Source organism: Nicotiana tabacum, chromosome 2, assembly GCF_000715075.1.
Source record: "Nicotiana tabacum cultivar K326 chromosome 2, ASM71507v2, whole genome shotgun sequence".
Taxonomy (NCBI): domain Eukaryota; kingdom Viridiplantae; phylum Streptophyta; class Magnoliopsida; order Solanales; family Solanaceae; genus Nicotiana; species Nicotiana tabacum.
Genome location: NC_134081.1, coordinates 109812979 through 109885067, shown reverse-complemented (window position 1 = coordinate 109885067; position 72089 = coordinate 109812979). Strand labels below are relative to the sequence as shown.

The 72089-nt window shown below is 38.4% G+C and overlaps 2 protein-coding genes across 2 annotated transcripts; one reads left to right on the top strand and one right to left on the bottom strand.

The window, feature by feature from the left end:
* Positions 1 to 34835: 34835 nt before the first annotated feature.
* LOC107779164 (B-box domain protein 30-like) lies at positions 34836 to 35210 on the bottom strand. The gene has a single exon (XM_016599525.1). The coding sequence runs from the start codon at positions 35208 to 35210 to the stop codon at positions 34836 to 34838; it is 375 nt and encodes a 124-aa protein (XP_016455011.1).
* Positions 35211 to 52734: 17524 nt separating this feature from the next.
* LOC107764613 (uncharacterized) lies at positions 52735 to 57335 on the top strand. The gene is made up of 3 exons (XM_075228025.1): positions 52735 to 53496; positions 55915 to 56445; positions 57240 to 57335. The coding sequence occupies exons 1-3, from the start codon at positions 52735 to 52737 to the stop codon at positions 57333 to 57335; spliced, it is 1389 nt and encodes a 462-aa protein (XP_075084126.1).
* The last annotated feature ends 14754 nt before the right edge of the window (positions 57336 to 72089 follow it).

Below are 72089 nucleotides of genomic sequence, written 5' to 3'. Positions count from 1 at the left end.
TCCTATAGGCAGGATTTCTAGATGAAGATCAGTAGAACATAAGCTAGTATAATCCTATAGGCATGGTATCTAATGAATATGCTGCAGTTATGCAAATTGAAAGAATGGTCATCGACACTTTTAGTTCCTATAGGCATGCTGTCTAGCAGTAGACATAAGAATAAATAAAATTCTTATGCTTTGATAGTAGGCAAGTTGTGTGAGTGTGTGATTTTCCTAATGGCATGATTTCTACCAGTGCACATGGAAATTGAATGGCATATATATAGAAGGTTGGAAAACAAGTAGACCATACGGACCCTATAGGCATGTTTTTCTACCCATTCATACAAAACATTAGAGTATACTTATTTCTCTGATTTCACTAACACCCCCAATTGTTTATTACAAAATTATTATAGACCCAATGATGAATGTAATTATAACATATTATACAAGCAATAGCAGTAGGCCACAGTGGGCCCAAAAGGAAAGACCCAGCATTGCCTGGGCCTTCAACAACTCTCACATAGCATACTCAGATTCCCAACAGGGAACTATATACATCAGCACAACCCAGAAACCATAGGAGAACTCAAGCCAAACCAAATAGCCGTAGATTGACCAATATTACCCGGACATCGAATCACTCAAACCAACCAGTTTACATATTTTCAGTGGACAATAGGAAGAAAGAGCTGAGTGTCAGAGATAGCCCAGGTCTCAAATAGTAAAGAGAGTGGCTAGAAGACCCAAATCCTAGTGTGTCAGAGTTCACAAGGGTCTCAAATGGACCCCGAGCAGTGCTCACACTAGGGTGGTCAATAGAGAAGTCTTAGTGGCCTTGGCTTTCAGCCGGCCAAGAGTGATATATTCAGAATAGTGTAGGTAACAAATGAGAGTGAGGGAATAGTGATCAAGATGGCATAATTTGAAAAGTTGCATTTGTATTTTTTAGAAAACAGACATGACAAGGGTGACATACAAGCAAAGAGAATCAGAAAACTCAAAGAGCAGGTTGTTATCACAAATTCAAACACTTAGCATATTGGGCAGAAAATATTTTTTTTGCGAAAGACAAGGGCATCAAAGTTTCTAACATTACAAGATTGACATACAAAGGTGCATAGTACTAAACGAGTCTGAAGTAGAGCATTAACTTGAAGTATTAGAACCTAGGGAGCCCAAATCATGTTAAGTATCCATCACAATATCAAAAGCTAGACATGTTAACTTACATCATGAAGCTAAACAGTATCAAACATGGTAAGGAAACACAAGTTGAGATAGCTACTCTAAAGATTCAAATAATCACTAAAGGATATGAGATTCAGCAAACAAAGACATGATCAAGTGTCAAACTAGTAGGGGAGCGGATCATAGTTAACAGCGAACATATTACAAAATGTGAGTTAGGCATTATAGGAATGCAGAACAGAGTAGGAAAAACAAATTCATGTCAAACAGAAAATATAGACATTCAGGTATCAACACATTAAGCTTAAGATGATCTAAATTATTTAGGTGAAACATATACAAATAACCTATCTCATAACTGGTAGCTTTATTTAAAATCAAATGCTAAAGAGGTTCAAGACAAGTGCAAAACTAACAAAGTTGCACACAAAAATAGCCCAGAACGCATTAGGTCACTAATTTCAGAGGTAAGAGTATGCAAATCGTGAACACAAAAGAACAAAATTATAAAAGCCAAAAGACTTACCCGTTATCAGTTGACAAAAACAGACAGCAGGAAAGAACTAACTCCACAATACTATGAATATCAATCAAAGAGCAAGAACCCAGAATCTTAGTGCGTCAGAGTTCCCAAGGGCTTCGAATGAACCCCTAGCAGTACTCGCACCAAGAAAAGTTGAAAAATCAAAATCCGATAGCCTTGGCTTTCAGTCGGCCAAGAATCAGAGTATAGAACAAGAGAATAAGAGAACAATAGAGTAATAACTCCATTTTTTAGTGAAAGTCTAGTGATTCCGGCCTGCCTCAAAGGGGGATGGGGAGGGGTTTATATAGCAGTCAAAAATCGAGCAAGCACATAAGGAAACGCAGTAAATTAAGCAACAAATAAGGGAAGACAACATGCAAATTAATTTGAAATCGATTTAAGAGAGAAATCCGGTAAACTCTACTTTTCTAGGGAAAGTGTAAATCAGCAAAAATCCAAACAAAATCGGACTCACATAGTGTAGAATCAGACGTGTGTACACGAAATACAGTCCAGATTCAAGAAATAGGACTCATTCGGATAGAATCAAAGAGGTAGTACTTTCCATGTTTAGGCAAGTACCAAGTAACACCATAATCTTGCAAGTAACAACGAGATGACGCGTAAAAGGCAAATAAATCATAGAGAGAATCCATGATTTACTCAGATTTGGAGAAGATTGGGGAGGAGACAGTTAGGGTTTGTGAGGAGAAGAGAAGCTTCGAGAGGATTTGGGGTCCGCGGAAGTGTAAAATGAAGTTAGGGTTTGGGGTTAAGGGGTTATAAGGAGAGGTAGGGGATTATTATGGGTCGTTGATCGTTTGAGATCAACGGAAAAGATCGAAAAGGGAGTGGGGCAGGTCGTTTAAAAGGGTCGCAACCAGGTTCATTAAAGGGTTGCGCTGGTTGTCACGACCCAAACTAACCCTATCGTGATGGCGCCTATCGTGGAACTAGGTAAGCCGTCTCATTTCCTAAACAACCCAATATTTTCCTTTCAATGAAAAATTCAAGGCTATTTAACATAAAAACCTTCATGAAGGAGTTCAAATCAAAACAAAAGTGCGAAAAAGAAAAGCCCGACATCAGGGTGTCACTAGTCATGAGCATCTACTGCAATTTGTCTGACAATATCGAGATTAACATAGTCTGGAAAATAACTAAATACAACTAAAGGAAGATAAGAGGGAGAAGAGCAGGGCTGTGATCGCCAAGAAGCGACCTTGCTATCCCCGAGGAAATCTGCAACCGGACTAGTCAACAACCGCTACCGTGTCCAGCTACACCTGGATCTGCACACAAGGTGCAGGGAGTAACGTCAGTACGCCAACTGAGTAAGTAACAACAATAAATAAAGACTGAGCAGTAGTGACGGGCAATAAAGCATATAAAGTTCATATCATGAAATCTCAATAAAATACCACTTGCTTTAAAAATCAGGGTTTGAATCAAAACATCTCGTTTAAATCCAGTTCCAGAAAAATCATTTAAAGATATTTTTCAACAGTTTTTCAAACAAAGGCTCAATGCAAAGGTGAGCAAAAATAATGAAATCATAATCAGCCCATCGGGCAACATCACTCGTATACAGCCCCTCGGGCAGACCTCACAATCACTCATGCCTCTCGGGTATACCTCACAATCACTCATGCCTCTCGGGTATACCTCACAATCACTCATGCCTCTCAGGCATACCTCACAATCACTCATGCCTCCCAGTCACTCAGCACTAGGAACTCGGTACTCGCACTCAGTAGGTACCTGCGCTCACTAGGGGTGTGTACAGACTCCGGAGGAGCTCCTTCAGCACAAGCGCTATATCAAGCCAAATCTTGGCATAAATCACTCAGGCCCTCGGCCTATATCAAACATGTTGCGTCGTACAGCCCGATCCCATAATTATCCTCACAAATCAGGCCCTTGGCCTCACTCAGTCATAAACCTCTCAAGCCACTCGGGCTCTCAGTAAAAACAGGGTACTCAGCCCAAAACAACATTTATATACATCAAAACAGAGTAATAAAACCGAGTTATGTAGTAAACAAGTATAACTATGACTAAGCAGTGAGAGGATAGTAAGAAAAAGGCCCCTAAGGGTCCAAACAGCACTGGCACAAGGCCCAAATATGGCGTTCCGCCCAATTTACAGACAACAAAATATGCAACTTTACAGCTGATACGGGACGGACCAAGTCACAATCTCCAACGGTGCACGCCCACACGCCCATCACCTAGCATGTGTGTCACCTCAAAATAGTAAATAATACGAAATCTGGGGTTTCATACCCTTACGACTAGATTTACAATCGTTACTTACCTCAAACCGATCAAATCCCTACTCCACGATGCTCTTGTCCGTCGATTCGGCCTCCAGACGCTCCGAATCTATTCACAATCAGTACAATATCATCAATTTATGCTAAAGGAATTAATTCCACAAAAAAACTACAAATTTGGACCAAAAACCCGAAATTGGCTCAAACCCGGCCCCTGGTCCCACTTCTCAAAATTCAACAAAATTTACAAAACCAGAAATATCATTCACTCATGAGTCCATACATACAAAATTTATCAAAATCCAATATCATTTGGTCCTTCAAATCCTTAAATTACTCTCCAAAATCCCAAGCCATAACCCCTCATTTTTCACCCCTAATTTCCACTAATTATATGATTTAACAATAGGAAATCACTACATATACGAGTATTAGGGCTCAAGCAACTTACCTCACTTATATCCCCTTGAATCCCTCTTCAAAATCCCTCCAAAAGCTCCAAAACCCGACTTGAAAATGGTGGAAATGAACCAAAATTCGCGAAGTGTGCTATCTATACATTCTGCCCAGGTTTTTGCACTTGCGGGCTATTACCCGCGCCTGCGGGACCGCACCTGTGTTCAAAACTATCGCACCTGCAGAATTCACTTAAGAGCCCAGGTTTCGTATCTGCAGCTAAACTTTTGCATCTGCACTTGCGCACCTACGCGTAACACTCTGTATATGTGAAGCCAACCATTCTCCTCCCTTCTGCATCTGCACCCCAGGTCTCGCACCTGCGGGCTCGCAGATGCGATAGCCTTCTCGCACCTGAACATCCTGCCTAGCCCAGCATTGTCCGCACCTGCGACCTCGCACCCGCTACTCCCCTTCCGTAGGTGCGGAAATATTAGTAGCAGCAGCTTCAGCTGCATTTTCCAACTTCAACAATCCGTTAACCACCTGGTATCACCCCGAGGCCCTCGGGACCTCAGCCAAAAATACCAACAAATTATATATCAACATACAAAATTAGTCTACCCTTCGAATCACTAAAAACAACATCAATTCACCAAATTACCCTCGGATTCAAGCCTAAGAACTTCTAACTTCCAAATTCGACAACTGATGCCGAAACCAACCAAACCAAGTCTGAACGACCTCAAATTTTTCACACACATCACAAATGACACTACGAATCTACTCCAACTACGGAATTCCATTCCGACCCCGATATCAAATTTTTCACTACCTGCCGAAATAGCCAAATTTTCAACTTCTGCCAATTCAAGCCTAATTCCACTACGGAACTCCAAATCACATTCCGGACGCACTCCTAAGTCCAAAATCACCTAACGGAGCTAACAGAACCATAAAAAATCTAATTCGAGATCATTTACACATAGGTCAACATTCGATTGACTTTTCCAACTTAAACTTCTAAATAGGAGACTAAGTGTCTCAATCCACTCCGAAACCACTCCGGACCCAAACTAACCATCCTGATACAACACAATATAGCTAAATAATACATAAAGAAGCAGAAATGGGGGAAACGAGGCTATAACTATTGAAACGACCGGCCGGGTCGTTACACTAGTTTGGGCTGCTGAGAGGGGAGAGGGTGTGGGCTTAGGATTTGGGCCAAGATTGGTCCGAAAATTAGCCTAGAATTGGGCTAATTTTTAAATAGGAGATTAAAAGTGAAATAATTTAATAAAAAAATTAAATAAATATATAAAAATTCTATTTATGCAAATTAATACTTTAAAATAATAGTAGGAAATTAAAAAAATGTAAAATATTATTTTAACCATGACCAAAATGACAAATGCAAAATATAGGCTATGCCTGCAAAATTGTGCAAATAGCTTAAAATACCACTGTAATTACAAAATAAAGTAAAAATATTTGAAATATGTATTATAGATGCAAAATAATAATTTTAGGTACTTAAGTAATCCCAAAATAATTTTAAAGGATAATTATTAGATATTTATATAATAAAAATGTAGAAAGAAATTAATTTTTGAGCTTTAAAAATTATGAAAAATTATAGAAAATGCTTGTAAACTAAGTAATGACACAAAGTGATATTTTGAAAACATATATACTGTTTGAGAAAATATGAGGACAAAATTGGGTATCAACAGCTGCCTCTCTTTACCCGGAAATGATGAAAGAGTTGTCGGGTAAAGAACTGATGACCGATTTTGACCGAATAGGGAGATTTAAAAATTGGGGGCCGAACCCTAGCTCCTGAGTTGCCTACATATCCCTGGTGTTACGGGAATCAGGCCGTGTATAGTTCTGGATCCAACGGTGAACTGAACCGATGGAGTTGTTATAAGACTAGTCATATGCTTCGGAAAGGGCTCGTTTAGGGTAAGACAATATCAGATGAATTTGCACGAAATCATGAATGTGAATCTTGAAATTTTATGGATGTATCTCAAAACGAGTATTTGAACGGTTATCAAGTAAAAGTGGGTAACTGATGGTGGTTGGTTGCGTTTGGAATAATTGCAGGATGTGAACACTGAACGGAAACCGGAGCAAAGATTACCCCCGTTAGGAGAATGATTACTTCCTGGATTACTTAAACACGATGCACGCAAGTATATATGGATTATTGCGAGAATTTAGACATTGATGCAAAATTTTCTTTGGACCACGAAAGTTGTCTTGGACGGTGAGGATGATGTCCTTAGACCATGACGTCCTGGGCCATGAAACATGTTATAAGGGATTTGCAGGCCATGAAATGATGTCCTCAGGCCATGAAAATGGTGCCTCTGAACCGTGACGCCTTTGAATAATGATGTGCAATAATGAGAGATCATCAGGCCATGGAATGATGTCTTCCGGCTCTGAGGATGATGCCTTCAAACTATGACGCCTTTGGACAAATATGGCTATGTTTCAGCCTATGAGATGCAAAGATATGATGCTAGGTCGTATGTAAAACGAAACAGAGCTTAGGCAATGCTTAGCCGCAGGTGAATAGAAGACAGTGCTAGGTCTTAAATAGCATAATAGAGATAGTATTTAATATTGAGGAAAAGGCAGTGCTTAGCCGTATGAAAAATAGGAGACAATGCTTAGTCTCATGCAAGCAAGGGAAGCGGTGCATAGCTTCATGCAAAATAGGAGACAATGCTTCGTCTCATGCAAAGAAAGGAGACAATACTCAGTCTCATGCAAGAAAGGTAGTGCTTAGCCTTATGCAATTAGGGAGGCAGGGCTGAGCCTCATGCAAAATAGGAGACAATGCTTAGTCTCAATGTAAGGAAAGGCAGTGATTAGCCTTTATGAAATTAGGGAGGGAGGGCTTAGCCTTATGCAGTTAAGGAGGCAATGCTTAGCCTCGTGCAAATAAGAGGCAATGCTTAGTCTCATGAAAAGAAAGGAGACAATGCTTAGTCTCATACAAGGAAAGGCATCGCTTAGCCTATGTAATTAGGGAGGCAAGGCTTAGCGTCATGCAAAATTGGAGACATCGCTTAGTATCGATGTAAGAAAAGGCAGTGCTTAGCCTTTATGCAATTATGGAGGCAGGGCTTAGCCTTATGCAGTTAAGGAGGTGATGCTTAGCCTCATGCAAATAGGAGACAATGCTTAGTCTCATGCAAAGAAAGGAGACAATGCTTAGTCTCATGCAAAGAAAGGCATCGCTTAGCCTTATGCAATTAAGGAGGCGATGCTTAGCCTCATGCAAAGATAGGAGACAATGCTTAGTCTAAATGTAAGGAAAATGATGAGTGATAGTAGAGTGTTTCTTAGCTGGAGATGCTTGGGATAGATAATCTGCTATCTTGAAGGTGGTGACCTGACGTGTCTGCAGATATTATTGTCTTGTTGTGCCTGCATCCAAAGAAAAATTGTGAGTTTTGCAGGGGAAGGTTGGTTCGCACTTTTGTCTTTTGCTTTGCCTGTGCTCCTGTCTTGAGATCCTATTTGAGTCACCCTGGGTAACATCTGGCTGTTTATAGAAATAAAGTTTTTCGAAAGAAATGCGTGCATTTGATGAATATAGTTATTTAAAATATAGTAGTATGCAATATCGACTGAGTTAGATGAATCAATGACTGTGACATATTTTAGAGACATTACGACCTCCTTGCTTTAGAATTTTGAGGGTTCCCCTCAAAATTCTACCCCAGTTTAAGTGCAATACTTTGGTTGTTCTGTGTATGACGATGTTGGCTGGACTTGCTCCGGAATTTTGAGGATCCTTCTCAAAATTCTTCCCCAGTTTCTGACCATGGTAAAAATGAAGACTTTATTGAGTTGTGACCGAACCCACAGGGCTGCCTACGTATCCCCTCTTAAACGGGAATCAGGTCAAGCGTAGTTCAGTTATATCAAATGAAGAAATATAAACAATCTAAACATAGTATCTCTTGATTGCGTCTGAGTTGATAGGTTTTGGCCAAACTTCTCCGTCCATCTCTACGAGTATGAGCGCTCCTCCTGTTAGCACTCTATGAATCATATAGGGCCCTTGCCAATTGTGTGAAAATTTTCCTTTGGCTTCATCTTGATACGGGAAGATCCGCTTTAGCACCAACTGCCCCGGTGTAAATTGTCTAGGCCTGACCCTTTTGGTGAAAGCTCTGGACATTCTGTAATGGTAAAGTTGACTGTAACATACTGTGTTCATTCTTTTTCCGTCAATGTGAGCCAGTTGCTCATAACGACTTTGTATCCATTCTGCATCACTGAGTTAAATCTCTTGTATGATTCTTAAAGAAGGAATTTCTACTTCGGCGGGAATGACAGCTTCAGTGCCATAGACCAGCAAGGAGTTGCCCCAGTTGATGTGCGAACCGTGGTACGATATCAAAGTAGGGCAAATGGTAACTTCTCGTGCCATTATTTGTGATTATCTACCATCTTCCTTAATATCTTCTTGATGTTCTTATTGGCGACTTTCGCAGCTCAATTCATTTATGGCCTGTATGTTGTGGAATTATTATGCTTGATCCTAAAGGTTTCACACATGTATTTCATTAAATAACTGTTAAGGTTGGCGGTGTTGTCGGTGATGATTGATTCCGGTGCCCCGAATCGACAGACAATACGATCCCTAATGAAATCTGTGACAACCTTTTTAGTTACAGCTATGTAAGATGCGGCTTCAACCCATTTTGTGAAATAATCTATCCCCACTAGAATGAACCTGTGCCCATCTGAAGCGGCAGGTTTGATTGGACCGATGACATCCATCCCCCAAGCTGAGAAAGGCCAAGGTACACTTGTTGCATTGAGTTCATTGGGTGGCACTCGCATCATATCTGCATGTATTTGGCACTGATGACATCTTTGAACATACCTGATGTAGTCCATTTCCATAGCCATCATAAAATATCTTGCTCTTAATATCTTCTTGGCTAAAACGAAACTGTTCATGTGTGGTCCGCAAGCTCCGGCATGTATCTCTTCGAGCAGTTTGGAAGCTTCCTTGGCATCAACACACCGTAATAATCCTAGGTCTGGAGTCCTTCTGTACAGAATTCCTCCACTTTGGAAGAAATGGTTGGACAATCTTCGGAGTGTGCGTTTCTAAGTATAATTTGCGGGCTCCGGGTACTCTCCTTTTGCCAAGTATTCTTTGATGTCATGAAACCATGGATTCCCATCAGTTTCTTCTTCAACATGAGCACAATAAGCTGGCTGATTATGGATTTCTACTGGAATAACATCGATGAAATTCTTGTCTAGGTGTTGTATAATAGAAGATAGAGTGGCCAACGTATCTGCAAACTCATTCTGGATTCTCGAAACATGTTTGTACTCTATTTTTGTGAACCTCTTCATCAACTTTTGTACGTAGTACAAATATGGCAATATTTTGGTATTCTTTGTAGCCCATTCTCCTAGAACCTGATGTACCAAAAGGTCTGAATCTCCAATTACCAGCAATTCCTGAACGTTCATGTCAATGGCCAACTTAAACCCCAAGATGCAGGTCTCATATTCTGCCATATTGTTTGTACATGGAAACCTGAGCTTTGCGGATACTGGATAGTGTTGACCTGTTTCTGACACTAAAACTGCTCCAATTCCTACTCCTTTGAAGTTTGCAGCTCCATCGAAGAACATTCTCTAACCGTCATAGGTTTCGGTGATATCTTCTCCTACGAATGATACCTCTTCATCGGGAAAATACGTTTTTAGTGGTTCATATTCTCCAACCACAGGATTTTCTGCCAGATGATCTGCCAACGCTTGCCGCTTGACCGCCTTTTGAGTTACATAAATGATGTCGAACTCACTCAGTAGTATCTGCCATTTTGCAAATATTTCCATAGGAATGGGTTTTTGGAAGATGTATTTTAACGGATCCATTCTTGATATGATATATGTAGTGTAGGCACAGAAGTAGTGCCTTAATTTCTGAGCTATCCACGTCAAAGCGTAGCAGGTGCACTCTAGCAAAGAATATCGTGCTTCATAGGGTGTGAAATTCTTACTTAGATAGTATATGGCCTGTTCCTTTCTTCCCGTCTTGTCATGTTGTCCCAAGACACAACTGAAAGCCCCATCCAGTACAAATAAATAGAGTAGCAGAGGTCTCCCAGGTTCTGGTGGGACCAGAACAGGTGGTTTGGATAAATATTCCTTGATCTTGTCAAAGGCGTTCTGGCATTCTTCAGTCCAACTTGTCGCGGCGTCTTTCTTTAACAATTTGAAAATTGGTTCACAAATCACAGTTGATTGTGCTATGAAACGGCTGATGTAATTGAGACGCCCCAAGAAACTCATCACATCTTTCTTGTTCTTTGGAGATGGCAAATCTTGGATAGCCTTGACCTTTGACGGGTCTAGCTCAATTCCTCGACGGCTGACGATGAACCCTAGCATCTTTCCAGCGGTGACCCCGAAGGCACACTTTGCGGGGTTCAGTTTCAGGTTGTATCTTCGGAGTCTATCAAAGAATTTCCTCAAATCTGCTATATGATATGTGCTTCTCTTGGATTTGATGATGATGTAATCCACGTACACCTCTATCTCCTTGTGTATCATGTCATGAAAAATGGTTGTCATGGCCTTCATATAAATGGCTCCAGCATTCTTTAGGCCAAACGGCATCATTTTGTAGCAATACACTCCCCATGGTGTAATAAAGACTGTCTTTTCGGCATCCTCTTCGTCCATCCAGATCTGATGATATCCCGCGAAGCAATCCACAAAGGATTGGAGTTCATGCTTGGCACAGTTTTTGATTAGTATTTATATATTGGGCAAAGGGAAATCATCTTTGGGACTTGCTCTCTTTAAATCCCGATAGTCGACACACACTCTGACTTCCCCTTCTTTCTTTGGAACTGGCACGATGCTAGCCAACCAGGTCGGATATTCAACCACTCTGAGAACCTTGGCTTTGATCTGCTTGGTGACTTCCTCCTTTATTTTCAGACTCATATTCTGCTTGAATTTTCTGAGCTTCTTCTTTACAGGCGGACACATAGGGTTGGTAGGTAGTTTATGAGCCACTATGGACGTGCTCAAACCGGTCATATAATCATAGGACCATGCAAAAACATCCTCAAACTCCTTCAAGAACCGGACGTACTCTGCCTTCTCTAAGGGTAATAGGTGAATGCTTACACGCGTTTCCTTGACTGTTTCGGAGTCTCCCAAATTAACTGTTTCAGTCTCATCCAAATTGTACTAAGGCTTGTTTTCAAAATTTTCCACTTCTCTGACAATTTCCTCGGGTATTATATCCTCTTCCAGATCCTCTCAATCATTATCCTTATGTTGCGTTGTCTCATTACATGTCACAGTCGTAAGTTCATCGGGATAGGTAATAATAATGCTATAGAGAAAAATGTAAAAAATAATAATAAATACTAAAAATAACAATGCATTAGATAAATCTTGAAAACGTCAAACAAGTACGGCTCGATGACTCGAGCAATTATTTCAAAACAAAACATGCTTAAAACAAATTACTGAAAATGTCTTAAATGCTCATAAAATAGCTTATAAAATAAATGATGCAAATTGCTAGGCTACCCAGGAACTTGACGGACCCTTGATGGTGTAGCAATCCAGTTCTTGAGAATAGCTCCCTTCTCCATGGCCTGAATAATAAGGCCTTCCTCCTCTTCCTCCTCAACTATCGCACCGCAATCCATGTCTTCATCATCCAGAAATAGATTCTTTATGCCAACTAGAACTTCATTTTCTTCGAACTCCTACATCATGTCGGCTTGATGAAATGACTAGCTCAAATGTGGTACTGGTTGCTTTAGAGGGTAATAAGGAGAACGCCATGGTGGCGACCAATTCTGATACTCGTGCCAGGTGTATTCGTACCCAAGCCCAAAGGTTGTGCCATGACGCTTTAGCTGTATCGGTTTGGTGATTCCCTGGAGATTCTTACCGAGGCCCTTGCCAGGCTCATACCCCATCCATGCCAATATGCCTTCTATGTTACTGCTCCACCATTTGTCCTTTTCAATTAAGTTGACGCGCTCGATGCGATGGTATGTTTCTCCACCCAACTTCCTTCTGTTTTCGATGACCGGAACAGTTTGACTAGTGTAAATAGGATTACTTCTGTCCCTATGGATGATCACTTCCTGATGGTTCCACTCAAACTTCATGACCTGATGTAGAGTAGAAGCTACGGCCCCAGCGGCATGTATCCAAGGCCGTCCCAACCATAGGTTGTAGGTAGCAGATATGTCCAAACACTTGAAACTCAACTTCAAACCAGGTTGGGCCCATCTGTAGGCTGAGGTTGGTTTCCCCAATTGTGGCCTTTTGAGACCCATCAATTTCACATTCATACTTCCTGCGCGTATCTCGTGCAGGCCTTTACCCAATCTTTTCAGAGTAATTAGTGGACATATGTTAAGACTCGAACCCCCATCTATCAGGACTCTGGCAACGAACTTGTCCTCAAAGTGCATTGTGATATGCAGTGCCTTGTTGTGACTTAGTCTTTCTGGTGGCAGTTCATCTTCATGAAAAGTGATCCCGTGGCTTTCTAACACTTGACCTACCATGTTGGCCATCTCCCCGCTGGTGATATTGTTGGCTACATAGGCTTTATTCAACACTTTCATCAGGGCATTCCTATGTGCCTCAGAGTTTTGCAGCAATGATAAAATGGATATTTGAGCAGGGGTTTTGATCAGATGATCAACCACAAAATACTCTCTTACCTGCATCTTTCTCCAAAGATCATCTAGGCCAGTCTCAATGACAGGCAGTTTAGAGGTCGTTTCTTTGCTCGTTCCTCCCAAATGCTCGGGTGTATAAATTCTACCAATTCTGGTCATGCTTTGCGCTGCACCTGTTTCTTCCATTTTTGCCTTTCCTTTCCTTCTTTCTTCAGCAACATAATCCCATGGTATAACATTAGGCTTATAAGACGATGTAGGTGCTACCATCATGGTGAAGGGTGTTGTTACTTCAACCTCAAACGGAGTTGGTGCAACTATCTCAACTTCAATTGGTGCCTGAGTTTGTACCATGATAGGTGTGAGAGTGACTGGAGATGTTTCAAGATTATCCCCTTCTCGAATGAGTCCAATTGACCCCTATGAGTCCCATTCTTCATCGGTCTCTATCACGTTTACCACTTCGCCCTTGTGATCTGGGAGAAGATTGTTACGGACATTCGGTGCAGCCTCTTTTGCCTGTATGACTTTGGTGTCAATTAATGTCTGAATCTTATCCTTCAAAGTACGACACTCATCAATAGTATGACCCTTCATGCCTGAGTGATAGGCACATGTCTTATTTGGATTAATACACTAGGAAGAGTTTTCCATAGCAACAGCGGGAATGAGAGTGATATAACCGGCAGCCTTCAGTCTCTCGTACAGTTGGTCTACGGGTTCAGCAATTGGGGTGTACTGTCTGGGTGGTCTGCAGTAGAAATTTGGTCTAGGTTTTTGGTAGTTTTGGCGGGCTGGTGGTGAGTGGTAGTATGCTGGTTGGGTGTTATAGGTATGGTAAGTGGCAGCAGGTTGTTGGTACCTGGGAGGTGAAGGCTGATATGTGGGTGGGAGTGTTTGGTATGTAAGAGGAGACTTTGGACCTTGGGCTACCATCACCGCACCTACTTCATTCTTCTTGGAGATAACTCCTGACTGCAAAGCTTTATTTGTGGCTTGGAGTGCTTCAAAATTTGTCACCATTCCGCTTTTGATCCCTTCTTCTATTCTTTCTCCCAATTTGATTATGTCAGAAAATTTATGGTTTTCAATAACCATCAGTATTTTGTAGTATTGCGGATCCTGAGCTCTGACGAATAACTTATTCATCTGTTCTTCTTCCAGTGCTGGCCTTACTTTTGCAGCTTCCGACCTCCACCGAGTAGCATACTCGCAAAAAGTTTCCATTGGCTTCTTCTTGAGATTCTGAATGTAGAAAATGTCTGGTGTGTTTTCTATGTTAATCCTGAACCGATCCATGAAATTTGATGCCATGCTCACCCAATTAACCCATTTCTTTGGGTTCTGACTGATGTACCAAGACAGGGCGTCTCTACTGGGGCTTCTCATGAACAGCTTCATGCGGATTCTTTCATCCTTGCCAACCCCTACAAGCTTGTCACAATACGTTCTCAAATGCACCTTTGAATCACCAGTCCCGTCGAACATTTCAAACTTAGGAGGTTTGTAACCCTCTGGAAGTTCTACATCTGGCTGAATACACAAATCTTCATAAGTTAAATCCTCAATGCCTTTGCCCCCTTCGACACTTTGAACTATGCCAGTAAGTTTCTTGAGTTCTTCCGCCATGTTTTTTATAAGCAGGTCCTTCTCAGCGAATTCGGGTATGTATAGGGTCTGTTGTGGGGTGTGGGGTACGGTTTCCACATATATGGGACTGCTTTGGTGAACTCCGGGAATCTGGGCGTAATGGTGGTCATTGGTTGAGTTTTGAGGAGTGTGGTAGGTGGTGGTTTGTGGATACTGGGTCGGATGATAATGATGTTATGGAGGGGTTGGTACTGGCGGAGGGCTGAAGTTTGGAGGAGGTGTGGCGTATTGATGTGGTGCCGGAGGATTTTGCAGATTTTGTGTGTTTTGGGGAGGTACCGTGTTTTAGGCATTTGTGTTTTATTGGTTAAGGTCGGGAACGTTTAGGGTGAGGGAAAGGTTTGCCAAATTTGGGACCTGCTCAAGTTCCCCATGTAAATCCAGTATTTTCTGTTCTAACCGTAAGACCAAGTCGTTCTATGCCGAAGTACTCCGGCCATCTGAAGTTTCGACATTCTCTGTATGTGTAGCGTTGTCTTTTCTGATACCGCTTATATCATCCATTTTAGCTTTTCTTTTGTTTTTGGGATCACTTGGAGGAGGAGGAGGTAGAGGACCTCTAGATCTGGTATGATATGTTGATGATGCCGGTATGCACGAACCAACCTTGGAGAATGGGAATAAACAAAAGAAAAGAAAAACAAAAAGGTAACCAAGTTAGTAAGGAGTATTAAAAGGATAATTACGATATTGAACACGTGTTGCAGAATTAGTAAATAAATTCACGTCCTAATTTTGGGGACCTCATTGTGCCCGAGGTAGGCCTAAGCAACATAGATTTGGAGAAAATTGATGCCAATAATTGCGTCATTTCATTAATGTGATAAATTAACCAAACCTCTACGAAAACAACAATAATTATAAAGAGTTACTAATGGCATTTGCCTTATTACAATCAAAGTCTAAAACGAGTCTAGAAAGCAAATAAAATATTATTCCTAATCTATTTGGTCCTAGAGGGACCTTCTCCATGCTTGGCCTTCTTGGATCCATCAATCAGGTTCCCCAGTTCGCGCATGTCCAACAACAGATAAGCCCTTGCTAGATGCCCTCCTTCGTTACCCTCTACATTCTGACAGTCTGAGATCCTTTTCCTCATCTTTTCCTCAAGCTCCATAAACCCCTGGTCCAAATATTCCAACCTCTCTGTTGATTTAGTAGCGATTCCTTTCCACTCGTTGATTGCTTCCATGTCCACTTTATTCTGTTCCAAATGCCTGGCTTCAGATTCGAAAACCTTTTTTCACAACATCTTGTATTTGACTTGTGCCTTAGCAGCGTCATCTATGACCCTATTCCTCAGATTAATCCCTGGCTTGACATCTCCCGCTATATCATCTTCCAACCATGATGGGTAGAAGTACACATGGACGGCGTGATACCGATCTGGCTTGATGGTATCTTTCTCCTCAATGATCTTTTGATGCCACATATGATGTGCCTCTAACTTGAATGGAATGGTGTTCCCCTTGAAGTCTGCTTTGTACTGGACCATGTTGGATACCTGAGGTATAACCTGCTTTCTCCCAGCTTGCCTTATAACCCTTATAGGAGCATAAGGGTAGATCCCTCTCAACCCGATTAGTACTAGATGAGGAGTCTCTCTTAACCTGATGATGAATTCACTGCTAGGGAACCATTCGAACATCCAATGCACTTTTTCATCTGTCAAATTGCTGAAGAAACGTACCCAGCTCACAGCATTTCCTAGTTGTGCAAACCTGTTTTGGATAAAAATCATTCTCTTCGGATGATGATAGGCTATGTGGTCATTCCATGGTCATCGCGGAAGTTCTTGACGGAATGCACCTCTCTGAAAGTGTTCTAACAACCAAACCTGCAGCAACAGATTGCAGCCCTCAAAGTCCCCATACCTTTTTTTTGCAATGGTCTAAAGCCCGGTACATCTCAGCTAAGATCATACGGACAATGGTATAAGTTTTTCCCTCAATTCCCTCCATAAAATTCCTAGCGACCATAGCTAGGCGAGTGTGGATCCTTTCTCCCTTCATCAGAAATATCAGCATTCCCAGAAAACAGATAATGAATACGAAAACCCGCGGTGTGTCCAACCCAAAGAGGTAATGGCAAGTTCATCATGGTAAAGGCGATATGACTTGTTGTGCCCATAACTCTCATAAAGGAACTCAAATGGTATATAAGACTTCTTCAGACACAGTAACTCATCATTTTTCTTGAAACCTATCATTTTCAAGAAACCTCGGGAAGTACGGTTTTCCGGTACCAACAAACCAGGGCTATCCCATGGGAGTCCAACGAAGCCTCCTATTTCCTCTAAAAGAGGAGTCATTTCTATGTCGCCAAAACGGAAGACGACTCTCTTCTCATCCCAAAACATGGTGGCGGCCTCAATTAATGCATTGTTTGGCTGAATGTCTAATAAAGAGGGTAGATTCCCGGGGACTCTTTTTACATGGTTTTTATCACTTGGTGAGAGGTTTTTCCACTAATCCAGCAGCAAAGGTGGGATATTTTGAACAATGCCGAACCTGGGGATTTCGTACCTCATTTCTGCAAAACAAATAAAGTTAGCCCTTTCCCCCTCCGAATTTGACTATTTATACATTAATGATCGGCATACGAGCATGTTTTCTCCAAATACTGCACATATCGTGATGGTATCCATTGGGATTACAGAAATCCCGGCGGACTTTGGACAAGGCTTGCCTTAGTGGGTTATCACGCGGACATCTTTCTAACCCATACTAGGTTTGGACATGATGCATGCACAGTTAATATTAGAGTAGAATTTCTAGAAAAGTTTAGACTGGTACCCTCAAGCAGATAACTTGAGAGGGAAAGGCATGAAACCGTCGACTGCACCGCTGATCGACTAGTTTTACTGCAAATAAGCCTTTCCAAATTTAAAGGATGATTTCGGAAGAGCGCAGACACTCATCAAGCGTCGCTATGGTATTAATTGGGCACGAGTGGAATATGATGTGGAGCATGCCTTATGAAAAGATAAACAACACGTTGTCAAATATTTTGCATGATGAAGACAGTAAATGCAGCATTAAAACGAAACATAAATACATGAAAAGAAAGGAAAACAAGAAGAAGTGAGTTCGCGCAATATGGAAGTTGTAATAAAGTAAGAGAGGGAGTAAGGGTGGGGAGAGACATGGTGTAACAATTTAAAAGGCGACTTGGAGCAAATAAGTACGACTAAAAAAAAGAACATGCATGTTAGAGCCAATTTGAGCAATAGAAGGGAAAATAAGGGAAGGGATTTGCATATGAATTCAAATAGAGGGAGAATAAGGGAAAGGGTGTGCATGCAGCAATAAAAAAGGAAACAGGGGCGGGATATTCATGTAGCAAGAAAATAATAAAAGAACAAGGAAACACGTTTATCAGAGAAGACTAATTCACATGAGCCAAGTTTGTTATGGTAAGAGCCTAAGCATCCCCAGCAGAATCAACATGCTTTCGCGCCCCATTTTTTCTCTCGAAAAGTGGGCCTCGACGTGTGACAACTTTTTTAAAGGAGCTATTAAAATAGGAGAGTCGTCACCTAACGGTTTAAGGTGCGTTAGGGCACCTATTTGCATATGGCTCGGGTTTGACTAGTTTGCATCACCAGAGATTGGGTAAGGGCTCGAAATTACCTCGAAGAAAAGATGTTAGGCACTCTTCGAGGTTCACAATTGTTGGTCCCGTTTGAACTTGAATTATATGAATTAGTCAGACAAACAAAGACAGAGAAAACAAGGAGTTTGGGAAGTTTGATTATCAAAGTCTTTGAGTAAATACAAACACTTGATTCAAAGATAAAGGGGGGTCCAAAGTTTTTTAGCCTAAAAGATCACCCCGTGCAACATAAATAATACTTCGTAACTCCCTCAAGATGGGGTGTTACTCGTATTATTCAGCAGGAATAGACTATCATCTCCTGCTACCCGATTACTATCTTTAAGTTATTACCTAAAGCACACTAGTTGATTCTAAATCGTGCCTTATGTGTGCACTACCTGTTCCCTGTCTATGGTCCATGAGGTTTTGGGCCTCTATTTGGATGGTTCTAGACTTTACTTAGGTTGCTCAAAAAATGATAAATCTAAACGATGTTCAAAACATGTAGGACTGCACATAAAGACAATAAATGGCTCAAGTCGGCCTCCACATGTAAGCAACATATGCACGCGAGCAAGTTTTACGTAAATCAGTTGAGAATTAAGAACTTAAATCCCTATAGACATGATTTCTATATGATCTTGGATTCAAACATGCAGGCAGGCTCAGATACAAGGTGCCACTTTAAACTTATAGATATGATTTCCAAACAACTATACAGTTTAGGGGTATCTAGTATTGCAATTACAAGGTTATAAGTGATTAAACCTATAGACATGATCTCTAGGTGATTTACGCAGCGGTTGGGCAGTGATAACCATTGGAAATACTCAGAATTACTTAGTTTGATCCTATGGGCATGCTTTCTAATAGTGGCACGACTAAGCAATGAAACAATGTTTGGAAAGTTCAGTATTAACACTTTAAAGCGAGTAGTAATACCCTATAGGAAGGATTTCCAACGATTAACGATTGCAGCTGATATTTTTTATACTTAGCCCCTATAGGCATGTTTTCTAGGTGAGCAGTATGATAACAATAGCAAATCAACCAATTAAAGTCCTATAGGCAGGATTTCTAGATGAAGATCAGTAGAACATAAGCTAGTATAATCCTATAGGCATGGTATCTAATGAATATGCTGCAGTTTTGCAAATTGAAAGAATGGTCATCGACATTTTTAGTTCCTATAGGCATGTTGTCTAGCAGTAGACATAAGAATAAATAAAATACTTATGCTTTGATAGTAGGCAAGTTGTGTGTGTGTGTGATTTTCCTAATGGCATGATTTCTACCAGTGCACATGGAAATTGAATGGCATATATATAGCAGGTTGGACAACAAGTGGAAAAACAAGTAGACCATACGAACCCTATAGGCATGTTTTCTACCCTTTCATGCAAAACATTAGAGTATACCCATTTCCCCGATTTCAATAACACCCCCAATTGTTTATTACAAAATTATTACAGACCTAATGATGAATGTGATTACAACATATTATACAAGCAATAGCAGTAGGCCACAGTGGGCCCAAAAGGAAATACCCAACATTGCCTGGGCCTTCAACAACTCTCACATAACATACTCAGATTCCCAACAGGGAACTATATTCATCAGCACAACCCAAAAACCATAAGAGAACTCAAGCCAAACCAAACAGCCCTAGATTGATCAATATTGCCCGGACATCGAATCACTCAAACCAACCAGTTTACATATATTCAGTGGACAGTAGAAACAAAGACCTGAGTGTCAGAGATAGCCCAGGTCTCAAATAGTAAAGAGAGTGCCTAGAAGACCCCAAATCCTAGTGTGTGAGAGTTCACAAGGGTCTCAAATGGACCCCTAGCAGTGCTCACACTAGGGTGGTCAATAGAGAAGTCTTAGTGGCCTTGGCTTTCAGCCGGCCAAGAGTGATATATTTAAAATATTGTAGGTAACAAATGAGACTGGAGGGAATAGTGATCAAGAGTTCAAAATTTGAAGAGGTGCATTTGTATTTTTTAGAAAGCAGACATGACAAGGGTGACATACAAGCAAAGAGAATCACAAAACTCAAGAGCAGGTTGTTATCACAAATTAAAACACTTAGCATATTTGGCAGAAATCATTTTTTTTGCGAAAGACAAGGGCATCAAAGTTTTTGACATTACAAGATTGACATACAAAGATGCATAGTACAAAACGAGTCTGAAGTAGAGCATTAACTTGAAGTATTAGAACCTAGGGGGCCCAAATCATGTTAAGTATCCATCACAATATCAAAAGACAGACATGTTAACTTACATCATGAAGCTAAACAATATCAAACATGGTAAGGAAACACAAGTTAAGATAGCTACTATAAAGGTTCAAATAATTACTAAAGGATATGAGATTCAGCAAACAAAGACATGATGGTGTGTCAAAACTAGCAGGGGAGTGGATCATAGTTAACAGCAAACATATTACAGATGCGAGTTAGGCATTACAGGAATGCATAACAGAGTAGGAAAAACAAACTCATGTCAAACTGCAAATATAGACATTCAGGTATCAACACATTAAGCTTAAGAGGGTCTAAATTATTTAGGTAAAACATATTTAAATAACCTATCTCATAACTGGTAGCTTTATTTAAAATCAAATGCTAAAGAGGTTCAAGACAAGTGCAAAACTAACATAGTTGCACACAAAAATAGCCCAGAACACATTAGGTCACTAATTTCAGAGGTAAGAGTATGCAAATCGTGAACACAAAAGAACAAAATTGTAAAAGCCAAAAGACTTACCCGTTATCAGTTGACAAAAATAGATAACAGGAAAGAACCAACTCCACAATACTTTGAATATCAATCAAAGAGCGAGAACCCAGAATCTTAGTGCGTCAGGGTTCCCAAGGGCTTCGAATGAACTCCGGGCAGTGCTCGCACCAAGAAAAGTTGAAAAGTCAAAATCCGGTAGCCTTGGCTTTCAGCCAGCCAAGAAGCATAGTATAGAACAAGAGAATAATAGAACAATAGAGTAATAACTCCAATTTTTAGTGAAAGTCTAGCGATTCCGGCCTGCCTCAAAGGGGGATGGGGAGGGGTTTATATAGCAGTCAAAAATCAAGCAAGCACATAAGGAAATAGAGTAAATTAAGCAACAAATAAGGGAAGACAACATGCAAATTAATTTGAAATTGATTTAAGAGAGAAATCCGGTAAACCCTAGCTTTTTAGGGAAAGTGTAAATCAGCAGAAATCCAAACAAAATCGGACTCACACAGTGTAGAATCAGACGTGTGTAGACAAAATACGGTCGAGATTCAAGAAATAGGACTCATTCGGACAGAATCAGAGAGGAAGTACTTGCCATGTTTAGGCAAGTACCAAGTAACACCATAATCTTGTAAGTAACAACGAGATAACGCATAAAAGGCAAATAAATCATAGAGGGAATCCATGATTTACTCGAATTTGGAGAAGATTGGGGAGGCAACAATTAGGGTTTGTGAGGAGAAGATGATAAGTAGGGATTTTAGCCTATTAATTGCTCTCTTTTACTTGTGTTTTGGGCCAAAAATGCGTGAAAGTATTCCCGAAAACTAACTTAATATGCTTTCTTGCAGGGATTGTTCAAAATAAGCCAAAGGAGACATAATCAACTCATAAAGGAGTCAAAACTTGAATAAAAACCAAGACTGGGCCAAGAGGTATGGAACGCGGACCGCGACAAAAAAGTGCGGCCGCAAAAGTATCAATGCGGACGCGGCCATTATTTCGAGGTCCGTGATTTGAAGAATCAGAAATGGTTTTTTGGGCACAAACATGAACGCGGACTGCGACAAAGAAGATGCGGCCGCGAAAGTACCAGCACGGCCGTGATGGGAATTCCGCGGACCGCGGTTGCTAAGGTTCAGAGAGTCCATAATTCAAGAAAAAATGAGAAGGGCGGTCCGCGTCAAAGTTACGTGGCCGTGGTGGAAATTACGCGGTCCGTGAAACAAGGTTCAACCCAGGTCCAGATGTGAAGAAACACGGACCGCGATTAGAATTGTGAGACCGCAAAAGTAAGTGTGCGGTCGTGATCAGAATTATGCGGCCGCGAAACTTTCGAAGGGGTATTTTTGTCCGAAAATTTCAGCTTAGTATAAATAGATATTTTTGTCAATTTTAGGTTATGTTATGTTTTTGCTGAGTACGTGAAACGTCTAGGTTTTCCCTTTTGGGCAATTTTGTACAAGATTTACCTTATAACATTAGATTTTCATCTTTTAATTTAGTATTATGGATTATATCTTCTCTTTATCTTTGATTTCTGCTATTATTATGAGTAGCTAGACCCATAGCTAGGGTTGTGACCCAACCCTAGTGTGGGTATTTAATGGGTCCTGAATTTTAGGGCTTGATTGTTTATGGGTTACTGATATTTAGCCTAGTTCATGCTAGAATTGTAGAATTAGTGGTTGCAAACACTGATTCATGCCTTTGCTTAGGCTCTTCTTGAGAAAGAGGGACTAAGTCTAGGAAAACTAGGCTAACAAGGAATTGGGGTGAACTCAAGAAATTAATAGCCCCAATAAAAGGGTTAAACCTAGAGCCCAAATCTCTCAAGTATCCTCTGCTCATCATTGGCCATAATGGGGATCACCTGGGCCTGAGCAGTTGCAACCAGCTGGACTGATGGTGCCCCCGATATCTGAAGTCCCTGCACTACCTTCTCTGGAGTACAGGAAACTGGGGTATGAGTACCTCCCCTATCCAGAGAAGTGGCAGGTGTGGCCTAAGCCGAAACCACCTGAGCAAGGCCAGTGCAAACTGTCAATATCTGGGCCAAATCCTCCTGAAGGTCTCGAATAACAATAGGCACAGCTGGTGCCTGAGCTAGTCCTGTCGGCTCAGCTATATTTGGAATCTGCTCCTGAGCTGGAGCAACTGGTGGTGCTACAGGTGCTGCTCCAACTGCTGTATGAGCTACACCTCGACCACTACCTCAGCCCCCGCCTCTACCACGGCCCCCGCCTCTCGCGGCCCTAACTGGTGGCATTGGTATGAGCTACACCTTGACCACTACCTCAGCCCCCGCCTCTACCACGGCCCCTGCCTCTCGGGGCCCTAACTGGTGGCACTAGTAGCTGACTGTCCAATTCCGGTAGTATGTGTCCTAACCATATGTGAGAGAATATATTAATAGAACTTTAGTTCCCGGAATCAACAAATTCTCACGACAGAGTACAAGAAGGTTAAATTTTCCTAAGGGTTTGGCAGTCTCTCGAAGATAAGTACAGATGTCTCTGTACCGATCCGCAAGACTCTACTAAACCTGCTCATGACTCGTGAGACCTATGTACCCTAGGCTCTGATACCAACTTGTCACGACCCAAAATCTCACCTGTCGTGATGGCGCCTATATAAATACTAGGCAAGCCGACAACCTCAATGAACCACAATTTCTCTTAAGTTTGAAACATAATTTAAATCCAGTGGAAAAATCTCACAAATACATATATAAATACACTCCCAAAACCCGGTGTCACTGAGTACATGAGCATCTAAATGAATACAAAGTCTGACTGATTAAAAACATTGTCTGAAAATATAAAACAGTACAATAATTGAAAGGAAGAGAAACAAGTTTAGCGGACTCCAAGCAGCTACCTTGATATTCTCCAACTAGTAACACACTGAGGTCTAACAGTCGCCATAACCGGAAGTACCTGAATCAGCACACGAGGTGTAGAGTGTAGTATGAGTACAACCAACACAATAAGTAACAAGACTAACCTTTGGGCTGAAAGTAGTGACGAGCTCAGCAGGTACAGTCCAGTATAGAAATAACAGTACAGAAATGTAGGCATGCTTTCAAGTTCAACAGTTAAACTCAGTACTGTATATGGCCAATCCAACCCAGGAAAAAATCAACCCCATATATATATACATCAACTGTCTGTCAGTGACTCAGTACCGTATAAGGCCAATCCAGCCCTGTATATGGCCACTCCAGCCCAAGGAAATTCCACATCATATATATATACATCAACTGACAGTCAGTCACTCAGTACCGTATAAGGTCAATCCATCCCTGGGGTAATTTATCCCCAAATGTAAATGATTTGGATAAGATCCATGTCCAAGGAAATTCATCACAAATATAAATAAGTAAGGCAAGTCTATGCCCTAGGAAGTCCATCCCGAATATAAATCATCTACACTCATTGTGGGGGGTGCAGACTCCAGAGAGGCTCTTTCAGCCCAAGCGTGATGTAAAGTCGATATGTCCTGCTACAGGCGGGCAGCCCCGATCCATATAATGATAAAAACCTATAAGGCCTGCTGCAGGCGGGCAGCCCCGTTCCATATAATAATAATATATATAAAGCCGATATGGCATGCTGTAGGCGGGCAGCCCTATTCCCATAAATATCCTTACATTTATGAACACGACTTAGTATGAAATATACATTTTTAAAATAATTAAATTTAACAGCGACCCGACCCTGTGGGTCCCAAAATATCGGCACTTAGCCTAATCATGATAAGTAATACAATTCTCAGCACAATTTCCTAACACATGGCGAATATGCTAATAATAACATGATTCTTAAATTTTACAACTTCACAGGATTTATTCAAGTCACAATTTCTATGGTGCACGTCCACACGCTCGTCACCTATCGTGTGTGTCTCCTCTAAACAATTTATATAACACCAAATTCGGGGATTTCAAACCCTCAAACCCAAGTTTAGAAGTGTTACTTACCTCAAACTGTGTAATTTCTTACTCCGCTATACATCTGCCTGCGAATCTGCCTCCGAACGCCTTGAATATAGTCACAATTAATTCGTTTCAGTTAGTACAGATCATTAGAATTAATTCCATATGAAAATACTAATTTTCCAACAAAATCTGAAATTTAACTCAAAATTAGCTCGTCGGGCCCACGTCTCGGAACCTGACAGAAGTTACAAAATATGAACGCCCATTCAACCACGAGTCTAACCATACAAATTTTACCAAATTCTGACATCAACTCGACCCTTAAATTTTCAAATTAAACCAAGAGGGTTTTCTAAATTTTCTAACTCAATTCACCAATTAAATGTTAAAAACAACTATAGATTCAGGTAATTTAACCAATATTGAGTTAATAACACTTACCACGTTGTTTTTCTTGAAAATCTGCCGAAAATCGCCTCTTCCCGAGCTCCAATTTGTCAAAAATGGAAAATGGGACGAAGTCTCATTTTCACAACTTAAAGTTTCTGTCCAGGCGTTTCTTCTTCGCAAACGCGGAAGCTTCCTCGCGTTCGCGAACCATAAAATTTTGCTGCCCTGATTTCCTCCTTCGCGAACACGAGCCCGATCTCGCAAATGCGAAGACCAAATTCCCCCCAGACCAGCTTTCCCTTCCACGAACGCATGCCCCCGGTCGCGAACGCATAACTTTTTCCCTCGACCCTTTATTGAACGCGTGCCCTCGGTCGCGAACGTGAAGCACAAAATGGCCAGTCCAAATTTCCTCTTCGCGAACGCGAGACTCCCCTCACGAACGTGATGAAGGGAACCAGATACAGGGATCAGAAAATGGCAGCAACTATTTAAGTCTAAATTTCGATCCGTTAACTATCTGAAACTCACCCGAGGCCCCCAAGACCTTAACTAAATACACCAACAAGTCCCAAACATCATACGAACTTAGTCGAAACCTTAAATCACATCAAACAATACTAAAATTGCAAATCACACCCCAATTTAAGCTTAACGAAACTAACGAATTCCAACTTCTACATTCGATGCCGAAACCTATCAATTCAATTCCGATTGAGCTCCAATTTTGCACACAAGTCATAAATGACATAATGGAAATAGAATATTTTTAGAACTGGATTCCGACTCCGATATTAAAAAGTCAACTCCCCAGTCAAACTTCCAAACTTAAATATCTATTTTAGCCATTTCAAACCTAATTTAGCTATGGGCTTCCAAATAATTTTTCGGACATGATCCTAATTCTAAAATCACAATACGGAGCTATTGGAATTATAAAAACTTTATTCCGGGATCGTTTACACATAGGTCGACATCCAGCCAACCTTTTCAACTTAAGTTTTAAACTTTAGAACTAAGTGTTCCTATTCATTTCAAGACCTCATCGGACCTGGCTCTATTACTCAGGCAAGTCACATAACCACTGTAAAGCATAAACTGAGCAGTAAATAGGGAAACAAGGTTGTAATACTCAAAACAGTCGGTCGGATCGTTACAGCGAAAGGAGAAAGAAGAGGACAAAGTCCATCAGGTTCTCATGGGTTTAAATGAGGTCTATGTGGGTGTTAGAAGCAATTTGTTGTTGATGCGTCCTTTACCATATCTGACTGTGTTTATAATATGCTTCTACAAGATGAAAAATAAAGGCAAGTCAGTATAAATCCTCAGTTTCACCCTCAATCTTCTTCCTTCAATGTCAATTCTAATAATGTCAAGATTACTCAACCTCAGTCACAACAAAGACAGTATAATCAAAGGGTGGTATTTGATCAACCTAAATCTGGTCTCTTCTATAAATATTGTAAGAAGTCAGGGCACTTGATTGATAATTGCTACAAACTCAATGGATTTCCTTCAAACTTTAAATTCACTAAAGGCAAAAAGACAACTGCAAATGTAGCTGTAGAATCTGACTTCTCTTCTTCTCAGAATGTTTCTACCAATTCTATGTCAAATCCCACTCCAAATCAGGTTGATCGAGGATCCGTGGTACATGGATTGGCACAGCAGCAATATGCTCAATTGATATCCTTGCTTCAACAGACTCATGTTTCTGATTCTGGACCTCAACTCAACACTTTAAGTTCTGCTAATTTTGTTGGTACTTTACTGTCTAAGAATGTTGTTTATAGTTTTAATTCTTCTTTGCTGAGTAAATCAGATTCTTTAACCTGGATAGTTGACTCTGGTGCATCTGACCATATATGACATCTAATAAAGACTATCTCATTAACATCACACCTTGGCATAATAGACTTGTTCATGTTCCTTTTGTTAAAATGAAGAGCATTTCTGAAATTTCCTCCAATATTTCTTCCACACAATCATTTCCTTGTACAATTTTTCCTATGGCTAGGGAAACTAGACTGTTATTTCCTGAAAGTTCCATTCACACTTCCAAACATTTCCAACTTATTCATGTTGACACTTGGGGACCATACCATACTCCTACTTATTCTGGTTTTAGATATTTTCTCACCATTGGTGATGATTTCTTTAGAAGCACTTGGACTCATCTCATGTGGTCTAAAAGTAATGCATTTTCCTTGCTTAAAGATTTTGTTGTTATGGTAAAGACTCAATTTCGTGTTACAATACAGAACATTAGATCTGATAATGCATTAGAATTAGGCTCTAGTCTTGTTGTTATTTCTTTTTTCTCTGAAAATGGGATTATTCATCAGACTAGTTGTCCCAACACCCCTCAACAAAATGGTGTAGTAGAAATAAAACATAGAACATTACTTGAAGACTCTAGGGCTTTACTGTTTCAGTCCAAAGTTCCTATAAGGTTTTGGGGGGGATTGTCTATTAATATCTACCTATATTATCAACACACTTCCTTCCAGATTACTCAACAATAAATCTCTTTATGAGTGGTTGTATGGTAAAGCACCAAGTTACTCTCACCTTAGAACTTTTCGGTGCCTTTGCTATGTGTCACGACCCAAAATCACAACTGTCGTGATGGCGCCTATCTCAATACTAGGCAAGCCGACAATCTCAATAAACCACCATATTTTTGAAGTTTGAAAACATAACATTGAATTTCATAGAAAATCTCACAATTTCTGACATAAAAATACATTCTCAAAACCAGGTGTCACTGAGTATATGAGCATCTAATATGAATAAAAAGTCTGACTGATAAAACATTTTCTGAAATATATAGAACAGTATAATAACTTAAGAAAAGAGAGACAAGGTCAGCGGACACCGAGCAGCTACCTTGATAGTCTCTAACAGATAAATCCTCAAATCTGGCAACCGACGTTTCTGGAAGTACCTGGATCTGCACACGAGGTGCAGAGTGTAGTATGAGTACAACCAACTCAATAAGTAATAAAACTAACCTCTGGGCTGAAAGTAGTGACGAGCTCTGTAGGTACAGTCCAGTATAAATAATAACAATACATAAATGTAGGCATGCTTTCAAGTTCAACAGTTGCTTTCAGTACAAATAAAACAGATTAATTATGAAAAATACGAGGAATATGACATCTCTGTATCTACATGCCAATGTACATACTGTATGTGATGCACCTTAATGAAAACTCTGTGTACTCACAATCTAAAATACTCAATCATTCAGTTCTGTATATGGCCAATCCAGCCCAGGGAAGATCCATCCCAAAATATATATGTATATCCATCAACTGACAGTCAGTCACTCAGTACTGTATAAGGCCAATCCAGTCGAGGGGAATATCCATCCCCAAAATTATTGATATTTTGGACAAGATCCATGTCCAGGGAAAATCCATCCCTCAATATAAATATTCCGGGAAAGATCTATGCTCATGGAAGATCCATCCCTCAATATATATATCTATGGCAAGATCCATGCCCAGGGAAGATCCATCCCAGATATATATATATATATCAACTATGCTCATATATATCACAACTATGCTCACTGTGGGGGTGCAGACTCCGGAGGGGCTCCTTCAGCCCAAGCGCTATAATAGCCCGATCCATACATAAATAAATAAACATAACTATCAATCAGAATCTCCAGTTTCTCGGGCTCTCAATAACATGAAGAATCAACCCGACAAGATGATATGAAGTATAATTGAATGACAATAGAGACTGTGATATGATATGCAAGTGATAGATGTGAGTGAGTACAAAATTATAAATTTAACAAATATTTCAACAAAAATACGACCCATGTGGGTCCCAAAATATATCGGCGTGTAGCCAAATCGTGATCTTTAATATGAGTCTCAGCTCAATTTCTCTAACACGAAGAGGATGTGCGGATAATGACATTTATTTAATTATGCAACTCCACGGAATCAATTAGGTCATAATTCCTATGAAGCACGCTCACACGCCCATCACCTAGTGTGCGAGTCATCTCCAAACAATTCATACAACATGTAATTTAGGGATTCATACCCTCAAAATCAAGTTTAGAAGTGTTACTTACCTCAAACCGCGTAATTTTTTACTCTGCTATGCCCTTTCCTCACAAATTGGTCACCGAAAGTCTCGTATCTAGCCATAATTAATTCGATTCAGTCAATGCAAATTATAGAAAATTAATTTCATATGAAAATATAAATTTTTCAATAAAATCCGAAATTGCACTCAAAAATTGCTCGTGGGGCCCACGTCTTGGAACCCGACAAAATTTACAAAATATGAACGCCCATCCAACCACGAGTCCAACCATATAAATTTCACCAAATTTCGACATCAACTCGATCCTCAAATCTTCAATTAAAGTCTATGAAGATTTCTACCATTTTCAACCCAATCTTTACCCATTTGAACTCAACAATCTTTCCACAACCTTATTGTTATGTGTATGTATAATTGATACTCTTACACCCAAGAATCATACTCTTAATCTCCCATCTTTTACCCCAAAAATTGAAATTGAAGAATTGGGGGAAGAGATTCTTACCTCTTTAAAGTCCTAGCATGATCCTTGTGAAATCTTCAAGCCTTGAACAAGAATTGATGAACAATTAACTAAGTCTTCACTTTCTCTATCTAAGCACTCTCTAAAATATCATATAAAACCCTTCAAAATGATCCCCAATAGTATTTTATAAGAATGGGGTCGGGTTTATAAAACCAAAAAAATAAAGCTCTGAAACACACTCTGCAGTCACATATGCGATCGCAGAATTGATATACGGTCCGCATATCGGCTGCAAAAATTGGTGCCCAAAATTGGGGGTCACTTGCCTGGGTCTGCAGTAGTTATGCGGCCTGCAGACCCGTTATGTGATCGTAAATTGTACCGTAGACTTGTTCTGCGGTCGCATAATGTACCGCATAACTTCCATCCGAAAATTCCAAGTTGATTCTGCGATAGGTTTTGCGGTCCGCGAAACGATTATGCGGTCGCATAATTGACCACACAATGGTCCTCAAACTTGGCTCATTTCTGCTTCACTCTACAACCATTATACGGTCCACAGAGTGATTCTGCGACCGCATAGTGGACCGCAAAAATGTCCTCTTCTGCCAAAAATTTTTCTTTACTCCTCAGTGCATTGTTCAATCCAAAAAGTCTGAGCTGCGACGAGCTTGCAAGCCGTGAGAAATTTATATAACCTTTGTACTAATTAATCTACCTCGGCACCACAAAACCTTAATGTCCTTAGCAAAATTTCTCAGGGGTCGTTATACATAAGTCAACATCCGGTCAACCTTTTCAACTTAAATTCTAAACCTTGGAGCTAAGTATTCCAAATCATTCCAAAACCTCACCGGACCCGAACCAATTACCCTCAGCAAGTCACATAATAACTGTAAATCATAATTTGAGCAGTAAATGGGGAACGGGATTATAATAGTCAAAATGATTGGTCGGGTCCTTATACTATGCCACTGTTCTAATTCCCCAAAGATATAAATTCAACCCTAGAGTTTTTCCTTGTATGTTTCTTGGTTACCCTTTTGCTAAAAAGGGATACAAATTGTATAATTTGCAGACTAAACAATGTTTCATTTCTAAAGATGTGGTATTTCATGAACACCATTTTCCTTTTTCCTCTAATTTATCTTTCCTTGATTCCTCTAAGTATTCTTTACCACCTGCATCACAATCTACACCTCCTGCTACTAATTCTGATCCTATTTCTGATGTTCCTGGTGTTGCATCACAATCCCTACCTTTTGATACTACTTCTGATCCTATTCCTGTTACTGGTCCTGGTCCTGCCTCTAATCCCGGTACTAGTCCTGCTCATTCTCCTGCTCCTGTCCTACCTGCGTTTGTTCCTGAGGTTCCTCTTTCTCCTATTTCTTTCAATCCTGATATCAATCCTTCTATTGTACCTGCTGCCTCTCCTGATATAACCTCTTCTTCCTTACATCCTTTAAGAAAATTCAATAGAGTTCATTCTCATCCCTCATATCTGAAGGATTATGTTTACCAACTTCCCTCTTCTCTCTCTTATTCTGTTACTCAGCATGGACACTTTGAACCTTACACATATTCCCAGGCAGCTCATATCTCAGCCTGACAAGATGCCATGAGGAAAGAATTTGATGCTCTAGAAGCAAACCACACTTGGGATATTGTTGAGCTACCACAGGGTAAGAATCCCATTGGGTGGAATGGGTCTATAAAATTAAGTATAAGGATGATGGTAGTGTAGAAAGATTCAAAGCTAGGCTTGTTATTCGAGGGGATACACAAGTTGAGGGGGTGGACTTTAATGAAACTCTTTCTCCTGTGATGAAATTATCTATTGTTAAATGCCTTATTGTTGTTGTTGTTGTTAAGAAAAAGTGGTATTTATTTTAACTTGATGTTAATAATGCATTCGTTCATGGTGATTTAGATGAAGAGGTCTAAATGAAGCTGCCTCAGGGCCTTTCTCTTTCATCTGCTCCTTCTACTTCTACTTCTGCTCCCTTGGTTACAAACCAAGGAAGTCTCTTTATGGGTTGAGGCAAGCTTCAAGACAATAGTATACTAAATTGTCTCATGCTCTTTGCTATATAGGGTACACTCATTCCCTTAATGACTATTCTTTATTCATTAAAGGGTCCCATGGTCATCTAGTCATTCTAGCAGTGTATGTTGATGACATAATCCTCACAGGTGATGATTTGCATAAGATTGCTTCTTTGAAATATTTTCTGGACAATGAATTTAAGATTAACGATTTGGGGTCCTTACACTATTTTTTGGGTATTGAAGTCAATGTTTTACCTGGGGGTGTTGTCCTTAATCAAAAGAAGTTTGTTATTGATTTGTTAAAAGATTTTAATTGTTCTAAAGTGAGTCATGTGGTTAGCCCTTTGGAATTTCATAACAAATTACATGCTGATGTTGGTGATGTTCTGCCTAATCTAGAAAAGTATAGGAGTCTTGTTGGCAAGCTACTTTTTCTAACACACACAAGACCCGATATTTCTTTTGGGGTTCAATACTTAAGTCAATTTTTGAAGACCCCTAGACTTCCTCATATAGTTGTTGCCCTTCACTAGCTTCGATACCTCAAGGGTAATACTGATGTTGGTTTGTTTTATTCTGATTCTTCTGATCTTTCCATGAATGCCTACTCAGACAGTGATTGGGCTGCCACTGGTTTATGCATTTTTTTGGGTGAAAGTCTAAGAAGCAACCAGTGGTTTCTTTGTCTTCCGCTGAAGCTGAATATCGTGCTGTGTGCAAAGTAGTTGCTAAATTAACATGGTTATCCAGGTTGTTGCATGATATTGTTATTCCTGTTTCATATCTTATTTATGTTTTTGTGACAATTTGGCAGCCATTCACATAGCCAGGAATCTGATATTTCACGAGCGCACCAAACACATAGAGGTGGATTGTCACTTCATTCGGACTAAGTTGCTTGAAGGGATGATTCAGTTACATCATGTACCTACTACTCAAAAACATGCTGATGTATTCACCAAACCATTGCCTGGTGCACTCCATCATTCATTCCTGGGCAAGTTGAAGGTGTTATTCAGCTTGAAGGAGGTGTTGGACTATCTGCGTATTTGGCCTCAGGCCCAAAGTCAAGAACATGAAAGCTTGGCCTCCGGGCCAATACATATTTATTTGTGCCAGAATATTTTCTTTATAGAATAGCCTTTCCTTTTCTTTTAGTTTGAGTTGTGGAGTGATGTTTTGTATATGGTATTGGACCGGATTACCGGGTATGTATATAAAGAAAAAGGCTCAAATCTAATGAGTTGACCGACTTATTTCATTTTTTATTTCCTCTGTTGGTGTCAATCTTCTCTGATGAGAAGCTTCTCGAACCCTAACCTCCATTAATGAATTCTTCAATCTCATCTGATTTTGCAAGTTAACAATTATACACTAATATTGTATAGACTCTCATCAACTGCAGATTTGGGAAAAAAGAAGAAGAGGAAATCTCGAAAACAAAAAAAGAGAAGAAGATAGATCAGATCTTCAACCACCCACATACCCCAACTCCTCGTCTCTCAATTGCGTAAAGACCCAATTATACTGGCAAAAAAAGGCTCTTCGTAGTCTCTTATACTTCCTCCATTAAGCTTCTTCGCCTTCTAAGCAATGGCTATGAATCTTCGTAAACCCTAGATTTGGTGTAGTTTCTAGCGAAAGAATCTTGCGGCAGTTGGAAGGAGATGGGTGGCGGTTGTGTACCAGGGGAGAAAGAGGAATATTAAGTGTAAGAATGAGATATAAGAAGATTAGAGTATTTTGATAGTTGGCTACAAAAAGTAAAGTCTGAGACTAAATGTTTAAATCAGGTTAGTTAAAAGAGAATAGGGCTATTTTTAGTTTAGTATTAATATGGGTTGTTAATCTAGTTAATTGTTCTATAAAAAAAGTGGGATAGCTAATCAGACGGGATATCCATGTTGATCTCATCCTGATAATCACACGAACCCTTAGAACCAGTTATTTAACAACAACAATAACAACAACAACAACAACAACAACAACAACAAACCCAGTATATTCTCATAAGTGCGGGTCCGAGCAGGATAGTGTGTACGCAGGTCTTACCCTTACCTAATGAAGGTAGAAGTTATTTCCAATGGACTCTCGACTCATAAAAGGTGAGAAAGAAAGAAGACTAGAGGAGAAGAAAAAGAAAGAATATGAAGAGAGAAGAAAAAGAGGAATAAAAGAATAAATAGTTCCAAATAGTAACAAGAGGGGACGATAACTGAAGTGAACTAAACAACATGATGTAATATAGATCTAAGAATATGAAAGTACATGAGCTACTAATACTACTGAGTACTGAATAGAAAAGGAAAAACTTTCAACAATCTACTGACTTTCTACCATAACCTGGTGTTTTTGAACATTTTACTCGTATATTTGTTTTTTTAGATAATTTGTTAAATCATTGTTGACCCTAATATTACTTAAATTGAAATTTGGAAAAATTGGCTTATGTTTCGTTCTTTAAACATCAAATTATAAAGTGTAAAAGACAAAAATTACTATAAATTTAACAAGATTTTAAAAAAAATGTCACCCCTTCCCTCACAAGTCACATGGACTACACTATGTGTTTTTAGGTAAACTTGAGTGATTCTCTTATTACAAGAATATTTAGTAACTTTAGTGCGATGAGTTGAATTATTATCCATTAAATTAACCGCTAATATTATACAATCATGAATTTACATTACTCTAGAATTAATCCAAGACCGAAATTAAAGCAAAAGAGAAGAAAAGCAACTTGATGCATATATCATGTAGTAGTCCGAAGTTCTTTGCTAGCTATTCATTTGGAATAATTGGAACCATGGAAAAAAAAACTTAACACATCAAAGAAACAAGAAAGGCTCTTTTCTGGAGTCAGTTGATTCAGAATCAGCATCTCTCCTTCTACTTCTCTGTCCCAAAGTAAAAACCGTAGGCAAAATCACCTCCGACGAAGTTCCGACCAGAAACCGTCGCGTCAAGCTCCGGCAAACACCGCAAAGAAGGCACCTTACATGTCTCTGAGCCAAGAAATTAGCCCCATGAACCCATTTGTCGCATTTCCAGCAAAGATAAGCATCGTCGGCTTGACAATAAACAGAAGCTTCTGAACTACACAGCTCACAATAAATTTTAGAGCCAATATTTGCCTTTCCCTCTTTCAGGCAATAAGTTTTTAGTGTACTATCCTCTTCACCTTCGTTTCTTCCTTGACACATTTTTAAGTCTTGTAATTTGAAGAAAATAGAGATGCCACAAATTGTGGTTGAGAGTGGCCATTTATAGGAGTTTGTGAATGCAGGGGGTATCTTGTTTCTAAGCATGATTTTCGTGGGGAAAATTGGAATGTGGTTAGAAAGACCATATTGCCACTATAGGACAAAATGGTCATTGTTTAACAATTTTAGACTACTTTTTCATGCACCTTCTTTTTTGGGTTATTTTGTTAGACTTAATTAAGTAATAAATTAAATATATAAGAGTTTTCATTTCAGGAAGAGTATATACTATAGTTAACTCAGACTATTCTACCATATTTTCTGATTTTGTAAAATCAATTTTTTTTTTTGTTTTTCGTTCGAATCTGATATTCACATTGATGTCAGACTAATTCGAATTCATGCAGGTAGTGGCGGATCCAAGATTAAACTTTATGGATTCAACCTATAAGGGTTTTTAGTATTGAATTCTTTATTTTTTTTAAAGCTATGAGTTCGGAGCTACTATTTATTACAATTTTATTAGATTTTTATATATAAATTTATACTCAACATCAAAAATACTGGGTTCAATTGAACCCGGTATTAATATGTTGCAACCCATTAAAGAAAACACTTTTTGGAGGAATTTATCCATTTCACTATACGTTGATGGTATAAAATCAATTATGTTATTTCTTAAGGGTTAATTAAGTAAATTGGCTTAAAATGATCGGGTTTCTCTTAAGAAAAATTAAGGCAAGAAACTTCAAAAGAGGATCTTGGGTATTGCCAGGAAGGGGGGGGGGTAGGGGAAGTAGAATGTTATATGAAATTATGAACCATGATATTTGGTTGATGAGTGGCTACCAAGTCAAATTTTAGATCACTAAAGAAAGAAGAAGAAGAATTGTATGGCCAAGAATTAAAGTCATTAACAGTGGAACCCCACCATCTACTGAGTTTATGGAAATCCTTACCCCTACATCTACAGAAATGATAAAATCTTTTCTTTCTTTTTTTTGGTGATCAAGAATTACTGATTTGACACCTCTTTCTCTGAATTTTGATTCTTTTTCAATTAAGTAGGGCCATTTGTAAAAAAACACAAACGTGCATGGAGCAGAGTGGCGACAGATTGATAGGTCTGTAATCTGAAACTACAAAACCTTTGGCTTGTGAAACAAGTATCTTATTCTGTGGTTGAGACTTGGAATTGCCACATAACAAGTACATCTGGAGAAGTGATTTGGCTCCACTCATGTCTTTCCATAGGCTTTTCTTACTCTGTCTAAAATCTTGAAGTGGTATGAGTTCAATTACCGTGTATAATAAATTTTTTATTTTATCAGATTAAAATAATTTACAAAAACAGATATGACACTCTCTAAAATAAACTTAACTTGATAATATAAATTAAAGTAACTGACTTGTTATAATAAAGTAAAATATATTAATAATGATAAGATTAATTATATCGTAGGAGTGTATACAAGTTAAATCATTTTGATGAGGCTCGCGAACGAGGCTATATCATCAAAAAATTACAGTGTATATATATGTAAATTATTAGATTTTAGAGATATCTAATATATATTGAACACCCTTCGTTGTAGAATTATTTTTACTCTTTTTAAAATATTTTTGGAAAAATTTCTTACTTCGTCTGATGATCATAATTCAGACTTAACTCACGGCTGTCGGACCAAAACCACAGGTGGCTATGAATTCAAGGTTTGGAGTGAACCAAGTGGGCGGTTTATAAAATTTGTGGTTTTGTGAGGCCAGTAAAAGATGAGCTTTTGTTGTTGGACGTGGATTGTGGACGGCATTTTCCTTGACCCAGCTTTTGTTGGGAAAATAATACTTCCGTAATGATTTTAATATCTTTTCACAACCAACATCTGGTTACCATCAGCTCCTCTATTTTTATTCAGTTACTTTAAAAAAGGTCTGGAAAAGACATTGGTTTTGGAAGTTATAGAGAGGATCGTTTGCTTGGAGGTTATGCAGTCATTTTTGTAAGCGATGTTAATATTTAAAAAAGTAAACAAATGAATAAATTACTGTAATGACAACAGTATTATTTTATATATTTATATCCAATATTTTAATTTTATTTATTATTTATACATATTAGATTACAAAAAAAAGTTCGATGAAGTGGTGGTGTTCGTGAAATTAAGGTGCCTACGCTACTGTTTGCAAAATCAATCCTTTACGTGCACTAAATTTTAAATTAATTGTGGATGGTTACATAAATCTTTTATATCCATTCATGTTCATTTCACTCGATACTATAGTAATTTTTCTTTTAAGACAAAGTAAAGGTTCTAGAAATCATATACTTATTCCGAATGGGTAAAATACAATAAAAGAAAGAAAAACTCAATATATTACTATTTAAATGGTAAAATGTTGAAAATTTACGTAATACATCAAAATGCATCATTAATCTTTCAGAGTACAATAACGCTAGTAAAAAAAATGAAAATAGAAGATATGAATTGTAGGGTTTTGGCTTAGTTCCCCACTACAACTCTGTGTTACTGATTTAGTTTAATAAACTTCTACCATCTTGAGGGGGTTAATTTTTAGTTTGTGTTCTAAAAAAACATATGAGATGAAAAGAGGAGATTACTAACTAATGATCCCCAAAGGAAGTTGCTAGAGTTACAAATGATAACAACTAATATATCCTAAATCAATCCTCCATCGTAATCATTAATCGCTGCCAAAAACAACCCATAACATTTGATTTGGTATTTGAGAGAGGAATGAGAGTGAGATCGCGATAAGGAGATGAGAGAGAGGAGTAAACACTACGGAGTATAATTTTTTTTCAACTATACGCTTAAACATCTTTATTATTAAGTTTAACAGTAAAATAGTAACTTATAGTAAGTTGTAATAGCATTATGAGCAATTTCGGATTTGATGAGTATAAGAAACAAAATTCTCAAGGATCAAATCTAAAACAAAAGTAACAAAAATTAAATCATAAAAAGGATCAAATTTATCCACAAATATAAAAGGCTTGAATGTTACACAAAATTTTAAAGAAGGTAGGTTGGCGCAATATTTGAAACTTTAGAGGGCATGTATTATAAATCAAAACTTCAAGGGAGATATGTGAAAGTACCTTAAATAAATGAAATAGTAGCAACTTTTAAAGCTCTTTTGGTTAGTTCATTCACTAAGAATACAGTACATATCAGTGTCCATTGTGGTGTTAAACATATTTATCATGATCGAATCAAGTTGGGGATAACCTTACCAAAATGCGACTACGTATTAGAATCTATAAGGGGATAAATTTTAATAGAAATATTATTGTTTACCCGTAAAACGGTACAATTGAATTTGTTGTGTGGTTTATAGATAAGCGTTTGATCCCAAAATGATAAATAAATTAAATAAAAATGTAAGACTTAGCGTTGAAATCGAAGTAAATAGCAGACAGCCTGGTTCCAGGAACAAGGCTTCTGAAGACAACGATAAGAACAATATTAGACAGAAAATAAAGTATTATTTAGCTTGAGAACAATGTATAGCATAAGTTTTGTCAGAGATCTCCTCTCTACAATGGTTGTTGAAGCTCTTATTTATAGATATACCTTTGGAACAAGATCCTAGGATCAAGCTGCTCTTAAATGACAATAATGGGACCATTGATGAATATGTAACGGCAGGGCATGAATGCCAAAATTCTCTGCAACGGCTATGCATTTAATACTGAAAAATATTCTTCATTAAATGTCATCCGATGACAAACATTCATTCTCCTCCGTTGACTGCGTTCCCTTTGGGATCTACCCGATACCAACCGAAGTTGTTATCCTCGGTTTTGTCTCCCACTCGCTTCATCTTCCGTCTTTCTCCGGCTACATGTATCATGTAATCATTCAAGCATTTAATATAAATCAATTTTACCCAATAAAAATAGTCCCCCTACTATTCGGTGGCACAACTTTGTGTCATCCGAAAGTTGGTGAAGATTTCTTTATTGGCGGGACATTTTCTGAACCCTTCTGAAAAGTTTCTGACATTTGATAAGACGCACGTCTCTTCGCATTTAATACTCCGAACACGTGTTACCCCACGATTTAGCAATATTTTCGCCGGTTTTCGAGATAATCATGGCCACGATTTTAGTCGCCTAGACTTTTACTTATACGCATCATTCTTCTTCTTTCACTTCTAACAACTTCATAAGCTTTCTTAACTTCTTTGCACTTAACTTCCTTTTGCTTTCATCTCTCTTTGATCTTCTTAAAAAATCTCTACCATCTTTTTATCATTATGGCTTCTTCTACTAATTCTTCCAAGAACTCTGGTCTTCTCTTCGGTAGGGCCCGAAGAGGAGCAAAGATAAAGAAGTTGATGTTGATGTTGATCCTCCTACGGTGAGCACCATCATACCTAAACATCTGAACACTGCCAAAGATTTCGAAGAGAAGTTCCTTTCTTAAAACCCTCGAACTTGGGTTGTTGATAAATAACTCTCTTCTATTCGTCCTTCCAGTATTCCTGCTGTGAAGGAGGATTGTGACTGCCATGCCTTAAATATCATTGCTCCCGATCTGGTGGAGCGAGTAACCTTCACTAAGAAGGGTTTCACGTACGTTTATATGTACCCTTTCACTTTGGCCCTATTCTCATTGAGCGGGGGACTTGACCTCGTGATTTTGGAGTTCTGCCACCGATATCAAGTCTGATTGGCATAAGTAGGCCCCTCCGTGTGGCGAACGGTTCATAGTCTACAATAAATGTGCTTGGAAACGAAGGAGCCCCTCACCTTGGCTCATATAATGAACCTCTACTCCCCCAAAATCTTTCGTGGGGGAGTAATAAACTTTAGCAAGCGTGGCCACCATGCTTTTCTTACCAGCATGGATGACGACAATGACCGTGGATGGATGGAGTGATTTGTCGTCATTGCTAGCAGGGACATCATCCCGGCTACAACTCCATCTTTCTCCAAATCCTGGAATCGTTCACATAAGTTCAAAATCTACCTCTTTCTTCGAAAACGATTGTCCCTTGGCATTGTTAACCTTTTTTCTTTCGTTATCTCAACTACTCGGTGGACACCACCAAGAGTTCACGGCCTGAACCGATAGGTTCAGAAGATTCTGGATATCACTATGCCATAGACCCGCCGGTGGAAGTAGTTTCCCCCCAAGTACGGGTAGAGGGCCAAGAACCACGGTAAACTAACTCTTCCTTCGTTCCACCTTTGTACGTAAGAAAATCTGCTAATCCTACCTTTTTATTTAATTCAGGTCTTCCACAGGGTTCTGTTTTCTGCCCTGAGGAGGATGTTTTGGACGATCCCGCAGAGGTTGCGAGGTTGTTACATGAGGCTCACCCGGACTGGTGCCCTCAGGACTGCTTCCGGTGCAGGTGCTTCTTCTTGGAGTCCCCAGCTAGAAAACAAGCAACCAAAAAGGTGGCATTATTCCTCAACCGGGGGTAAAAATAAGAAAATAAAGAAGGCCACACCTGAGCCAGCTACAGCCACTGTGGTCATTGATGATGATGGGGAAGCCAGTGATGAAGAGGCTTCCCTTCAAAGAAGACAATGATCTTTATCATCTCAACAAAATGCTCAATGTGGGGAGCATAGAACCCCAACCGAGGGCTGTGTCCGAGCACTCTAGGGAGAATTTGACTTAGTGGAGAATGTTAATTCTCCCTTTTCGGTCCCAGTTGCTACTTCCGGTTCTATGAAGTCGAGTACTGGGCCTCTTCTGCTTTCGGGTGGTGAGAAACTAACAAACATCATTGCCTCTGCCGCAGCTGTTTCTCAACCTACAACACCATCAACTTCATCTCCCTCCACACCGACCATGCCTTCATCACCAGTAGTTTCTACATCTCTTCCGCTGGCTGCTGATGCCCGAGAGAAGGATGCTAGTCCCCCGACCACAAGAATTTAGGTCACAACTATTCACCCGCTCCTGCAGATCCCCAAGGGAGGAGTAGTATCTCTCTCTCGATTTTAAAGGAGTGTCATCTGTTGTCCAGACCAGTGGAGCTCGCCAATTACCTGAAGTTGCTGGCTTTAGAGAAAGATAAGAAGAAAATACACTCTCTTTTAGGGAAGTGTATGTAAAATAACACTATGCACAATACAGAAGCGGTATTGTACTTGTTCTTTTTACTACTTATTTCTATTCGTTTGTTACAACATGGTTTCTGACTTCGATATTTATTTTATAGGCCAACTTCCTCGCTTCTGAGGGCCTTCAAAGATTGATCCTTGACAAAGAAGGACTTATGTCAGAGCGGGATCAACTATTGGCCGAGATGAACCAACTCGTCATGCGCCTCCCGGTATTAGAAGCGAAGGCTGCTGAAGCGGTAGAGCATGAGGCCCAATTGCAATAGATTGAGCAGGATGTGATGACTCACAGCCAAGAAGCCACTCAGTTGCATGCACAACTTTATGATGCAAAGGCTAAGTGGGATGAATCTGAAGATACTTCTCTTGCTACTACCGAGCACGAGTCTGCCTCCATCGAACGTGCAAATAATTTAGAGGCAGCTTTGAACTCCAAATCTGAAGAGGCTACTGTTTCCGAGGAGAAGCGGGCCTAGATGGAGGATAGGTATAAGAAGATCATGGATTAAAATAAGGTTCACATAACCATAATCTGTGATCTTGATCTTAGCCTTAGTGCTATGAGATCCGAGCAGGATGACCTTTTGACCGAGGTTTATAGGCTTAAAGCAAATTTTCAGCACCAAGGGGATTCCCTCATTATTGAAAAAACATACTATATGTATCATATGAGGAGGAAAACCTTGGAAGAGGCCAAAGAGGGCGTTATTGATATCGATGATGAGATTGCCAAGGCCCGAATGCTGGAGTTAACTGCTCGAGAATGCCTCCCAGCTCAGCCTGATGCAACTGACTCTTCTAGTCCCGGTTTTGAGTTTTCGGGAACCGAGGAGGAACTTGAAGAGAATGATGATGATGGTCAAGATCCTATCCCGACGGCGGATCCTCCTACCTCTCCCGAAGGGTGTAGATGCCTCTCTTCCTCCGAGTTCCGGTGGCGACGAAGTTTAGCCTTTTTGCTTACTTTTCTTTTGTTGTCTTCTTTTGTATCTTTGTATTCATACCGCTTGGCATGTTTAATAAATAATAAGGATCTTTTGTTTAAGTATTGCGCAAAGTTCATTCCTTTTGTGTCGAATTAAGTAAGGCTTTAGGTGTATTTTCTTTGGGTTCCGGGCATAAACTCTTCCAGAACCAACCCTTTACTATAAGGGTTTCAGAAGAGAGGGCCCTCTTATGTATACGGTGCTCTTGAAGAGGACGTCTGCTATTCATTCTAGCACTAGCATTTGATGTTTTTAGTTAAGTTTCAAATGATAAAATCAATTCATCATGTGGACAAGAAACAAGATAAAAATAAAAGAACTTCATTTTATTCCTTCTATCTTCAAAAGTGCATAAGCATTCATTTGCTGAAAGAAAAGAATTTGTCAATATATGTGGCTAATTTGTACAACTTATTTCTACGGGGCTAGCTGAGTAGTCCCTAGTACCGATGAGACATTATTATTCCCAGGTCTCGTAGTCCCGGTTCTCGTGGCAATCAAGTTGCCGTATTCTCATATTATTTCCCCCAGTGTTCGAATGCGAAGAATGAGAACTGGAGCATTGGAAGTCTTGCTCCTTTGAGGAAAAACACTTATGAACGGTTGGATAATATTTGATTTGATGGAAAGCTTCGTTTCTCGTTAAGAACTTTACCATCTAGCCAAAGATTATCTAACCATCCCCTAGTGGCTTGTTATTTCAGTGCCTTGTCATTTAAAGGTCTTAACTTTGCTGACGATGCTTCTTTCGTAGTATGCTTTCCGTTGCTGCCAAGTTGAAAACCTTTCTAGAAAAAACCAATTTGGGACAAAAATTGGGCGAACGGAAAATGAGTGCAGCACATACTTTCAGTATAAGCAGGATCCATCAGTAGCAATACCTTTTGAGGTGAGTCACATTCCAGTTGCTTGGAAATTTGATTCTGTCTTGTTCTCTAGTTCGTATAACCCTTTTCCGGTGACAGTTGAAACCCGATAGGGGTCTTCCTACGTCAGACCTAGCTTTCCTGCATTGAGCTCCCGGGTATTCTGAGTCACTTTTCTCAAAACCAAGTCTCCCACTTTAAAAAAATGGAGATTGACCCTCCAGTTATAGTATCTTTCCATCCTTTATTTCTGAGCCACCATTCTTATATACGGCAAGTCCCTGCATTCGCCAAGCAGCTCTAGTTTGACCAGAAATGCCTCATTATTTGCTTTTTCGTCCGCCTGGAAGTACCGCAAATTAGGTTCTCCTACTTCCATCGGGATTAGAGCTTCTCACCGTATACAAGAGAGAAGGGTGTCTCTCCCGTGCTTGACTTGGCCATTGTTCGGTATGCCCAAAGTACTCCCGGTAACTCTTCGGGCCACTTGCCTTTGTCTTCTTCCAACCTTTTTGAGGTTTTGAATGATCACCTTATTGGTTGACTCTACCTACCCATTTTCACTCGGGTGGTATGGTAAAGATGTGACTCTTTTAATTTTCGGGTCTTCAAGAAATTTTGTAACCTTGGAGCCTATGAATTATGGTCTATTGTCGCAGGCAATCTCCTTCGATATTCTGAACAGACAAATTATATTTTCCCACTGGAAATCAACTATTTCATGTTCACCGATCTTTTGGTAGGGACCTGCCTCAACCCATTTAGTGAAGTAATCAGTCAAAATTAAAAGAAATCTTACCTTCCCAGGACCCGGTGGCAGCGACCCAACTATATCTATCCCCCATTTTATGAATGGCCATGGGGACAGTACCGAATGCAATAGTTCTGACGGTTGATGAACCAACAGCGCATGGCGTTGACACTTGTCGCATTTCTGAATGAATGCCTTCGTGTCATATTCCATCCGTAGCGAGCTGCTTTTGTGCAGAGTGCCCGGGATGCCTTCGGGTCCTCGGCCAGCTTGTCATGTTTAAGGTAATCGATAAACTCATTCCTTCAGTCCCAGACTAGGTTGGTTGTATTTACTTCACAATAGCCGTCCACATCTAATACCGAATGCATGAGCTGCACGGCAGTACCAGAATCTGATCCCTTCATCTCTGTGTACGACCCAAAATTAGCCAATGCATCTACTTCTACATTTTCTTCTCTCGGGATATGGGTGATCGACCACTCCCTGAACCATGTGAGAAAAGTTTAAACCTTAATCACATATTGTTGCATGTGTTCCTCCTTTGTGTCAAAGATGCCATAAACTTAGTTTACCACCAGTTGCGAATCACATTTCATTTCTATGACCTCGGAACCAAGTCCCCGGCCCAATTCGAGTCCTGCAATTAATGCTTTATACTCGGCTTCATTGTTAGTCAAGGGAATAATTTTTAGGGCTTGCCTAAGGGTTTCTCCCGAGTGCGTGATTAAGACCACCCCGAGCCCGGACCCTTTCACAATGGAAGCTCCATCCGGGAATAAGGTCAAAACTCCTGATGTCGTTTCCGACACCATCACCACTTCTTTTGAGACCAAAGGTAGTAGCCCAAGACTGAAATGGGCCACGAAGTCGGCCAAAAATTGTGATTTGATTACAGTCCTGGGCTTATGCTCAATATCAAATTTTCTAATTTTAACTGCCCATTTGGCCAGCCGACTTGAAAACTCAGGTTTGTGAAGCACATTCCGCAGGGAAAGAATTGTCACAATGACTATTGGGTGGTACTGAAAATAAGGCCTAAGCTTTCGAGAGGCGACTACAAGAGCTAAGGCCAGTTTTTGAAGGTGCGGATAACGAGTTTACGCTCCCGACAAAATTTTGCTAACATAATAGACAATAGATTGCGTACCTTCATCCTCCCGGACTAGAACGACACTTACTACTACCTCCGAGACCACTAAGTATACCAGCAACTGTTCGCCTTCTTACGGTTTTGATAGTAGCGGAGGGCTTGATAGAAAACATTTTATGTCTTTTAAGGCATGTTGGCATTCTGGAGTCCATTCGAAGTTGTTCTTCTTTTTCAAAAGAGAGAAAAAATGATGACAAATTTTCAAAGACCGAGAAATGAACCTGCTTAGAGCGACGAATCTTCTAGTTAGCCTTTGGACTTCTTTCACACTTGTTAGCTGATCTAGGATGTCCTCTATGGCTTTGATCTTATCGGGATTGACTTCGATCCCTCTTTGTGACACCAGGAAACCCAAGAATTTGCCGGAGTTAACTCGGAACGCGCATTTCTTGGGATTGAGCTTCATATTGTGCTTCCTTAGGATATCGAAGGTTTCTTGGAGGTGTTTTAAATGGTCACCTAAATTCAAAGACTTGACCAGCATATCATCTATGTATACTTCCATTGTTTTACATATTTTGTTTTCGAACATTTTATTCACAATCCTCTGATAAGTGGCTCCGGCATTTTTAAGCCCGAAGGGCATCACATTATAACAATATGTGCTGAAATTTGTTATGGACAAAGTTTTTTCTCGATCCTCCGAGTTAATCTTAATTTGATTGTACCCGGAGTAGACATCGAGGAAACTCATTAACTCATGCCCGGCTGTGGCATCAATCATTTGATCGATGTTCGGCAGCGGGAACGAGTCTTTCGGGTACGCCTTATTCAAGTCTTTATAATCTATGCACATATGAATTTTATTTTTTGGAACTACGACTACATTAGTTAGCCAGGAGGTAATACCGCCCGGATTGAACTGATGTCAAGTAAACGAGTTACCACTTCTTTGACAAATCTATTTCTGACCTCGGCTACTGGGCGCTTCTTCTTCCTTATCAGTGGGACGCATGGGTCCAGGCTTAGTTTGTGCATGACCACCTCTAGTAGAATACCTATCATATCTGTATGTGACCATGCGAAACAATCAACGTTAATTTTAAGGAAATTAATAAATCCTGTCCTGAGTTTGGGGTTCAGTCTTGTCCCCAAGTGACATTTTCTCTCCAGGAATTTCTCGAACAAAGCCACTTGTTCGAGTTATTTTGCTCTTGCTGTCGGTTGATCTCCTTTTATTTTTTTGATTCACTCTGGAGTCGAGAATTTCAGCAATTGGTGATATGTTGATAGCACGACTTTCAACTCATGTAACCATGGTCTGCCAAGAATTATGTTGTAGCCCATGTCGCTATCCACAACTTCAAATAAGGTGGTATTCGTGACCCCGTCGGCATTCATGGGCAGCAAGATCTCGCCCCGGGTTGTCACACTCACTAAGTTGAACCCAGTGAGGAGATTTATTGTCGGAATTATGCTTCCGGTAAGTTTGGCTTGCTCCAGTACCCTCCATTGAATGATGTTGGCTGAACTTTTTGGGTCAACCAAAATACGTTTAATTTTGAAATCTAGAACGTTAAGAGAAATTACGAGGGCATCATTGTATAGTAGAAGAAGTCCATCTGCATCTTCTTCCGTGAAAGTGATATCGTCTTCGGCGACCTCCCGAAGTCTCTTCCTATGAGTCACTGATACCTTTGTCTTCTTGGCTGCCGTGAAAGTCATATCGTTAATCTCGTTACCCATGAAAATCATGTTGATAGATAGTCTAGGAGGATCTTCCCTATCTTCGAGGGTTCTATGTTGTCTTGGTTGAGACCGTAATTGTTCTTGGCCCGGTCGCTTAAGAATTCCCTGAGATGGTCGTTCTTTAACAGTGTTTCTACCTCGTGCAGATATCGGCAGTCCTTAGTTTGGTGGCCACGAGTCCCGTGATATTTGCACCATAAATTAGGATGCCTCTAGCCGGGATCGGATCTCATCGGCCTCGGAAACCGTGCTTTCTTGATGTTTCTCATTGCCAATACCAGCTCCACTACGCTAACATAGAAATTATACTCTGACAGTCTAGGATAAGTGGAATCCCGGTAATCCAATACCTCTTTGTCCTGCAACGACCTGTTATTTCGGTCGCGGTCAGTTCTTCTATCGGGGGTGAATGTAACGACCTAGCCGGTCATTTTAAGTATTACAACCCTGTCTCCCCATTTACTGCTCAAGTTATTATTTTTAGTTATTTTATGATTTATCGGGTTAATTGGTTCAGGTCCGGTGTGGTTTGGAATAATTTAGAGCACTTAGTTCGAAGGTTTAAAACTTAAGTTAAAAAGGTTTTGTGGTGCTGAGGTAAGTTAATTAGTAAAAGGTTTTGAACAATGCACCAATGTGTAAGAGAAATTTTTTGTCGGAAAAAGGGTCATTTCTGCGACCACTATGCGGTCGCAGAATCACTCTGCGGACCGCATAATGGTCGCAAAGTGGATCAGGAGAGGGGCAAGTGTGGAGGAAAATATGCGGCGCATTATGCGGCCGCAGATCAGTTATGCGGTGCATTATGCGACCGCAGAACAGGTCTGCGGACTGCATAACGACCGCATGCTGAGGCGGCCTTGCCCAGTTCCGGAGGCCACATTTCGCGGCCATTCCGCGAGCCGCAGAAGCATTATGCAGTCGCATATGCGACCACAGAATGTGTTTCGAGGTTTAATTTTTCTGGTTTTATAAACCCGACCCCATTCTTATAAAACACTATTGTGGGTCATTTTGTAGGGTTTTATCTGATATTTTAGAGAGAGGTGAGAGCATTTTAGAGAGAGAAAGTGAAGACTTAGTCAATTGTTCATCAATTCTTGTTCAAGACGTGAAGATTTCACAAGGATCTTGCTACGGCTTCAGAGAGGTAAGAATATCTTTTCCCCAATTCTTCAATTTTGATTTTTTGGATAAAAGATGGGAGATTAAGAGTATGATTCTTGTGTGTAAGAGTACCATTTATACATACACATACCAATAAGGGTTGTGGAAAGATTGTTGAGTTCAAATGGGTAAAGATTGAGTTAAACATGGTAGAAATCTTCAAAGACTTTAACTTAAGATTTGAGGGTCGAGTTGATGTCAGAAATTGGTAAAATTTATATGGTTGGACTCGTGGTTGGATGGGCGTTCATATTTTATAACTTTTATCGGGTTCCGAGATGTGGGCCTCACAGGCAATTTTTGAGTTAATTTTGGATTTTTATTGGAAAATTAGTATTTCCTTATGGAATTATTACAATAATTGGTATTGACTGAATCAAATTGATTGTGGCTAGATACGAGGCATTTGGAGACCAATTCTCGTGGCAAGGACATAGCGGAATAAAGAATTTCACGGTTTGAGATAAGTAATACTTCTAAACTTGGTTCTGAGGGTATGAATCCCTAAATTACATGTTGTATGAATTGTTTGGTGATGATGCACACACTAGGTGACGGGCGTGCATCATAGGAATTGTGACCTAATTGATTCCGTGGAAGTTGCATAATTAAATAAATGACATTATTCGCACATCCTCCACGTGTTAGAGAAATTGAGCTGAAACTCATGTTAAAGATCATGATTTGGCTACGCGCCAATATATTTTGGGACCCACATGGGTCGTATTATTGTTGAACTATTTGTTTAAATTTACAATGGTGTATTCAGTCATATCTATCACTTACATATCATATCTTAGTCTCTGTTGTCATTCATTGATACTTCATATCATCATGTCGAGTTGATTTGTTTTCATATATATATATATATATATATATATATATATATATATATATATATATATATATATATATATATATATATATATATATATATATATATATATATATATATATATATATATATATATATATATATATATATATATATATATATATATATATATATATATATATATATATATATATATATATATATATATATATATATATATATATATATATATATATATATATATATATATATATATATAGATCTTGCCATAGATATATATATTGAGAGATGGATCTTCTCTGGGCATAGATCTTGCCCGAAGTATTTATATTGAGGGATGGATCTTCCCTGGGCATGGATCTTGCCCGAAGCATTTATATTGATGGATGGATTTTTCCTGGACATGGATCTTGTCTGAATCAGTTATATTTGGGGATGGATCTTTCCCTGGGCTAGATTGGTCTTATACAGTACTGAGTGACTAACTGTCAGTTGATGGATATACATGTATATTCGGGATGGATCTTCCTTGGGTTGGATTAGCCATATACAATACTGAGTGATTTAGTATTTTACATCGTGAGTACACAGAGTTTTCACTAAGGTGCATCACACAGTATGTACATTGGCATGTAGATACATAGATGTCATATTCCCTACATTGTTCAGAATTGATCTATTTTATTTGTACAGAGAGTAACTCTTGAACTTGAAAGCATGCCTATATTTTTGTATTGTTATTTCTATAATGGACTGTACATGCTGAGTTCGTCACTACTTTCAGCCCAAAAGTTAGTTTTGTTACTTATTGAGTTGGTTGTACTCATACTACATTCTGCACCTCGTGTGCAGATTCAGGTGCTCCCAGATACAGCGGTTGCTAGATTTCGGAATTTATTCTGTGGAGATTATCAAGGTAGCTGCTTGGCGTCCGCAGACTTTGACTCCCTTCCTTTTTAGTTATTGTACTGTTTTATATTTTCAGACAGTGATTTTATCAGTCAGACCTTGTATTCATTTAGATGCTCATGTACTCAGTGACACCGAATTTTGGGAGTGTTTATATATGTATTTGTGAGTTTTCTTTCGCTGAATTTAGATATTATGTTTTCAAACTTAAAAGATTTGGTGATTTATTGAGATTGTCGGCTTTCCTAGTATTGAGATAGGCGCCATCACGACAGGTGAGATTTCAGGTCGTGACAGTGAACCTATCCACTGACCAGAATCCTTTGTTGTTTTGTCCTTTGGCCCTCTCGTATGGGATCAATCGGCCCTTAGAAGATGCCAATCTACGTCAAAATTATCTTCCGATTTATCCCTGTTCTTTTCTCTATCCCAACCCTTGGTCGATGTCGGGAACCCGAGCATTTGTTATCCTTATCTTTGATTCATAACGGTTATGGACATCTGCCCATGTAGTTGCGTGGAAGTCGAGCAGGCTTTCCTTCAACTTTTGGGAGGCGTCAGAGCTCCTCGGTTTCAACCCCTTAGTAAATACCTCAGTTGCCCATTCATCTGGCATGGCTGGTAACAACATCCCTTATTTCTGGAATCCCATCATGAATTAGCGCAGCAATTCAGACTCTACTTGCAAAATTCTGAATATGTCCGCCTTCCGGGCCTGGACCTTCCTGGCCCGGGCATGTGCCTTGATGAAAATATTTGCAAGCATCTCAAAGGAATTTATTGAGTGTTCGGGTAAGAGTGAATACCATGTTAAGGCCCTTTCGTGAGGGTTTCCCCGAATTTCTTCAGCAGGACCGACTCAATCTCATGTTGGGCCAAGTCGTTTCCTTTTACCGTCGTTGTATAAGTTGTGATGTGCTCCTGAGGGTTCTGAAGTCCCATCATACTTCGGTATGTCCAGTATTTTGAACCTTTTCGGAATCAATTATGGTGTTATGCTCGGTTTGAACAACAATTGGGTGTACTTCTTCGTGTCTGGATCCTTCAACACTGGTGGTGCGCCCGGATTTTGGTCCATTCGAGCGTGGAACTCTTTCGCGTTCTGATCCATCCGCTCATTCATTTCCCTCATAAACCTCATGAGTTCAATTTTGAAGGAATCATTGTTATTGTCGTTACCAGCTCCGTCGAATCCAACCTCACCCCTCGGGGTGTTGTTATCGACTCTTTGAGTTGTTTGATTTACGGGAGCGCCGGGAGGAATAGGGCCTCTTCCATTCGCATTGTTGGAAGCGCCTGAAAATGCCTGCTTTAGTTCCGTCAAGGCCTGATCTTGCCTTGAGAGATGACCCATGTTGGCCTTTTGCTGCTCTCTCAAGATCATTACTGTTTCCGCAACGTACTCGTCCTCAACGTCATCAGGAGTTGTCTCCCGCACATATCGGAGATTTCGCCCGCCATGAATCGAAGTTGCTACATCCCCTCGTTGCGGGTGTAACTGATCGAATCCTTATGTTAAGGCAGATTTTCTTGTGCCTCAATATTGTGTGTGATGTTGACATCGTTAGCTGCCATTTTCCACAATTTTTGCTATGAAACCAAGAATCAAATAAGTTAGTAATAGATGAAAGGATCAACTCAATTAAGCAGCTGTCTAGGCCCCACGGTGGGCGCCAAACTGTTTACCTATAAAATAGTATAGTTGAATTTGTTATGTGGTTTACAGACAAGGGAACTGATTTGATCCCAAAATGATAAATAAATTAAATGAAAATACAAGACTTAGCATTGAAATAGAGATAAATAGCAGACAGCTTGTTCCAGGAGCAAGGCTTCCGAAGACAGCGATAAGAACAATATTAGACAGAAAATAAAGTATTATTTAGCTTGAGAATAATGTATAGCATAAGTTTTGTCAGAGATGTCCTCTCTACAATAGTTGTTGAAGCTCATATTTATTAGTTATACCTTGGGAACAAGATCCTAGGATCAAACCCCTCGTAAATGACAATAATGGGGCCATAGATGAATATGTAACAGTAGGGCATGAATGCCAAAATTCTCTACAACGTTGCGTATTTAATACTGAGGAATATTCTTGATTAAATGTCATCCGATGACAAACATTCATTTGCCTCAGTTGACTGCGTTCCCTTTGGAATCTACCCGATACCAACCGAAACAGTTATCCTCGATCTTGGTTCCCACTCGCTTCATCTTCCGTCTACCTCCGGCTCCACGTGTCATGTAATCATTCGAGCATTTAATATAAATTAATTTTATCCTATGCAATTTCTTTATGTAAAAATTTAGGAACTATGTGACTTTGGTCTTTGGGTTGTGTTATTATATCTTTTGCAGAAAAACAAATAAAATAAAGAAAGTGTCTTACTATGCCACAACTCAATTCCATTTTAATCCACAAATTGTTGACTTGTTTTTTTTCTTCACATTTAAATTGCAATGAGAAAAATACATATACTTATAACTTACGGCCAATTTTATTTGACTTTTTTTTTATTTTGAACTGAAATATAAACATTTCCGTTTGTTCGCGTAAGATTGATCGATTAATTTTTATGTATTAAACAAAATAGTAACTTTACGTGTGTGCTTAGTAACTTTACAGCGTAAAATGCGAAGTAAACTGAGCTAGATACAGAACATTACATTGAATTTTGAAAGTTAGGCCAGTGTAGATATTTGGATCTTTAGAAGTGTTCTTATATTATATATGAGGTTAATAACATTTACTGTTGTGGCATGTAGCCATGGATTGCATTTAAAAGGTGTCCATATAAAACAAGAATAACATCTCTTTACATGTTGACTAATCAAACAAAGCTTGTTGTAAGTCTGTTTTTGTTAGTAAAGTATACTAATAGAGTAAATATTAGTATTAATTTTCAAATGCTTTCATTTCTTCTCACAAAATCCAGTCTATGATTCACCAGGTCTCCAATATATTGAAATACATTTTCACACATCAAAAATCTGTCAAAAATACATTTTAACTTGAACAAAGTCATTTCGATTCACTAAACCTCTCTAATCAAATAAAAATGTTTTCCAAAACCCCATTTTGCTTCAAAGACATTTGCTTAATACTCACCTTTTTCTCATTCTTTTTTCTTTCTCTCAATTACCATCGTTCTACCTCCATTTTCCAAAAATTAACCTCATTCTCCTCCACAATCACAGCCGCCACCAACAAAAACTCTCCGACCACCGTTAACCACCTTGTTTTCTCAATTGCTTCTTCCTCTAAAACCTTTTCCAAACGCAAAGAACTCCTCCCTCTATGGTACAAGCCTAACTCAACGAAAGCTTATGTATTTTTAGACCACACTCCATCGGATAATTCTCCAAAAAACATCGATCTTCCACAAATTTTAATTTACGAAAACACTTCTCGTTTCCCGTATACCCATCGTAAAGGGGCTCGTTATGCCATTGGCATAACGTGCATGATAAAACAAGTGGTCGCACGTGACGATCCTAACGTGCGATGGTACATTTTTGGAGATGACGATACAGTATTTTTCGTGGATAATTTGGTGAAGACGCTAGAAAAATATGATCATAATGAATGGTATTATATAGGGTCTAATTCAGAGAGCTATGCTCAAAATGCTTATTTTTCATTTGATATGGCATTTGGTGGTGGCGGATATGCGATAAGTCGACCTTTGGCTAAAGCTTTAGCTGGGGTTTTGGATTCTTGTTTGATGCGGTACCCAAATCTCTATGGTAGTGATGCTAGAATTTTCTCTTGCTTGGCAGAACTTGGCGTAAGTTTAACACATGAACCTGGTTTTCACCAAGTAAGTAAAATTTTAATAATGTTACTCTCTTGTAGTTACTGTATTAGTTATCAACTTTGGAATTTGATCACAACCACCCCCTCCCCCCCCCCAATTTCTCCAATACAAGGATACTGAATAGGAAGGGGTTGGTAGAACCCAATAATTTTGAATTCTAACTATATTTTGTTTCAAATTCATTTAATATGTGCAAATTATTAAATTAGAACTCAGTAACTCAAATGATTAAGATATAAAATTCATAAATTTCAATTCTTAATTCCGCCTCTATTTAAATAATCCTGTTATTTCGAAGTGTTTAAAAGTTAAAGAGACAGTGATATTGAAATTCGGTACATCTTGTTTCATTAACAATATCTCGGTAATAGAGCGGAATATAGGTGTGAATGATTCATATAACTAATCCCAACTAATTTGGGATTGAGTTGTTATTATTGTTTCTTCGTCAATATTCATCTGCTTCTCAGCTATACGCTTGAAAGAGGACAAATAGTTAAATGCATTAAATGTATAGACAAAGTCGATATTAATATGGACAGACTTCAAGATGTGACTTAAACCACCTCTCCTTTAATTAATAATGATTTGATCTAGGGGAGGAAATGAAATTGGAAAAATACGTGTATGGACTCGCACGACTTTAAGAATTGTTTCCTTCACTAATCAAAAGAAAAGGCTAGATGTCCAGCTTAGCGATGACATGATTCTTGATATGAAAGTGTGGAGGGCCAAAATTAAGGTAGATGTCTAGTAGGTAGACGAGCGTTTTTTTTTACCATACTAGTAGCTTAAGTATAATTCTCGCATTTTCTTACCCTTAGATTTCTATTATTGTTACGTGTTGTTTCTTTGCTTATGTTATCTTATTATCTAGTTGTTGGCACTGCTTCTCTTTCATGGTTTTTTACTACTGTATTTCTTTTTTAAATTGCTATGACTGTGCTTTGCTTGGGCTGGGGTCTATCGAAAACAGTCTCTCTACCTTCGGAAGGTAAGAGTGAGGCTGCGTACACACTACCCTCCTTAAACCCACTTGTGGGATTACGTTGGGTTGTTGTTGTTGTTGTTGTAGATTTCGATATTAGCTAATTATACGCATTTACGGTAGTGAGACGAAAATCTACATCTAGTTTGCTTTTATCATCCCCTAATTAATATAATACCCTAAAATCCCCCTAAACTATTATGTTTTTTATGAGTTTCCTACTCAAATTATCCGGTGTCTACTTAAACAATTCGTTGTCCCCAAAATTCCCCTGAACTATATTGCCCATCATATTAAAACTCCATCGTCGCATTCTTAGAGGTACGTCTAGTACACACTCCTAATTATCTAAAAAAATGTACCATGTGGCACTACATGTGGCTATTTAACTCAACCTAAAAACCCTCTAAACTATTTACCTGCTTAAACTATTTGGTGTCCCTAAAAACCCCTTGAATAATATTTCTTTTTATATTAAAACCCCAAGTTGGACTTTTAAAGGTGCGTCTGTCTAACTATATTAACTTGTCGTTTGTACAAAAAAAATTATATAGTTTACTCATGATGTATTACTCTCAGATGATTGATTAATTTTAGGAGTTTTGGCCAAAATAATATTTAATGTAATGTGTTAATTTTAGGATTAATTCAGATTGTGCTTTATGCTAAATTTCAGTTGAATAAGTTCTTATTTATATTAACTTTATAGCACATAAAATATAAATAAAGGCATATGGTGTTGCATATCTTAAAAATCATCTTATATTACATATAAAAGATTACACAAGGTAAAATTTCATAAATAAAAAATCAATTGGCCAACAATTACATTCTCTAATTCCAGATTACATAAAGAAGGTTCAAGAGATTCAACTTTATTCTCTACAAGGTGTTGAGTTTAATAAGAAGATTTAAATTGGTATCCTTTCAACAATATGTGTAAGACATGAAAAAACATTAAAACAAGAAAGAGAATAACTCATTTCAGGGAAAACAAGAGAGGGAGAATTTGTTTTAGAGGAAACCCATATGGAGACCTGAAGAACAAAGGTTAAAAATGAAGAAGAAGGTACAAAAATAAGGAAGAATGGTGAAAAACTAAGGAAGAAAGGTAGATATAATTGAAATAAGAAGAATATTTATTAAAAAAATAAATTGAAAGAGGTTAGGCTAATTAGCCATTATTTTCTGTTATGTGAATCATTTTGATAGTTTTTTTCAGCTGTCACGTGCTCCCAAGCGAGTGTTTAAACACGTTATGCCATGTCAGCAACGAAGGGGTTTTAATATGAAGGACAATATAGTTCAGGGGGATTTTGGGGACACCGAATAGTTTAAGCAGGAAACTAACAAAAATGTGATAGTTTAAGGGAGGTTTTAGGGTATTAACTCCTATAACTAATATAATCATTCGTTTTGTTTTCTCTGAGCAGGATGATTTATGGGGAAATCTATTTGGATTGCTTTCATCGCATCCATTATCACCATTACTATCTCTTCATCATGTAGAAAGAATGCACTCAATTTTCCCCAACATGACAAAAATTCAAGCTCTGAAACATTTATTCAAAGCTGCTAATGCTGATCCTACAAGAATATCACAACAAACTATATGCTACGATCGAAAAAATTCACTATCTGTTTCAATAGCTTGGGGTTATGCTATACAAGTTTACGAGGGCAACATTAAACTTCCTGATCTTATTACAGTGCTAAGGACATTTGAACCATGGGATAAAGACAAGAAACGACCACATTTTATGTTTAGGACAAGGGTTGAGTCTAATGATCCATGCAAGAAAATGGTTGCCTTCTTAAAAAGTGTTGATTCTTATGGAAATAATGTTTGGACCAATTATACGAGGTATAGAGTTGGGAAAACTTGTGCAAAAGATGGCAATAAAATCAAGAATTTGGAAGAGATAAGAGTCTTCTCTCGCAAGTTGGATGCTGATACTAGACAGGTACTAATCTACGTAAATTGCATCTTCTTTTATTTCTTTTTACTACTATGTTCTCCACCCTTTTGAATCACTTTGATAGTGAATAATGTAGTTAATTTCTGTCAATTAGAGTCCATTTGGCTTAAGTGACTAAAATTGGTTAAAATGCGTAAGTGTTGAACTCATTTATAAACACGTACAGTAGTTGAGTATTTAGATAAAAGTATCGCTTTGATAATAAACGGTCAATATATTTGGTAAATTATTGGTAATAAGATAGTAGATATAAGGGAGAAGGCAGAGCGGTGAAAACGCAATGGAAAGGGATTGATTTTGGACAAAGCCAAAAATTGTTTATCAAAACTAAAAAATAAAAAGATTTGTTGTTCAAGAAATCAAACCTCCCAAAAAATAAACGTTTATAAAAATTGGAGATGTACCTAAAGATTATTAAAAAAATTTTATCCGTGTCAGCACTTTCAAGTTGAATATATCTACTGAGATGATGAAGAGTCTCCCTGGGATATTATTTCTTTCTTAGCTTTATTGAGTTAGTTAAAATAGGATCAACAATTATTATTTTCTAGAACTTATATTTTAATTTTTAATTTAGATATAATTCAAATATAACGTTTAATATAATAGTATGTGATTTTTTAAAGTTTTATATTCATGGAGATTAAGTATATGCGCAACGCGTGCAACAAGAGACTAATAAACTAAGAAATGGGTATAAATTAGTTTGACTAGTATTTTTGTTTTTCTAAATTTGAGGAAGTTTTTGATTTCTTAAAAAAAAATCTAACACGTTTCAGGTTAGGGCGCCACGTCGTCAGTGCTGTGACGTGTCATTATCGTTCGATAAATCCATGGATATTCAAATTAGACCGTCTCCTTTTAATAGTATATAGATTTGTTTATAAATTGTTAACTTCGTTGAGAAATGTTTGATTATTCAAGCATGTGAACTTTTGAGTTCATGGTAATTTAGACTTACACAATGTTCTAATTTATTCTGAACAAGAATTGAATATAGTTGTTTCCTCTTGATCTTAATTGTTATGATCTTATAAATTGGTATAATTATACAGAATATTTTAGGGGAGTGATATGGTATATCTCTTTGTTCAAGAATCATATTTATCTTTTTTCTCAAATTTTTGACATTTCTCCAAATATTTGCCATTTATGTGCTATTTTAAAACATCAAAAGTCACTTCTTAAAAGGTGCTTCATCCAAATAACTCACAAGTCGCCTTACGTTACTAAATTTCTTTTATCCTTGGACGTTACTGAATTAAAGGAGACATTCGAGCAAAATATATTGAAAGACGGGACCTTATTTGACAAAAACGATTCATCCTCCATTCCTCCTATCTTTCCATTTCTTTTGCGTTTCTTAAAATCCAGACATTTCGTTTTGCTCTTGCATAGTACACCGCAAAGAAATGATGGACGAAGATGACACAACCAACTGTATCAAAAAATTTTGCAGTGCAAGCAAACTAGGTAAGAGACCGATGGTGAAGAAAATGTCTTCTGATGCTTGTGCTACAAAGTACAACCCCAATACATGAAATCCTCGCTCAATCTTCTTCCTTTTTCTAAAAATATCTCTTTGTATAGTATTTTTCATATGTTTTTTTTTTATTTTTTATTTTACCTTATTAATTTAGAAGCCCAAAAGTCAATCTTTGGAACTTATATACCTTTTTATATCCCAAATTAAATTGATGAAATGTTTAAATTGATGCCATATTGTTACTCTTTCTGGTACCTTTCAGTATTCCACTATTAGGGTGTGTGTGGCCAGTTTCTAAATAAATTTGGAAGACGCTATTGTAATTGAGAAGGTTTCCAAGCTTCAAAATGAGATAGCAAGCTTAACCCGACATCTATTTGGTACGTAGTATTTTTTAAATTCAATGTTACGAGTTTTTCTTCTCTATGTTGAATTATTATATGGTTTGAGTTTACATGAAGCTTACTTGTAATAAGAAATGACAATGATTTACAAAAGAAAAGAAAAAGAAAGTTTATTGAGAGTTAATAGTATTTTCTTGAACAGTTGGGAGGGAGGAGGTCATGGAACTTGAAAGCAATATAATATGTGCGAGGAGGAATGTATTACGTACCACTATACGCCTTTTTAGCATAAACTTCTCTAATTTTTTTCTTTTACCTTTTTAGACAAGGTGTAAATTAGATGATAGTTATTATTGTATATTAAATATTTTAACGAAATTAGTTTTGGTTCTTTTGCCCAGTTTTTTGTTTATCAGCTTCATTTGTCCTTAGGTAGGCAACGGTATTGGATACTCTAAATGTTGCTCTTTTTGTCTTCCCACTCCCCATTACTGCACATGCTCTGAGTTCGTAAATTTTGATAATTGTTTTTGATACGTTATAAAGACAGCTATTATGTGATTAATCTCATATTCAGTAAGTTCTTTTGAAACGTTGAAAGAAGAATAACATCAATTTGAGTATTTGACCCTATTTTATTCTGGATAATGTCTAAATTTTAATCACAACTATTTTAAGCCTAATTATTTAATGTCTATCAACCCATAATCTTACTATAACTTCACATATCGGGTTTGGGAATTAGTGAAAAGTGCATGATAACTATCAAATAGGAGTAATAATCATTTCCTACTTTTAGTATTTAAACGAAATTAATTTAGGTTAATGGTTATATAGAGACTTGGAGTTAATTGGAGAAAATATTTATATTTGTATGTATAAAAATGAAAATTTTATTTCTTATATCTCGATTAAATGTATAACAAGATCAAACCGTAAATTCGTTATTTTTTTAATGACCGCACAAAGCGCGGACAAATTGACTAGTGCATGTATAAAGGTAGTAAAATGAATTGGCCTTCCTCCAACTTGAATCTATTAATATATATATATATATTGAGGGACATTGGCCAGGTGATGTGGCAGTCCTCATTGACCAGGAATTACATTTATCTAATTTCTCATTTTTTTAAAGTTTTCCCCTCTCATTTTAATAGGATACTCAATTATTAAATCTAAACAGTTAAGCTATTAAAAATGAAAGGCACCGTTTCAGAATTTTCGGCAAACCAGCCGTTACAAAGCAAAACTTTCACGTTTAAGTTCATCCAAACTATTAAGGTTTAATTTAATTGCACCTCTTTAATACTCCAAATAAAGAGGGATATACCACTGTTTTAGAATCCTCCGGAAACACTCAAACAAAAATTTACAAGTTCTCAATTTCCATGACGACAAGCAGGCCAGTGAAGATTAGAATCAATATTTACTATTAACAAATAAATTTGGTCCAAAAAATTAATCAATCAATCGATCATTTGACCGAATCCGAATCCGAATCCGGAAGCCGTAGCCGAGCGAGCGACGACGACGACGGCGCGAGGCTTGCTTTCTTCTTAACTCTTTAAGAGCTACAAGAAGAGCAATTATATATATACCCACCAAAAATCTTTTCCTCTTCCAATATGGGACAATGTCTCATTGTCAAGAGGGGAAACTTAAAATTTTACTCAAAAATTTTATTTTTCCTCCATTTCCCATTCACCCTCATTTTAAGACTATTTCATCTTAAAAACAAAAAACCTCAACAATCCCCCACATGAATGGGGAATGGCTATATCACGGAAGTATGCATGGAAAAACTGTGTGATTTACAAGCAAGAATTAATCGCATCTGGATAAGTAAGTTTCCCTTTGAACTTTCCGTAGTAAACTTATGTCGGATATACTCGGTCAATCGGTAGATTTGATGTCTTTGAACCGTCGATCTTTGGTGTATACCTAGACAACCATAAGTCACACAATCAATCCTTAACCGTCTTTGGTTCTCATTGTTGTGTTCGTTTCAGCCATGAACACCGCCTGGTTTCATAAGTGTGTAGAGAACTGGCCTTACAAAGTTCTCCTTGAAGCGGCTAACACTTCACAATTACATAGGTGATTCCTAAACGTGTTATCCTGTAGATACACTTTTTGATATACCCCGTATCAAATTTAGAAATTATTAAAAAGCCTTAATGCTTTATCCTTGGTACTGAACATTGTCTCATCACGAGAACGGACTAAAATTTTATTTGACAATGTTGAACCGTCATTAATGACTTTGTTTGATCTCCTTGAACCTAGATCTTGGGATCTCCAGTCTTCTAGGTAGAGTTACCGCCACAATGACTTGTTCTCGGCCATAGCCCCATTCCCCTTGATGATTTCTCAACTACCTCTCTAGTTAGGCCTTTTGTAAGTGGATCCGACACATTATCACTTGACTTTACATAGTCAATCGTGATAATTCCTCTAGAGAGTAATTGCCTAACGGTTTTATGTCTTCGTCGTATATGACGAGATTTACCGTTATACATAACGCTCCCAGCCCTTCCAATTGCCGCTTGACTATCACAATGTATGTATATTGGTGCCAACGGTTTGGGCCAAAATGGAATGTCTTCCAAGAAATTCCGGAGCCATTCAGCTTCTTCACCGGCTTTATCTAAGGCTATGAATTCAGCCTTCATTGTAGAGCGGGCAATACATGTTTGTTTGGACGACTTCCAAGATACCGCTCCTCCACCAATAGTGAATACATATCCACTCGTGGACTTAGAATCAGTTGAACCGGTGATCCAATTTGCATCACAGTATCCCTCAATCACCGCAGGAAATTTACTGTAGTGCAAGTCAAAGTTCTGGGTATGTTCTAAATATCCCAAAACTCGTTTCATTGCCATCCAATGAGATTGGCCTGGATTGCTCGTATATCGACTCAGTTTACTTATAGCACAAGCTATATCTGGTCGTGTACAATTCATGATATACATTAAGTATCCCAACACACGAGCATAATCCAATTATGATATACTTTGGCCTTTATTCTTTGCTAATGCAAGATTCACGTCAATTGGACTCTTTGCAATTTTAAAGCCCAAGTGCTTGAATTTTTCAAGTACTGTCTTAATATAATGAGATTGTGACAATGCCAGACCTTGAGGAGTCTTATGGATCTTAATTCCCAGAATTAAATCAGCAACTCCCAAGTCTTTCATATCAAATTTGCGATTGAGCATACGCTTAGTAGCATTTATGTTGGCAATGTCATTACTCATTATCAGCATATCATCCACATATAGGCAAACAATGACTATGTGATTTGGAATATTTTTAATGTACACACATTTATCACATTCATTTATCTTAAAACCATTTGACAACATTGTTTGGTCAAATTTCGCATGCCATTGTTTGGGTGCTTGTTTTAGTCCGTAAAGAGACTTAACAAGTCTACATACCTTCTTTTCTTTACCTGGAACCACAAACCCTTCAGGTTGTTCAATGTAAATTTCTTCCTCCAACTCTCCATTTAAGAAGGCTGTCTTAACATCCATTTGATGAATTTCAAGACCATACACTGCAGCTAATGCTACTAACATCCGTATGGATGTAATTCTTGTAACTGGAGAGTATGTATCAAAGTAGTCTATACCTTCTCGTTGTCTATACCCTTTGACTACGAGTCTTGCCTTGAATTTATCAATAGTGCCATCATCTTTGATTTTTCTCTTAAAAATCTATTTAGAACCCAAAGGTTTATTTCCAGGAGGAAGATCAACCAATTCTCATTTATGGTTGTTCAATATGGATTCTATTTCACTATTGACTGCCTCTTTCCAAAACAATGATTCCGAAGAAGTCATAGCTTCTTTAAATGTTTGAGGCTCATTCTCCAATAAGAAAGTTACAAAATCTGGTCCAAATGAAGTAGAAGTTCTTTGACGTTTACTACGTCTTGGATCCTCCTGATTATATGTACTTTCTTTTGTTTCTTCCCAAGGTCGTTTAGATCCTTCACCAAATGACTCATATTCCTTTTTATACGGATATATATTTTCAAAAAACTCAGCATTATTTGATTCTATAACCGTATTATTATGAATGTCGGGATTTTCTGATTTATGAACCAGAAATCGATATGCTTTACTATTTGCCGCATATCCTATGAAAACACAATCAATGGTTTTCGGTCCTATCTTTACCCTTTTGGGTTTAGAAACTTGCACTTTTGCCAAACACCCCCACACTTTAAAATAATTCAAGTTGGGCTTCCTTCCTTTCCATTTTTCATATGGAATGGATTGTGTTTTGCTATGGGGAACTCGATTTAATATTCGATTAGCCGTAAGAATGGCTTCCCCCCACAAGTTTTGTGGCAACCCAGAACTTATCAACAACGCGTTCATCATCTCCTTTAAGGTGCGATTCTTTCTTTCCGCAATCCCATTAGATTGGGGCATGTAAGGAGCTATTGTTTGATGAATAATTTCATATTCTAAACATATTTCTTCAAAAGGAGATTCATATTCACCACCCATATCACTTCTTATCATTTTTTACTTTCTTGTTAAGTTGCGTTTCAACTTCATTTTTGTATTGTCTGAATGCGTCTATTGCTTCATCTTTACTATTCAGTAAGTAAACATAGCAATATCGAGTACCATCGTCAATAAAAGTTATGAAATACTTCTTTCCACCGCGAGATGGTATTGACTTCATGTCACAAATATCTGTGTGAATTAAGTCTAAAGGATTTGAATTCCTTTCAACTGACTTATAAGGATGTTTAACATACTTAGATTCCACACATGTTTGACATTTTGATTTTTCGCATTCAAACTTAGGCAGTACTTCCAAGTTAATCATTTTTCGCAAGGTTTTATAATTGACATGACCCAAACGTACATGCCATAAATCATTTGACTCAAGTAAGTAAGAAGAAGCTGAAATATTATTATTGTTTTCCACAACCATTACATTCAGATTGAAAAGGCCCTCGGTGAGGTAACCTTTTCCTACAAATATTTCATCTTACTTATGACAACCTTGTCAGACACAAAAATGCACTTAAAACCGTGCTTAACAAGAAGTCCAGTAGAGACTAAATTCTTTCTCATTTCGGGAACATGAAGGACATTGTTCAAAGTCATGACCTTGCCAGAAGTCATTTTCAGAAATATCTTCCCATATCCTTCAACTTTTGCTGTTGAAGCATTTCTCATATAAACTGTCTCTCCGGGTCCAGCAGGAGCATAAGTAGCAAAAGCTTCTCTAACTGCACAAACATGGCGAGTGGCTCCTGAATCAAACCACCACAGTTTAGGATTTCCCACCAAGTTACATTCAGAAAGCATGGCACACAAGTTATCAACATCATCATGATTTACTACCATGTTTGCTTGACCCCTTTTTTTGTCTTTCTTCGGAGCACGACACTCCGTAGATTTGTGTCCGTTTTTCCCACAGTTGTAGCAGTTTCCACTGAACCGCTTCTTGCTTGGGTTGTATTTCGGACCAGAAGCCTTCTTCCTCTTTTTGTTATCTTCAACAATATTTGCTCCCATTATTGTTGAATTTCCACGGCCTCTCCTTTCAGCAGCTTTATTGTCCTCTTCGATTCTCAACCGAACAATGAGATCTTCAAGGGACATTTCCTTTCGTTTGTGTTTCAAATAATTTTTGAAGTCCTTCCACAATGGAAGCAACTTCTGAATCATTGCTGCTACTTGGAATGCTTCATTGATGACAAGACCTTTAGCAAGTAGATCATGAATAATCACTTGCAATTCCTGGACTTGGGTAATAACAGACTTGCTATCTACCATTTTGTAGTCCAAAAATTTTGCGGCAACGAATTTCTTCATCCCGGCATCTTCAGTTTTATATTTCTTTTCAAGCGCATTCCACAATTCTTTTGACGTCTCCACGCCACTGTATACATTATACAGATTATCATCCAGTCCGCTAAGAATATAATTCTTGCATAAAAAATCAGAATGCTTCCACGCTTCAATCACGATAAAGCGTTCATTCTCTGGAGTTTTATCTGGCAGATCAGGAACATCTTCCTTGATGAACTTCTGTAGACATAACGTAGTTAAGTAGAAGAACATCTTCTGCTGCCAGCGCTTGAAATCAATCCCGAAAAATTTTTCGGATTTTTTTGCCGGTGCCAACGCCGGTGTTCGGCTTGTCGATGCGTTGGCAGTCACCATCGAAACAGCTTGGTTTTCGCTTTCAGTCGTCATTTTTTCTGTAAAAGAATGACACAAACAAACGTTTAATACACGTTTTCAAACTGGAGTAAAAATCACGTAGATTTTAATCTCCAACAATACGCCACGAAGGCTTTACTCTCCAAAACGGGAGTACACAAAACCACAAAGGTTTTAGTTTGCAGAATAATAAGAATAACACAAATACAGAAATAAATATTAAATTCCTTAAGATTGTTAGTCCCGCCAATATTGCTGTATTTGTAAATAATAATTCTGCAAAATATAAGTTATCGTAATGAAACAGTAATTAATTCGAGCCCACTGAATTCACAGTGTTTCCTTAAGGAATTTAATCCCCTCCTAGTACCCAAGGTAATTGATTATTTCCTCCCAGGATAGAACGAATCACACACTGGTGTAGTTTGTTTGAAGTTAAAACAATGCAGAACGAAGGAGTAGAACGAAAGATGATGGCACTATTGATAAATTCAAGGCAAGACTCATAGTCAAAGGGTATAGACAACGAGAAGGTCTAGACTATTTTGATACATACTCTCCAGTTACAAGAATTACGTCCATACGGATGTTAGTAGCATTAGCTGCAGTGTATGGTCTTGAAATTCATCAAATGGATATTAAGACGACCTTCTTAAATGGAGAGTTGGAGGAAGAAATTTACATGGAACAACCTGAAGGGTTTGTGGTTCCAGGTAAGGCTTGCTTTCTTCTTAACTCTTTAAGAGCTATAAGAAGAGCAATTATATATATACCCACCAAAAATCTTTTCCTCTTCCAATATGGGACAATGTCTCATTGTCAAGAGGGGAAACTTAAAATTTTACTCAAAAATTTCATTTTCCCTCCATTTTCCATTCACCCTCATTTTAAAACTATTTCATCTTAAAAACAAAAAACCTCAACACCATCAATATGGCCAAAGAGATCATACATCTCCAACACATGTTGAAGTAAGTTAGTCCCTTTCAAATATATAGTTTGGTGCAATGTTTCAGGGACCAAATCCTTTATATGAACAGAGAAAGGGATTGCAGATGCCATCATGTAAAAGCAGAATAATGCTAATCCAAGAAGAATCATGTTGCAACAAAGTAATGGAAGCACCAAAGCAAATTGAATATAATTTCAATAAAAAGATTACCCAACTAATCACACCGAATCAATAACAAGAAAATAGTGGCAGTACCTAAATGCAATTGATATAATCGCTAGAGTTTGTCCACTGTCAATGGGGACACAAAGAATAAATGTAGATAGAGGAAACCTCACTTCAAAGTCAACGTGAAGAAGCAAATATGATGAAGAATTAGAAGGAATTGTTAACAACCGAAGCCAACCGAAACCGACGAAGTGCCCGTAGCAGCAGAGAACGTAGAAGAAGAAGAACAGCAACGGAGAAAACGGAAGACGAAGTCGCCGGAGAGAGAAACACCGGACGATGACGGGATTAATACTCAGGATCGCCGCTTGTATCTGATACCATGATAGAATTGGTATAAATGTTGTGCTTACCGTAAACTGGGTAAGGCTTTTGTATTTATAAGTTGTCCTCTGTACAAGAATACAAGCATATTTGTACAACTCTCTAATGCAGTGTAAATAAATACCAGCGTAAGTATAATACTAATCCTATTCTAACAAGAGTAAGGACAATTAGCCAGAGTATGGAGATTTCGGGGAAACATTTTCCTCCTCTTCTATTCTTGCTTTCTATTTGGCTTATACGTAGTGTTTGTCCTGAGTGCATTTTTTTTAGAAAAAATAGAATAGTGAAAAAGGAAAAATTGTGTAAATCGCATTAGTCAAGAAAAGCAAAAACCAAGTAGAGATGCTTGCTCAAACTTTATGTAGAAACTTTATATTGTATCATCACTGCACAAAGGAATAAGCAGAGTAGTTGAAAATAAAGAAAGATAGTTGTTTTAAACTAGCAATCAAAAACTATCACCATTTTTCCCTGATCTTTTTCTGAGACAAAAATCCAAAGAGCGACTAATTATAGAGAAGTTGGAAGAATGGAAAGGGGTGGGTGGAATAGGATCCAAAGAAGCTTTATAGACAACAAATCATATAAATAAAGTAGGAAAACACATATGTTTTATATATTCTGGTCCTCAGTGGAAGTATTGTTGCTTGATATAAATCATCCATCCAATAACCAACCGTTTTATTTATTTATTCTCTCTTTTGTTTTTTTTCCTCTGTACAATATTTTGTTCTCATCTATGTTGTATTTTCGTCGCTTTGTTTCAATTCATATTCTAGCTCCGTAAGCTAGAATTGCAAGCTAGAGAACACTCGTATAATGCTAAAGCATATCACATTTCACATAAATTCTTTTACTATATATCTCTTTAATGCTTCACTTTTTATAGATGATCGTGCTAAAGGGAGACAAAGGAACGTAATGTCCCACCGTCACATAAAATCTCAGAGGCCCAAGCAATCTACCGCTGATTTGATCCTCTATTTTTTATTTTTTTTTGTTGTCGTTAAATGTGTTAAGAATTAGCTCATTTTTTTCCACATTTTTGTTTCGTGAAGTACATGATTTGCTGCAAGTTGAATAGCTAATTTGCTATCACCGAAGATTGTAACTGGTTGAGCTATACTTACACCCAGCTCCTTGAATAAACCAAGTAACCAGGTTACTTCAGCAATGCTGGCTGCCATACTTCTGTACTCTGTCTCAGCTGAACTCCTTGAAACAGTTTGTTATTTCTTCAACTTCCAAGAGATCATTGAATTTCCAAACTTGATGACATAACCAGTGACTCATCTCCTAGTATTCAGACATGCAGCCCAGTCAGAGTCACACCAACAAGTGAGTGTCTCTGCATTATCAGACCTCATTAAAATCCCTTGTCCCGGAGCATTTTTCAAGTATCTTACAACCCTTAAGGCAGTATCCCAATGAGACCTTTTTGGCGCTGGCATAAACTGACTCAATGCCTGCACTGCATCATTGATGTCTGGCCTAGTGATGGTGACATATAAAAGCCTTCCCACTACTCTCTGATAGGCACTAGCATTCTGCAGATGTGGATCTCATGTAACTCCATTTGCCTGATCATACTCCATTGAGGTCAACTTTGAATTTACTTCCAATGGTGTACTTGCAGGCTTAGCTCCACTTAACCCCATTTCTGATATTAATTCCAATATACACTTCATTTGATTCAGCAACACTCCATTCTTAGATCTCATAACTTTAATGCCTAGAAAGTATTTGAGCTCTCCTAGATCCTTCACTTTAAAATTTTGATGTAGTATGTCTTTAGCTTTCTTGATTAGGACTGAGCTACTTCCTGTACTGAGCAGATCATCTACATATACCAAAATGATCACTATTCCCTCATGTAAATAGTGAGTAGTCATGATGACTCTGCTTAAAACCTGCTCTCAATAGAGCTTTAGTCAGCTTGATATTCCACTGTCGAGAGGCTGCTTAAGTCCATATAGAGACTTGAGTAATTTGCATACCTTCTGCTCTCCTTGCCTTCTGAAACCCTCAGGCAACTCCATGTACACTTTCTCATTTAGATCTCCTTGTAAGAATACATTATAAACATCCATTTGAAATAGATTCCAACCTCTTGATGCAACTAATGAAATGACAGATCTCACAGTGACCATTTTTGCCATTGGTGAGAATGTATCATGATAGTCCAAACCTTCCCTTTGGCTGAATCCTTTTGCAACTAACCTTATCTTAAATCTCTCCACTTCTCCATTTGCCTTGAACTTGATCTTGTACACCTATTTGGATCCAACAGTGTTCTTGCCTTCTGGTAAGTTCACTATTTCCCATGTGTTGTTGTCTTCTAATGCCTTTACTTCTTGCTTCATAGCTTCTATCCACCTGTTGTCCTTCACTGCTTTCTTGAATGTCTGGGGTTCTATTAGCTGAGAGAACTTAGCCAAGTAGCATTGATAACCTGTACTAGTATGATCATAGGTCAGGTTGTTTGAAATGGGATAGGTGCAGCCAGTTGTCTTCTTTGTTATGACATAATTCTTCATCCATATTGTCTCCTTAACTTGTCTTGTAGATTTTCTATCAGGTTTTAAGTTCTTGTCACCTTCATCTTTGTCACACCTCCTTTTCCCCGAGGTGGATAGGGTGTTTTTCCAATTAAAATAATATTATTCGAAATGTGATTAGTAAATTGATTTCAGAGTCGCCACTTGGGATAATTTTTGGTGTCCCAAGTCACCGGTTTATTTTAAATTCTAAATCGAGGAAATTTGACTCTGTTTAAAGTCTGCAAAACCAAGAAGACCGAGTAGGAAATTCTGTTAACACGGAAGAACGTGTTAGGCACTCCCGAATTCCGTAGTTTTAGCATGGTCGCTTTAATCACACTTGGCTTAATTAAATTGTTTAATTACGTGTTTTAAAAGCTATATGCATTTTTACCTTTTACCGCTTTTAGATATGGCGCTTATGGATTTATCTTTGAAACGGATCACATGAGTGTGAATTCGTTTTATTCGATGTGCTAAAATCATGTCACGCGTATGTGTACACAATTAGTCCCGCTTTATTAATATTAAGATTGCTGGCCAAAGTTGCGCGAACGCGTACTTTGATTTATTTTGGGGATCGTAATCATATTACGCGAACATATACACAATTACGATAGTAGATTAAATGCACGCCTAAATAAAACTAAAATATTCGAAGATTGTTTGTCCGAAAACCAGTTTAAGATTATCGCAAGGCCAAGAGTTTACAAATGTGAAAATTAACAAAATATGAAGCAAAACAGTCTTGGCATAAGCTTCTAATATGATAAAGTTCATCTCATAGATTCCTATATGATTTTTCCTTTCATTAAGTGATGGGGTTGACTAGCGTATGATTGGTTATTCTATTAGATTAATTTGATATTATTTCAGTCACTGAATGGTTGTACGCAGGTTGGTTATGAGCAAAACATGGGCTAAACGTGAAAATCAATAGCATTAAGCTTTATATATAACAAGGTTTGTCACTTAACCAGTAAGCAAAATACTGCAAAGATGAATGATGTCCAGATGGGCTTTCATGTGAAGCCCAGTCATATTAGGCCTTCCACTTTCTGGCTTCCTCTTGAAGCCTGGACCTTGTAGCCATAGAGTCCAATTAATTACAACCTTAGACAAAGGCTAGTTATGCCCATAACTAGTCACACAGACGAAAAGTATTTCAAACCAATTTAACACCAGCTCCAATTGAATCACTTATACAATGTCATTCTCAAACTAGCATTCATGTCTCCTATTGTTAATAAACTACGAATGATGAAGCTATTTCGAGCAAGAGGGACTCGTGCTAAACTGCTATACGATGGCATTCCATAATCTGTGTTTCTTGAACATTTACTATCAATCTACTGAATCTATATAACTACATTCACTGATAATGGACATGAGTTATTACAACTTTGTATCAAGAACCATATTAGTAACTATACTAACTGGGATTCAATAATTACAATAGATAAAACTTTTAAAATCAGGCCAAGCACTGGTCAGATTTCCAAGCTCATCTCCCACACTTCTGACGTCTCACTTCTTAAGCCAGCATCTAACAGAAAATTTCCAGAACTTCACATGATATGAATCCAACAACAGCAAACCAAACCTCAGCAGTCATAAATCAGAGTACAGAACTGATAATTGTTTTATCACTAATGTTACCAACATGTATGAAGATTTATCCAACCATTTTTTCTTCAATGTAAACTCAAATTTGCAATCAGACATAGAGGAACATCCAACATGCACATAACTAACAAACAACAAAAATTTCAAAACAATGTGATATTCAAATAACAATTACATTATTTGAAACTTTCAAGCACATACCTTAACAGTAGCAAAGAAAGAGAAGAAAGAAAATAAGTTTCTGAAAACTGGAAGAAAGCAGCAGCAAGAAGACAGCAGCAGAAAATAATGGACAATAGCCTTAAACCTCAAAACCAAAAATCCAGGAAATCTCAGTAATATAGAAAAGCAACCAGAGATTCAGGTGGATCCTAGACCTTTATTTTATATTAAAATGAAGTCCCGGACTGCCTTTTGAAAGAGAAATCCGTATGAAATGAGGGCAGAAATTGAAAATAAAGAGTGAATTCTGTGTGTGTCCTTTCTTTTTGTCCAATCCTCCCCAAAAATGTGTGAGTGAGGTCCTTTATATAGAGTGAAAAATCTGTCATGTGCTCCTAAAGATAAGGGAATAATTTTCAGAATGCCATCCCTAAATTTCAGGGAAAAGAGCATCTTTTACAACTGAATTGGACAACTGTCCCTTTTCAGATATTTTCTTTTGACAGCTGTCCCCCTTTCTATTTTTTTAGCATCTTTTAATTCTGAAACTATCCCTAGTTTTTTTATTTTATTGCACTTAAGTCCCTTATAGAAACTTCTTGCCCAAACACCTAAGATTCTCTGATTTTAGTATACCTTTTAGTCCCCCAATTCTTGCAAATTACTAATTGTTATGAAACCTAACACATAATTAAATGAATTTAAATCCTGCCTAATCTAAACATGCTAAACATATGAAAAGATATGCCAATAGTCCATTACTGATGCATCATTAAGCAGGCATTTCAAATGATAATTTTTGCAAAATCGGCTAAGTACAAATGAAACTAAGCTAAAATATGCTATAATTAACCTAAAACTAAGCTATATCATGTGAAACAACCAAAACACCAGTCTATGAGTAAACCATACACTTAAGCCAAATGACCATGAAAGAACAGAAGGAAGTATTACCCATTAACGGCATCACTGCTAGCTTCAAACAATCCGAGCAGGGGTCGATATCGTCACACGAGCACTGGTTCATGCTCGAAAGATAGAAACAATGGCTTCCTGTAACGATAACGACCATAGCTTGGCCGAAGAGTCGAATACCAAGCGATACCTCAAAGCTATGGGGCTACTACCCTGAGCCATTGAGGTTTTGAAGGGAGAAGAAAGGGTCTGAGGCCAATCAAGCGGAGGTGACCAATCAGCGGCATGAAATCACCCTTCGACTCTGAAGGTAGTCGATTTGGGCAGGTAATAACGAAAGACAAACCCGAGTTTGGAAAGAATCGAAAAAGAAAAACAACTAGGTTTTCTTGACTTCTTAGATTTGGAATTCGGGGAGTTTGGATGATTATTTGGGGAAACTGGTAAGGGATTTAGGATTAGGGAAGTGTGGGGATTATAGGGTGAAGATTTGGGGCTGTTTGGACGGTGACCGCCGGCCAGTGGGGGTGAGGGATTTGAGGGCGGCTAGGGTTTCATTGAGTGAGAGAGATGGAAAAGTGAGAGGGGTCTGAGGGGTTTGTAGGGGGGTCTCTGACAGATATAAGGGATTAGAGAGGGGAGTTGTCAACCGTTGGATGAGATGGGTTGAACGGCTGGGATTAGCGTTACTAAAACGACGTCGTTTTGGGTTAAGTGACGGCTGGAATGGACTGGGATTGGGGCGAGTTAGGTTTAAAGGGAAATTGGGCCAACGCTAAGGTTTTGGCCCAATTAGGAAACAAACACAGCCTTTCACATTTTTTTCTTTTTCTTGAATTTTTTAAATCC

Bases quoted from the DNA above. Each gene is read 5' to 3' on its own strand.
- LOC107764613 (XM_075228025.1), top strand. From the start codon at position 52,735: ATGTTTTCCAAAACCCCATTTTGCTTCAAAGACATTTGCTTAATACTC. The intron at 53,497-55,914 runs GTAAGTAAAATT...TTCTCTGAGCAG, and splicing joins ATGAACCTGGTTTTCACCAA to GATGATTTATGGGGAAATCT. The intron at 56,446-57,239 runs GTACTAATCTAC...AACACGTTTCAG, and splicing joins TGGATGCTGATACTAGACAG to GTTAGGGCGCCACGTCGTCA.
- LOC107779164 (XM_016599525.1), bottom strand. From the start codon at position 35,210: ATGTGTCAAGGAAGAAACGAAGGTGAAGAGGATAGTACACTAAAAACT.